The sequence below is a fragment of the Chrysemys picta genome, chromosome 9 (genome assembly GCF_011386835.1).
Source record: "Chrysemys picta bellii isolate R12L10 chromosome 9, ASM1138683v2, whole genome shotgun sequence".
Classification (NCBI taxonomy): domain Eukaryota; kingdom Metazoa; phylum Chordata; order Testudines; family Emydidae; genus Chrysemys; species Chrysemys picta.
The window spans coordinates 39,334,006-39,406,094 of NC_088799.1; the positions used below are offsets into that span (position 1 = coordinate 39,334,006).

General features: G+C 40.6%; 2 long non-coding RNA genes across 2 annotated transcripts; both read right to left on the bottom strand.

Annotated features, from left to right (window-relative positions):
• Positions 1 to 17,575: 17,575 nt before the first annotated feature.
• On the bottom strand, positions 17,576 to 20,631 carry LOC135973576 (uncharacterized). The gene is made up of 3 exons (XR_010590482.1): positions 20,581 to 20,631; positions 19,285 to 19,417; positions 17,576 to 17,653 (listed from the first exon to the last, which is right to left on the bottom strand). It is a non-coding gene; the product is annotated as an uncharacterized LOC135973576 (long non-coding RNA).
• Positions 20,632 to 23,481: 2,850 nt separating this feature from the next.
• LOC135973704 (uncharacterized) lies at positions 23,482 to 37,034 on the bottom strand. The gene is made up of 3 exons (XR_010590674.1): positions 36,415 to 37,034; positions 29,260 to 29,729; positions 23,482 to 23,971 (listed from the first exon to the last, which is right to left on the bottom strand). It is a non-coding gene; the product is annotated as an uncharacterized LOC135973704 (long non-coding RNA).
• Positions 37,035 to 72,089: the final 35,055 nt, after the last annotated feature.

A 72,089-nucleotide genomic window follows, 5' to 3' on the forward strand; every position in this document is an offset into this window, starting at 1 on the left:
AGGTTTGTTGACCTAAGAAAAGTCACAGACCACTTCATGAGCTATTCAAAGCAAAGTTAACTCAGCAGGTCAGGACTATGTCAGTATAATGTAAACTGCAAATATTCAGTTTTATTGAAGATAATTAAAAGAGACAGTCCACACAATTATTCTCACTAGATTGCTAGGCTGTCTTTTCTGAATTCAGAAACACATTTATAAAAATCTTCATGTATTTATAATTCCATTTTAAGAAAGTATAGGTGTTAAACACACTGAACTGAGAAACCTATAAAAAAAAGTCTTAGATTGTTTTTTAATTTTAAGAAAAAGCCTTTCTGCTGACTTTTGCCATTGTATTTAGTGAAAAAAGAAACACCTTGAAGTTAGATTTAAGGGTGGGAAAAACATTGCTAAAACTTAGCATGGTTTTTGTGTTTTTTATCAATAGATTTTAAAGCAATTTACTAAGACAGCAGGCAGCATCATTACCCCCACTTTACATGTGGGGCTACTGAAGCAAGTTGATACGAGAACACAAGCCTCCCAAATCTGTTCCAGTGCCCTGTTCACTGAACCACGCTGCCCCACACAACTTCAGGTGTTTCTGTCACTAAGTGTTTGCTCTTGCAAAGTGTCGAGCAAGGGTTCTGATCCAGCAAAGCATCTAAGCACTTGCACAACTTTAAATACTCAAGTGGTCCTAGTGATTTTAAATGTGCCTCCTAAGATCCATCTCTATATTAATTGCCAATCCATTTTTTCTTGATTCTGTTCTTTCTTACATTGATTTGATAGGAGTGGGACCCCATTCTCCAGTGTGACTCCTAGGCACCAGAAATCAACCAGAACCTCCAGCTTTCTTTCCTTTGCCTCTTGGGCAGTTATGACTGACATGACAGAGGAGCATACAGCGTCTCAATGTTGCATCTGGTTATACTTGCACTGGCATGATCACCACTCAAGCTTTGTAGGGCAGATTTTCAAAAGCAGGAGCTCAAAGTTAGGTCCCTAGGTCCATATTTAGGCACAAATTGAAGTGGCCTGATATTCAAAATTCTGCACACCCACAGGTACCTATAGACTAATTTTAGACTCCCATTTAAAATATATATATATATATATATATATATATCAACTTGATGCTATATATGTTAAAGGGGGGGGGGGAGGGATGGAATCTACCATATTAACAGTTGAAGACAAAAGCTTATCTTAATATTCTAGAAAACTATCAACATTATGAGTCAAATTTTGAATGTTCAACACCAAGAATTGGGGCCAGTTTTTTCAAAAAGCCTAGCACCATATAATGAGCTCTCTTCAAATTACGGACACTTATTTTGGTGCCTAAATGAAAACGTGATCTCACTGTGAGTGCTAAGCTCTTTAAAAAAGCCTGGCCCTACATACTACCAACTGCACTGTGTTCTCCCTTACAGATCTCTGAATCTCCAGTGGGCCCATCATTCTCCATGGTACAACTAATGAAATAAGTTCATATTCATGACCCAGGATTTTTTTTTTTAAACACTAGCCATCACTTTGGCCGTTATATTTTTTTTCTCCCTGTCTCAGTTAAGGAACTAAATTATTTTTCACTGCTTTCCTTTTATCGTGATTGTGCAATTGCTGGAGCTGACATAGCAGCGATGCTTACTATTAGTTTAGTACTTCATTCCAGGCTATTCTAGTTTCAGTTAATTTCTTTCATCAACCCTCAAATTCTTGGCTATAAGGTAGGACTTTATCCATGGATATTTTTGTAGTATCACAATGGAATGGAATAAATGTCTAAGACTGAACTAAATGTTTCAAAATAGAAGCAAATTACTGTTAAGAATGATTACAGTACAATGAACTTTAGTTGCCAAAACTTTTTGAAGGTGAGGGTTATGGTTGATCTGGTTTGTTTCAGCTTCTCAATCTTGCAACCTACTTTAAGCTTATTTATTGCCTTAATTTTAACATTTTTTAAACAGTAATAACCAAAAAGTAAAATACAAATCTTGTGACTTCCTTAAGATGCTTTAACAGTCAGTTGCCAGACTTCAAAAGAAGCGCCCGAGTTTCAACACCAATAAAGCAGCTATCAGTAAATTCTCTGTAGTTTTATTGGGCAGTTAGAGAGCTATAACCCACTAAAGACAAGACATAAATGGTTTAAAGTTACTTGCTATATTTTAATCATTCTCCATTACTAGTATATCTGTCTGATTAACCATATCAATATTTTCATAACTCATTGCTCCTAAAAACGTATTGAAAGTTACATATAAATGTCAATGAAACTTATGTTAATGAATTTGTAAAAGTCTCAGTATGCTCCAAAAACTGAATGGGCAAAGATTTGCAATCCACACTCTTTGTTTCAATTTGCCAGCATGGAATTTGCATCAGATTGGAGAAGAATCCTGGACAACACATACAGTCTCAAAATGCTTCATCAAATAGCTCAAGGAGCATTTAGAGTATTCATGTTTCACTGCAAGAAGCTGGAGCAAAATAAGAAAATGCAGTTCATATTCCAAAATGTAATCAATCCAGACATCATGGCATGACTGATGCTAACATTAGGTTAATTGAAGAGGTCAATGTACATATTAATTTAGGGCAAACATTCTATGAATAAGTTCACTTGTGCTCAGCCCCCACCCCCAGCCCTATGTGGAACTTAATTCCCAATTAAATGTTCAAAATAAGGGTCAAGTGGGACTCAAGTGATGCATAGAATTTGTGCTAGCCCTACGCACAGGAGTGAATTTAAACTAATATGAATAGCACCTATCTGTTCATCAACTTTCTGGCCAAAAATTGCCCTTGAAGTATAAAAGTTACAACTGCAGCTTAAACTGTGTCATCCCCAGCCCCAAAATTTGTCAGCATGCTGTTTCCACTCCCTACTTGGTGGCATCCAAAAGCTTATATTAAAGTATTAGCTTGGTCTTTGTTACTTTCTAGATGGGAGTAAACAGCAACTTCCACCAGCTAGCAGGACAAGCTCTTTCTCGTCTGAACTAAAACTAAAGGGCCAGACCCTCAGCTGATGTAAATCAATGTAACTCAATTGAAGACAGTGGAGCTACATGGATTTACACCAACTGACAATCCATCCCATAGTAGATAACAGGATTGACACTTTGTTCAGAAAGGTGAGATATTTATCTAGAATATCTAAATTATGTAGTGAAAACACTAAACCCGCTTGTTAAATCATACTTTACTTCCTCATATGGGTAGTGCCACCACTCCATGTATGGTAGATTGTGTCATTTCATTTGCTAATTACTTGCTTCTAGCAAAAAATTTACCACCCACAGACATTTTCTACATTTGTTTGACACAGCAGCATTTCTGTTTATACATAAATATTGCCAGAGGACATATCTTATCCTTAACACTTTGAATTTATTGTGTTTAATGAACTCTCAAAAAGTAGAATTCAACTTAAGAAAAATCAAACAAAGCAATGAGAAGTAAAAAATAAATACAGTGAAAAAATATTCTTTACCGACAGCTTTATTATAAGTATTTGCTACCACAAGAAACTCATAACAAAAGTAACAAATGTTTCAATATGCACTTTTTTACATAAACTAGTCTTATAACATTATATTCACTGCTGGAATATAGGTTAAAGATTCATTTGGAAATGATACATGATAGTAAAAATTTCTTAAGCAAATTAAAAAATATCCATCATGATACAATAGGGCAAACAGAATACACAAGGAGATGGGCAGATGTTTTAGATCACTGGTTTTAATTACATGAGACTTTATGTTCCATGTCAGCTGGCACAAAATCACTCATTGGGTGGAAGCTAATGTACTGCTTCCTCTTAAAGAAAAGCTACAAAGCTCAAATGAAAACAGAGTTAATTCTAGATTTATATGCGATTCCCCTCCCGCCTAGCATAGAAATGCTGGTTAGCTATATTTTTACATGTACACACATACACCCCATCACCTACTCTCCATGCTTACTGGTGAACAAAAGGTATTCCAGAATACATCCCTGTTTATTTATCTAGCACAGATTTTCCTATTCTTCACATTATATTGTCCACACTGAGTTTCATGGCAGGGGTCGGCACTATCATGTTGCATGATGGACACTTGACAAAATTACCATACTTAGTGACGGACAGAGGGGGAGGGCAGGATTATGTCATTCAATTTTTTGAAAAATTACCGTGGGTTTCAAAATTTTTACCACGGACACGATGCTGATCCATTTCATGGTGGGTTCTATGCTTCACCTCTTTAGCTTTAGGAAGCTCATCATTAGGTCCCTGATCCTGCAATAAGCTCTATGCTGTAGGACCCCTCTGCACATGCAGAACCTCACTGGCATCAGTCCATATATACAGGTCATGGCAGGAGTGGGGCCTAAATGGCACAACTGATGCCATGGGTGGCAATAGGCATTTAGTGTCTACTGTCACATTCTGGGGTATTTTTAGCAAGCTGGGAATTGCCACAGAGGATTTCACAGAATAGACTACTTGTATTTTTAAAGGTTACTTAACTCATTTGGATGCTGAAAGTTCCCCTAAGACGTGGTGAATTGTGTGCCTGTAGGTGGAGAATCTTCATTCCATTTTCCTTCCACCGTTTATATTGAAAAATATCTATTTAGAAAAAATAGAAACACCTAGCTACAACTGATTTTAAAATAAAGTTATGGTTAGGGTGACCAGATAGCAAGTGTGAAAAATCGGGACTGGGGTGGGGGGTAATAGGAGCCTATATAAGAAAAAGACCCAAAAATCGGGACTGTCCCTATAAAATCGGGACATCTGGTCACCCTAGTTATGGTAGTACCATCTATCCCTTCAATATCTTCTCAAGGGCCTTCCAGGTCTGTAACCATAACAGCAGACTCTAAATACAGACCGCAATGAAAGCCGCATAGTATATAGCCATGTATGCATCTGTAGAAGCAAAAGACACCCACTGTGCACATTTTTGGGCATTTCAAAAATTCTATTTGCTTTAACAATTAATTTATCAAGCTGTGCCTAATAGATGCCTAGAACACCAGTTTTCAATTCCATTGATATTCACAAACATATTTCACATCACAGATTAAGGCACATAGCTATTTATAACATGACCTAAAGTTACTGATAAAGAGAACATGCAACTTTATGCACATAAAGTAACTGAATTAATCCATATTGGAACCAGACTCTATCCCACTCTAAAGAACAACATATATTTTCCCCACTTTCTTCCATGTGTGCTCATGTACAAAGTCTAATGAGTTACATCTGGGAAGCCAGGCAGTCTTGCAGTGTTTAAAAACATAAAGACTTTTAATTCATTAATTCTTAGCATGCTACACATTCTGTCTTTGGAACTGATGCACAGTCAAAACCAAATTCTCCTCTTAGAACTACATGACCATCCCAGTTCAGATATTCTGCTCTTCTCACATGCATTTGACTCCCTTTTAGAGCTTCACACATGCAAAGAGTACAGGCTATTGGAGTCAAAATCCACCATGTGGGCCTGAAGAAAAAGTCTAGTCCTCGGGCTGTATAAACGCAATGAGGAGGGGATCTCAATATGGACAGACAGTTAAAATATTCCTGTGCTACTGGCTGTGGCTGGAACACTTTTCAAAGTCAGTGTTTTTTTCCATCTATAAACTATGGAAGGAAGCTATTGCAGGAAATACATCATATTTGTGCCCCTCTCTCAATTTTTCTAACTCATTAAGGGAAATCCATTGTCTAAATTCTAGGTTAGATTCATCGAGTATGCAGTGGCAGGGGCTGGCAAGGTGGGGCAGGAATGCAAGGACTGCTCTCTACTTTCATAGGGAGGGAAGAACAGACTAGGGGAAGCCATAGACTCCATCTACTCTTCTAGTTCATAATCATAGGTGCTGGCCAGATCCTTTTAGAAGTATGGAAGTTTATATGCTCCTCCTACACAGTGCTATGGGATGGTATCACTGCACCACCTGCAAGGTAGGGCTGTGTCAAACTGACACAATCTGGCCTTATAGCAATTGCACTTGTATCAGCAAACAACTTTTGACTTTAGGACAAGGACCCCTTTTTATGGTTATTTTTCACTTCCGCAACCTACTGAATAACAACATTGAAGTAACATTCTGTAGTATAAATGTGAGTATTCATCTGCTTGTAGTGTGAGATCATTTTCTGAAGTTTATCATAAGACTTACTCTGTGGAAACAGTGAAGAGATAGAAAGCATTAGGCAAGGTGAAGTAGCATTTCATAAATAACGAATAGCTCCAGAACTGGGTGCATTGTCTCAGCTGGCCCTAAGCAATTACCTGAGATGAAATACATGCTGTAACACTGCTCTGCAAAACTGCTAGCAGGCTTTGTTTCTTACAAAGCCATGGCATTTTGTGTGAGAAAGTGCCCAGCAAAACATTTTAGGAATGTAGCTCACCCCTTTCCTTCCTCCCACACGAAATTAACTGGATTTTTTTTTAAATACTATGAGTCACGTGAGGGCCTGACAGGATTTAGACTGCAGACTTCACCTTCTCCCCATTCAGCTCTACAGTATTGGTGTATGGAATGGTATGCTAACTGGCCCCCTCTCCTATCACTCTCCAATGTTGTGGAGAGATCATGCTCCCTGCTTCCTTGGGGATGCAAAGACTCCTTATATCCCTCTGCTTCATCTACTCATTTAGCAAGAGCATGGTTCTATATAGGATTTAGCCATAACTAATTTACCTTATGAGGAAGGTAAATGCCATCTTAAATTTACAGATAGGAAGAACTAAAGCAGAAGTTGTAAATGATCTGCCCAAGGCCAGAGATGGAGTCGCTTACAAAAACTAGGTTAGAATTAGAGCTAGTTTAAACACACACACACACACACACACACACCCCACAACAACAAACAAAAGCAGAACCCTTAAAACCATTGTCCATCAGAAAATGTAGTTCAATCAAAATCTTGTTGATTTTGCCAAAATGTTTCATAGAAAAAAAATGTAAAAAACATTCCAATAATGTTGAAACAACAGATGACACTAAACTGGGAGGAGTGGTAGATACGCTGGAGGGTGAGGATAGGATACAGAGGGACCTAGACAAATTAGAGGATTGGGCCAAAAGAAATCTGATGAGGTTCAACAAGGATAAGTGCAGAGTCCTGCACTTAGGATGGAAGAATCCCATGCACTGCTACAGACTAGGGACTGAATAGCAGTTCTGCAGAAAAGGACCTATGAGTTACAGTGGTCAAGAAGCTGAATATGAATCAATAGTGTGCCCTTGTTGCCAAGAAGGCTAACGGCATTTTGAGATGTATAAGTAGGGGCATTGCCAGCAGATTGAGGGACGTGATCGTTCCCCTCTATTCAACATTGGTGAGGCCTCATCTGGAGTACTGTGTCCAGTTTTGGGCCCCACACTACAAGGAGGATGTGGAAAAATTGGAAAGAGTCCAGCAGAGGGCAACAAAAATGATTAGGGGGCTGGAGCACATGACTTATGAGGAGAGGCCGGGGGAACTGGGATTGTTTAGTCTGCAGAAGAGAAGAATGAGGTGGGATTTGATAGCTGCCTTCAACTACCTGAAAGGGGGTTCCAAAGAGAATTGGATCTAGACTGTTCTCAGTGGTACCAGATGACAGAACAAGGAGTAATGATCTCAAGTTGCAGTGGGGGAGGTTTAGGTTGGCTATTAGGAAAAACTTTTTCCACTAGGAGGGTGGTGAAGCACTGGAATGGGTTACTTAGGGAGGTGGTGGAATCTCCTTCCTTAGAGGTTTTTAAGGTCACGCTTGACAAAGCCTTGGCTAGGATAATTTAGTTAGGGATTGGTCCTACTTTGAGCAGGGGGTTGGACTAGACGACCTCTTGAGGTCCCTTCCAACCCTGATATTCTATGATTCTATGAAATACCCTATATCAACACTAAACATTTAGATTTTTCCTTTTGAAATGACTTCTCATTACACATTTTTTTAAATTTTGTATTCTATTGCATATAATAAAAGTGAAAATCAGAATAAGAGATTTCAGTGTTGCCCAAACAATTTAGTGGGGGAGAGGGAGATTTTCTTTCACAGAGAATTTCAAATTGTTCAGGTTTCTTTTTGAATCAGAATGAAAACAAGTTTTGGAATCTCAAAATCCTTAATGTCATCCACACAGCTCTAATTAGAAGTCAGCAGTTTGTGGTTTCTAGTCCTTGCTAAAGACCATATTTCAATCAGCCTTTTGATCAGGGCCGGCCCACAACATTTTGGCACCTGAGGCAGGGAGCTCAAACGATGCCCCCATGCCCCCTTGCTTGGGCCAAAACTTTGAAAGGTCTCAATTCTCCCTTCTTCCTGTTCTACTCCTCTCACGATACTGCTCTGCTACCTACCCCAATAAAGGAGAACTAACAACTTAAAATGCCTTGTTCAAAAATTTTAAGTAACACTTAACTTTCAAACACCTGAAAAGCAAATGTAACTTTTCTTGTCTGCATAGTAAACACTGGCATTTTTATGTTTGAATAATCAAAGTGGTGCTTTCCGTGCCTTCTTGGTTGCAAAGATTTGAACTGGGACAGCTCATGCTCTATTGAGAGGGTTGCAAGGCTGACCAGCCTCTCCTGTGTCATTGTGGAGCATAGATGTGTTTTTATTAACTTCAGCTTGGAGAAGCTGCATTCTCCACTGGCAACTATTAAAGGAAGCAGAGCAATAAAAGCATTTGGAAACAGGGTGGTCATCCTAGTTGTGCACATACATTCCAGAACAGCCTCTGGAGTTGATCCTGCTAAAATGTATCTTGAAAAGGCTTTCAGTTCATCACCTAAATAACTCACATCAATATCGCGCATGTAATCATGTCAACGCTGTCTCTGGTGCCCTGCATTGCTGGTGTAGATCTTCTTCAGGTATAGTGAGGAGTTTTGGAATATCATACAACATCCCAAATATACTGCTGCGTTCCTTGAGCTGCATGAAACATTCTTCAACTGACTATATTGCACAATCTAGCACCTGGTTAAAGAATTAAACTTTGAATTGTTGTTTGGGGTCTCTTATGGGATTATCCTGTGCCTCGTAATCAAAATGTCTTCTTCGGTGACTCTCGTATTCTTGAATGGGTGGGAAAATAGCTTCAGTGTGAAATTCCTCTGCCAACTTCTGTGCACTCTTCAGAATGTTTTGAAATCCCTCATCTGACTAGTAAGACTGTAAGTATGACTTTGCTTTGTCCAGTTGTTCCATTGCTCCAGATATATCAAGGTAGTGGTGTGTCTACATTTCTTGGGTGGTGACTCTTCTTAGATGCTCCTGGAGTACAGCATCAAACTCAGCCATCAGCTCCACAATTTTAAGGAAGTTTTCATTGTTTGGCACATACAGCTGATCTGAAGTGCCACGTAGTGCTAGGTTTTGGGTAGCAAGCATTCTCACAATGGCAATGAGCCTTTTCAGAACATTTTGCCAGTAAAGAGAGACTGATGCAATCTTCTCTTGATGCTGATCATCTATGGTGGCCTTTAACCTTACTCTCATCTCAAGCTCTTTCCACCTATGCTCTCTGGTGATTTGCTGCCTTCTCATGGCATGCCAGATTTCTAGCCAGATTTTTCCAGCCTTTTGTTCCTGTAGAACCCAATGTGGCTGGAACATTAGAATGGAAGAGTTTGCAACAAAAACAGTATGCAGCATTCTGGGTCTTTGAGTGGACTTTCCCAGTGATGAGCTGCTAAAATCTTAACAACCAGTTCCCTATAAAAAGTTCTGTGCCACAGTATGTATTTTTTGTACCAATAGGGTTACCATACGTCCGTATTTTCCCAGGAGGAATTTTTAAAATTTAAGACGGACGGACGGCGATTTAAGAACCAAAAAGTCTGACATCTCCAGGTAAATACGGATGTATGTTAACCCTACCTAAATTTCTTTTTTAAAAAGATGGGCTTGAACTAGAAATGAGCTCCGTTTCACATGTGTGGGTCCCCGCCACTCCCTGGGGGTGTGCTAGGGTGACCAGATGTCCTGATTTTATAGGGACAGTCTCGATTTTTGGGTCTTTTTCTTATATAGGCTCCTATTACCCCCCACCCCGATTTTTCACACTTGCTGTCTGGTCACCCTAGGGTGTGCACATGTGTGGGTCCCAGCTGCTCCCTGCCCCCCTCATTGAAGCAGGTGTGCAGGGTTACTGCCCTGGGAACTGCAGGGCAACAGTGGACATGGGGCTGGCTGCAGACAGGGGCATGGGGCAGGGCTAGCTGGAGGCAGGGGATGCAACACAGGCTGGCTGCGGGCAGGGGCTGGCTGCGGGCAGGGGGTGCAGCAGAGGCTGGCTGTGGGCAGCGTGGTGGGTACTCACACAGGGACAGCAGCTCAGAGCAGCAGGACGCAGGCCAAGCCCAGCAGAGCAGCCGGGGACCCACCAGGCAGCAGCAGGAGCCCCGGGGCCAGAGGTCCGAGAAGCAGCAGCAGCAACAGGGCCAGGAGGCAGCCCACATGGCTCCCTCAGCGCAGCGCCCCCCAGTGGCCGGGAGGAGGAATTACACGCTTCCCGGCGGAAGCCCATCAAAGCTTCCCTCGCAGGGAAGCCAGTTAACAAGCGATTCTAAAACCGCTTCAAAATTTAACAACCGGTTTGTGCGAACTGGTGCGAACCGGCTCCAGCTCACCACTGGCCTTTCCACTTTGTCACCATTGGGTTTTCACACCAGTAATGTGTTGGATGGAAACTTCTATTTTCATTGTCTTTGGGGAACATGAAGTTTTTCACTTGCTCTGGCCCATGCAGTACAAGGAAGTCCCTCAGGCTACTGCTCAAGTGGGTCCACAGTCCTGGATCATCTAGACTTAAGGAACTAAACTCAGCAGCAGCTGTTTCTTACACCTCCACCACACTCTTCTCTGATCTACACTTATCTTCAGGAATGTGCCTGGTCACATCCATTTGAGATGGAGATATGGATGCTGCAGTAGCTGCCAGGTCACCTGCACTCTGACTAACTGGAAGATCAGGCATCTCCTCACCACTCACATCCTCTCTGGGGCCGGAAGGCTCACTGTGAACATTTGTGTCTATGTATCTCAGGAGAGCTCCTTCCTGCTTAGATAGAAAAGCTTCCTTTGCTTTCTTTCTTTTTCTGAATGCTGCCCCAGAGGGGTGTTTTCTTCTTTGACTCATGACTGCTGTTCTGTGCCAGCTATAGTGGCTCTCAACACTCAGTTGAAGGGGACAAATAAGCAGGCTGGTAGCAAGGCCTGAGTGAGGGAAGAGATCAGCGTCTTAATGGCCTAACTGGCTCCTACTACTTCAGTTGACTGCCTGTTCTCCTCAAATGGGTTCAGGGAAGCAGCAGGAAACAGGAAGCTCCCTGAGAAGCTGGTATTAATCAGTCCTGGCTCCTGGGGGTGCTAGAGAGGTACAGAAGAGGCTCCTCCTCCTCTCTCTCGCTGCAGCTCCTGCTGCTTTCTGTTATTCCCTCTCACCTTTTCTCCTGCCTGCCTGCCATGTCTCTTGTGCCCTCCATCCTCCAGCACAGCACTCCACCATCTCTGTGCATCTAGCGCAGAGAGAATACATATGCACTAGCAGCGGACACAATTTTCTACACTCTGTGTCCTAGTGGTACCCCCCCACAAACACAGTCTGGCACCTGAGGCAGTCCCCTCAGTTTACCTCATGATAAGGTCAGCCCTGGTTTTGGTGTCAGATGGGAAGAAAAAGGAGGTGACAAGAGGATCAGATCTGTCATGCTTAAAAATTCAGGTGTTCGCTCTGCCCCCTTCTTCCATGGAACCTTTGAGAGCTATTTACTTGCAATTGAAGATTATTGTGATCATTGAAATGGCACCTCAAGTAGGTCTTATTGACGGTGAACAAAGAGTACATACATCTATTCTCTCTTCCTCACTGAGAGCATGTTCAATTAGTATGACTAAGTCAAATTCATCTACCTCCATTGAACTCAATAGATGAACTTAGCCTTATCTGTTTTGATCTGTAGAGAGAATCCTGCCAGTGAAGCTAAACAGAGAAGCAGATCAATGTGCCACTCTTTAAAGAATGAAGCACTTTAGCTAGGTATTTATCAGATTAATTCCACTAAGAGTGCAAATTCCAGATTATTTTTATGGTCTGTTTTACTGATGGTATCTGGTTAGCTCCGCTACTCTAGCAGTATGCACTGAGGAATGGTCCCATAAGTTGCTTTTTAAAAAGCACACTGTAAACAATCCAGCTCATATAAAGACCTTTCCACCTGGAATTTGGTGGCTAAGTGTGATGGAGCCTCAAATGTTATTACTCCCACCAAAAGACAAAAGCTTTCCACAATGAATTTTCCTCAAAGCCTTAAAGAAAGGCTGTTGCATGTGAATCTGTCAAAACGCTTCACACTTAGCATCTGAATGTAATTATGCCATTCAAAGAAAAATTATGCAACATTGATTACATTTGCATTTACAACTCTAGGCTGCTTTATGAAAGAAAAAACAAACAAACTTTGAATTTCTTGGAGTTTCACTAGTCATAGAAGCAACATCTTGCAAGGTAAAAAAGACACAGTGTTGATATTTACATAGTAAAAGAAAGTTCAGGTCAAAGTTCATGACACAAAGGTACCGGTATTTATGAAGACAGGGCAGTATGTTATATATCACTGACAGAAAGCCCATCATTTACCACTAGTACATAAAGTTTTTCCTTCCAGTTTCTAACAGATTGATTTTTATGGAAAATGACAAAATGGGAGAATATACCTGTAGCTAATAACCAATGAAAGCATTGTATGAAACCTATAATTATTCTGTGAGACCTTAGTGCCTTGGATCAGTGCCAATGCTAGATGTTTACTGAAAATTAAAGTGCTCTTATTTTTCTGGAACCATACTTGCACTGTCTTAAATAATCCGAGTGACTTTTTTCTTGGGGGTACCAACCCTGTGGTTAATTTTGTCTCAGGGGAACATGAGCAAGACTATGTTAGCAAATCTGTTCATTTATACAAGCAGAACTTTCAATTACAAAATGCACATGGAAAAAGTAGCAACAAATTGTACTGGATTAAGCCACATAAAGCTAAATTTTGATAAATAAACAAGCATTGAGTATTTGAGATGATGTTAGTTCCCCCACATAGATAAAGTGTCTATCTCGCAGCCAGAAAAAATATTCCAATATAATCAATGTTGGTAAGTAAGTCACTTCTCAACCTTTCCATTCAAACACTTCAGTTGTGCTAAGAATAAGCAAAGAAAGGTCAAATTCTGATTTTATGCAATGCTATATGCCAGCAAGACAAAGCAATTTAAAAAACAACCGTATTGTACTCGGTTTTCTCATTACAAATAAAATATCCTAGATTGAACCTTGTTGTTCGAGTAGCACACAGCAGTGAAAACTGTTTGGTCACCCCTTACTGTGAGAAATTCAGAATAAAACAAAAAAGACCAGATCCACAAAGATAGCAACTAAATGTAAAAAACAAATGCCTTCGGTTGCTGCCCTGTTTTCCCTGTGAGGGAAGCATGTGAACATGGTGGCACCACAGATTTATTTTTTCAAACCAAGTAAGGGATGACCACACAGATATTGGCTGCTGAAAATAATTACATGGGTAATGTTACTCCAAGATTTTTAATTCAGCTGAATATTTAGGATTATCTTATAAATAACTGCACTGGAGATTAAGGAATTAATTGTCCTCCTGAAAAAATTAATGGTTCAATAAAATGTCAACTTTGTAACTCGGGTGATAAAGAGAAGGTGGAATGGCCAGTGTAAGGTGGATCTATTCTTTTTGGGCCTGATTCAAAGCCCATTGAGATTCCTAATGACTTTCACAGGCTTTGGATCTGGCTTTTGGAGCCATCCCAGATTGTTATTTTTTGTTAAGACATTTTCACTTACATTAGAAGCACATTTTATTTTACCTATTTTACCTCTGTCAAATCCTTTCTTGCCTCTTCAGCCATTAGACATTTAGAAATGATTTTAAAGTCATTTTACTTTCCTTCACATAATTGTTCTAGCAGATTCCCCATGGCATCATGCTTCAAAAGTTATATACATTAACCCCAGAAATCTGAATGTTCTGGACAAGTCTAGTTCCAACTATCTTCACTTTCTCTCTAACATCAACAGCTTCCTGGAGAGCCAGTCCTCTGACAGCAGCCACTGCTTTTTCAATTTCCAGAGCTTAGTGTTAGTTGTGAGTAGATTTTAATGCTTTCTCTGCTCAGGAAGCCATTCAAACTGATGGAACTGGAGAAGCACTAATTATGGAAGCTAGAGCAATTGCTTGTTTTGGGAGGCAAGTCCGACACTACTTATGCCCAGACACTGCAACAAGCTTTGCATGGGCAGACTCTTGCATCAAACATGGAGCCCCATGACTTCAATAAGACTTCACAGGTATTATCCCTCATGAAGCTTGTTGCAAGGTTGAGGCCTTACTTAACATGCCCCATGTTTCCTTCTGGGAATTGATTTTGCTTGGTAATCTCCTATATACACCTCTACCTCGATATAACACTGTCCTCGGGAGCCAAAAAATTTTACCGTGTTATAAGTGAAACCGCATTATAGCGAACTTGCTTTGATCCGCCCCCGCGGAGCACTGCTTTACCGCGTTATATCTGAATTCGTGTTATATCAGGTCACGTTATATCAGGGTAGAGGTGTAGTTTGGATCTGCAGACAATTCTGCGAAGGTGAAAAGAAGGTTAGCAAACCATAACTGTATTGCTTTTTCCATCTATACTAACTGGCAACTCCTCCTAGGAGTCTTGTAATAGATTAAAGAGAGGTGGACAAGAAACAATGGGGTTTGTGGAGTAGGCTCTATATAGCCTCATCTAGAACATTTGGAGTCACAAGATATTTAAGCTGCACCTAATGGTTAACTAGTTTAAAAGGTTCTTGGGACTTATGATGAGTGGTATACAACTCCTGCAGCAGAGATCTTCTGAAGAAGTATGTTGAGAAAATTCCAGGTAGCAACATGTGACTTTCCTTTGTCTAATTAATCCTACATACATGTTGAAAGCATAATCAAAATTTTCCTGAACCTCATTTGAAACCCCCCTGATATTAATCCTCCTACTTCCTGTTCAAGATTGATGTTCAGTTTATACTCTGAAGTGAAGGAATTCCCCATCTGCATGCATCCCTAATGATACAGCATTGCATAATTCCCAGGTGCATTTTCTAATGGGATTTTCACTTTCTTCTTAGCATCAAATATAGACCAATTCCAAAATTAGGATATTGGTCTAGATCAGTGGTTCCCAAACTTGTTCCGTCGCTTGTGCAGGGAAAGCCCCTATCAGTCAGGGCCGGTTTGTTTACTGGGCAGGACAAGGGACATACTGGCCGCCACTTCCAGCAGCTCCCATTGGCCTGGAGCAGTGAACCGCGGCCACTGGGAGCCGCGATCGGCCGAACCTGCGGACGTGGCAGGTAAACAAACCAGCCCGGACCGCCAGGGGCTTTCCCTGCACAAGCAACGGAACAAGTTTGGGAACCACTGGTCTAGATGGTCTAAGGGATATACCTGAAAACAATGGTTCTAATGTGAATAGACTACTTTCAAAGCTTAATTTAAATTATTAGAATTATAGTACTAATTGCTTGCTACATTCTACTGTAATTTGCATATACATTTGTGCACAACCAGAATCCAACCATAGAAATTTAGCAAAATCCAACTGCTTATATTCTAATCTAGGGTAATTCAAATTATTATTTTTTTAAAAGTTAAACAAAAAGAGCTTTATGACGAGTTTGAGATCTTGCCTGCAAACTTTCATGATTGTGTCTTGCCCCTCTCACCACAAGCACATGCTGCAATGTAGGTTTTAATAAAAATCGGTTTCTCTGCATGTGAGTATAATAGCTGCTTTCACAAAGTGCAAGACAGTGGAGAGGCTACAATAAAGGTAATATTTTCTGACCAAACCAAAACCAGGAAAATCAGAAGGAAAGAAAGATGGAACATAATTATTCTGTAAAACTGTGTGTGTCATAAAAACTTGGGTTGGTTCAGACAGCAAGTGAAGGTTCTTAATTTTATTTAAAAAAAATACAAATATTGAGCTAATAAACCTATATGGACTTTAATTCAAGGCTTAAGACAAAAATCATGCAACTAGAGGTCCATCTGAAGTGAGATGTGAGGATCCAGATCCAAATTTCCACCCAGATTATGCTGGAGCGGATATTCTAGTTTGCAATTTTACATAGATGTGCCTGAACAAATGATAGGGTTAGCTTTTCAGATTCAGTTCTGACCCACCTTAGAATTCAATGGAGCTGTCCTTCAACTGTAAAAGTCAAATATAATGTGATGGTGGAATCTCAATAACAGAGGATGAATCAATGAGTGCCTCATCCTTTTATCCTCAGTGTTGAGAAGGTTGTTGTTGTTTTTTAACATCTACTTGGGGCAGGAAAGCACACAAACACCATCAAGTACATTTTAGGTAAAATGGCTTTATTTTATTTTCAGTTCCTTTAAAAGGTGTTCTTTTAGGTCATATTTCTATGATGATCTTGCCTACAGTCTTGAGATAAGGTTCTGTAACAGAACCACTGTGATTAGATTATTAATCTACTTCAGATTTTTTGGCTGTTTGTGTGAGAAGGATGATTTATTCTGTAATATTTAGCATACTGATGAAAGCAGAAATAGAAGTAGAACCAGGTCTTTAAGTTAGGGTTATGTGAAATATTTGCTAAGAAATTCCTAAACCTCATGAAATTCACATGGTTTAAGGCTTTGTCAAACCTTTGCCCTACTAAAAAAATATTAGGCACAAATGCAGGCTAGATGGATTGCAGATGACAGGGTGCAAGGTATATTAAATGCAAAGTTGAGAATAGAATAGATTGGAAAATTATAAGGATTTTTCTCAAGTTCTCTCACATAAAATTAAAATATTTTATGTCAAATTTCAATGGAATTGTCTTTGACAAAGTCCAACTAATGTTTTTGGATAAAAAAAAAGTTTTCGAAAGTTGAAAGTTTTCTCTCTCTTTTTTGGAGGACAAAACAGAAAAAGATTTGAAAGAAATGAAAATTTAGAAAGTCTATTTTTCATAAAAAAGTTAGAAAAAATTTTGACCAGCTCTCAATGATGAATTAAGAGGACAAATTGTAAAATATTGTATGTTCAGTTATGGTTCCCAAACGTGTTCCGCCGCTTGTGCAGGGAAAGCCCATGGCGGGCCAGGCTGGTTTGTGTACCTGCCACATCTGCAGGTTTGGCCAATTGCAGCTCCCAGTGGCCGTGGTTTGCTGCTCCAGGCCAATGGGAGCTGCTGGAAGCGGCGTTCAGTACATCCCTCGGCCCGCACCGCTTCCAGCAGCTCCCATTAGCCTGGAGCAGTGAACCGCAGCCACTGGGAGCCGCGATCAGCCGAACCTGTGGACGCGGCAGATATACAAACGAGCATGGCCCACCACGGGCTTTCCCTGGGAACCACTGCCCACATTAAATTTGATTCTTTTCTGAACTTCTCCAAAGCCTTGGACAATTCAATAGTTCAGAAAATAATTCAAAAGAAACACAAGATACACACACCCATGCACAGAACAAGTGGCAACCTACCTTACCTTCAGAAAAAGTCTTTGTAAATAAATAGATTTTGTATGATCACCTTGAAGAATCTACATATTCCAGGTTCTGTCCAACTAAAGGGAAAGGAAGGGAATGAGCCATTTGTTTCCTGGCAAGTTGTACTAGAATTGGTCTAGCTTCAGGTAACTTTACAAGGCTATGATTATTTGTACATATTAGAACATTATGCAGCTTGGGAGCTGAACTCTTAAATTGCATAGCTGTTTATTACGTTGGGTTTGAACCCATTTCTAGATTCTCTTAACTGTATTTTAGGACATCTTATTGATTAACTGCCTGATTAATTGTATATCATGTATATTTGCTTATGGATATAATTGGGCCATTTGACCTCAGGACAAGGCTGGACACAAAATATCTTAGTTGTTTTGGCAGTTTACCAATGTTATAGCATCTTAATTCCCCGCCCCCCATTACAAAACAGGCAATGCTCAGAAGTGTAGTGCAGGTTCACTGGGACATGATGTCATTTTGCAAGGATTGCCAGCATTGTTTTAAAGATGCTCCTGAGGGAAGATGAAGAAGGTGGCAATGTGATCTCAGAAATTGGAACAGAAAGCTTTTAATTCCCAGTTGTTGCAATTCTATCGTTAATGCTTGCTGTATATGCTATTTTCCTGCGAACTATTAAAATCTAAACAAAATATATAATACAAATAAATGACAGTACTTCATCCATGCTTTGGGAAAGAGGCCAGACAACTATGGGTTTCACAGAAGTCAGAGACCAGTTTATACTGCATAAACAAAGGTAGTTTAATTATAGTCTTGATGACCCAAGTTGTTGTTTTTTTTGTTTTTAAGAGGACTAATTAACTTGTATCTGGAATAAAATTATAGAATCTAGAATAGTAGTTAGAATCTTTCTGCTAATGCAGAAAACAACATTTGACATTGTAGCAGTTTCTGATATTTGGTGTACTCCAACGAAACAAAACATGTGCTTGGCACAATATTCTGAACTGCATTAGCAATAGAAAAGTTAGCATCAATCCCAATATCTTTGTATCACCAGAAATTAAAAATGGTACACAAAAATACCTTAGCACTTCACCGATGTCTTGTGATTAAAACTCAGGTTTCTTATTGGAATCACAATGCATGGTCCAGAGAAACAAGAGGTTCAATATTTAAACGTGCGGAATAAAGTAAACAAAGCCTGATCACACTTAAACACTTGTAATGGAAAATGTCTCCAAATGCCATATTGCCTAAGAAAGGGAGCAGAGAGACACTACCTGACTACAATTCTTTGTTGCCACACTGGAATGGAATGGCTTTAATTTGAAGTCCCATATGCCCTAAAGCAACGTACCTGCCTGGTACATGGGGCAACATCTGCAGCTCACTCATTCCCTTTGGAGAGAAAATGCACTTAGCAGTTGTAATTTGGTATCCTGTAGTGGATAATAATGATTAAGAGATATGGCCTGACCACACCTTATTTGCGGGAAACCATGCCCAGTTCTTCTAAAGCATATTCAAAGTGTTAGCAAGCCCTATTTGCTGATTTTTACCTTTCCTTGATCCCTTAAGAGTAGAAGGAAGTGCATCTTAGAGTTCTTTACACTTTTTTTTAGAAGATCAGATTAAATTTACACTTTTTTGATGAATTGGATGCTACACGTTAAATAGGATAATTTGGCCCCATGTTACTTATTCAGCAGTTATGCACATACATTACCTGTGGTGTTATCTCCTTGCTGTTATGTTATCCAGCTGCTTAATGTGTCTGAATTGTATTGGGTTTGAGAAAAGATGTGGTTCCTTTTATCCAGACAAAAGATGGAAGCCAGCTTCATTTCCTTGTAGTTTTCCTGTTTTGATAACACATGCATTATGACATTATTCAGCAATTGGATGGTTAATATTCTACTCATTTGTAAAACTTATGCCTTAAAAGAACAGTTGATCAAAGCATTTATATTTCTTCAAATTCTTTGGCCGCTATTGGAAATTTGATAAATACAACTCAGCTGAAAACATGGAGTTACCATAACATCTCTACAGAGAGCAAGTAATTGTCTACGTTTATTTTTAGACTTATAAAATGCACTCGAAGTACTCTAGGGGTAAATATGTCTTACTTTAAAATACATACATTATTGTATACTTTGTTTTGCTGGACATTCATTCACTCAAGAGCAGAAAGCATTTGGGGTGAGTTAGGCATGCTGCTACTTTGAAGGCAGTAGGTTTCCGTTTTTTTTTTTGAAGTATATCTATTGTTGCACATTGCAAAAGGTCACTTTTCCTACACTGGATGAATGAGAAAACAATCAACAATATACATACTAAAAATTTCTACATCAGTTTACACATTCAGAGCATTCTACAGACATTGACTTATTGACAAAAGATCTCTGGGTGGTGGGCAACTGCTGGAGCACATATAGTGGGTTAGTAGCAGAGTCATTGCAAGAACTCAGCAACACTTGGTTATCACTTCCATGCCTTTCCTGCTGGACTACAGTGCCTGTCTGACAAGGTGAGTTAGATACGGATGTGGAAATGCACATCAAAAACTTGGATCATGCATCTTTTGTTTGGTTTTTCTAGTTATTTGACTCCCATTCAGTATCTGCACTTGGGAATAAATGTATTAACAAATTGATCTCCATACCAACCTCCACACAATCAAAAAGGCTTCAGTTTGTAACAAGGAGTATCAATGTAGAACGTAGTATAAATACAATTAGATTCAAACATTTTAGAAGCAGAGGCCACATTTATTTTTTTCAGACACACTTTCCACATGCATCATTAAATGAGAATCTTGTCTGTTAATATGGATATACAGGTGCCTAGCTAACCATGTAGGGGTGCAAAAGAGTGGGCAACATTCAGAGGTAATGCATAAGCTAAATTCTCCTCAATTTCAAGAAAAACAAGGCACAACCACTTTTTCATTAGTGGCTACACATACAGCATCTGAGTTAAGCAAAAATGTAACAAAAACAAGCCTTTCCCCACAGCTTACAATACAATTGGGTTCCTTCTATTTCAACCAACTCCCTTGGCCAAAAGAAACATCCTTTTATGTGGCTCAGAACACCTGGCAGTGAAATGCTATTTTCACATAATTAGTCTTTAATCTTACCGGTTGCATTATCACCTGTTCCACTTGCAAATCCCTGGCCCTGCTAGTGTCTCCAATTAGCATGCTTTTACTCATCTCCCTCCAGCAGGTTGTGGGGAAGCAGCATTTCCACTATGGAATTAACTCTCACCTGGAGTACTTGCAGGTTTTGTCATACCCAGGGTTACACTTCCAGCTTAAAAAAATAATTGCCTTCCTCACATTATATCCATAGTGTGTGGTCAAATGTGCTCTCTTTATGGAGCAGGTGGTTCCTGGGTTGAGAGGAAACAGACACTCTATTCCTTGCATTGTATTACCAATGTGCATATTATAAGCCTCCCTAAGATGACTTAGAAATGTTACATAAATGACAACTAGATCAGCTGAAATATTCTTCAGTTGCTGTTTATTAACTGGTTATTAATAGATATGTGCTATGTTGCACCTCAACAACAGCAGCTACAAAATTAGATTCCCCCAGCAAAGTGTGTAAATGACGTGATTCCATAAAGAAAGACTTGTCTCTGTTTATTATTTGATGATAGGACTCTGCAGAAGTGGTTGTTTTCCTCAAGTATACGCTTTTGTTACCCACATACAGAAAGACCAGATTGCATGATTTGCATATGGATTCAACAAGTGTAACAACAGTGAGTGAAACACACATACTCACATTGAAATAGATTGGAAGATGTAGTGAAATGGGGCAAGCCAATGTCTAGTCATTGCAGTAACTGGGTTTCAAAGTCAGTCCCTTAACTCAGTCCACCTCTTCCCAGACAGGCAGAAGGCTCTGCAGGGAATTGTGTTCACCCCTATGAAAGTTTGCAGCAAATTAGTCTTGAATTCTTTTTTCCTGCAATTCCAGATGCACTGCTGGTGGGTTCTTCTTAGCTCTGTATGTTGCTCATCTTTTTAGTGGAAAGACACTTGGTCTTCTATATAGCCTTCCCCAGTTCTCAATGAAGTTAAAGGGAATCCTTCCAGGGACTTCACTGAGAGTTGGATCAGACCCATATAGACAAAGGATTTGATAAAGGAGAAAATGCTATCTTGGAGGGAGACCACTCTCCATAAAAAGATGTATTGAAATGTAATATGTGGATCCCATTACTCAAACAGAGCTTTCAAAAAAGCCACACCAGCAAAAGTATTTTCTTTTCTCTTTGTGTCGTTTTGAGCATGTGACTTTGTTATCGACATAGCTGGTGCTGTTGTGGTATTAGAATCAAATATATACTCAGTGTCCCTAAGTTTTCAAACTATTATATAATATTTGAGCACTCTGTAATGGAGTAACACCTTATCCAAATGACCCCAAAAGCCTCCAAAGTTTTCAAAGAAACCAAAATTTTTTCTCTTCATTATCCCCTCCTGAGTAGACTCCACCCTCAGAAGCCTGCTAGTTGAAGAAGATTTTTCAAGACAACTGCTTCCTTACACACATATCAGAAGTCTTCCAAAAGTCTTCTTGAATGATATGAAAGTCTTGGGAACTTTCCTAAAATTGTGAGGAAAATACTATCACTGGAAGACAGAAGAGCATTTGGGGTAAAAAGAAGTTTCACATAATCAGAATTTGCAAGATCAGGTATTACATAAGTGTTTGTTTAAAGTTCATAAGAAACTATTCAGTAATCTGTAAAAGCTCCTGAGTGCTGCTTTGATTTTATTTTTTGTCTATGTATCTTAAGCTCAAAAGGGTTCTAAATACCCCACTAGGCACCTATCTATAATCTTTAGCCACTTAAATATCTTTAAAAATCTGGCACTACGTGACATGAAATTTTTGAAGAGAAGGGACTTGGGTTCAAGTCCTAAGTAAGTACCTCAGGATATATCTATACTGCAATTAAACACCTGTGGCTGGCCTGTGTCAGACTAGGGTTCACAGGGCTTGAGCTGCAGGGCTATAAAATTGAAGCACAGAAGTCTGGACTGGAGCCCTGGCTCTGGGACCACCTGCCCCCTTGCAGAGTTGCATTGCTTAGGCTCCAGCCTGAGGCTGGACATTTAGGCTGCAATTTTATACCCCATGAACCCGAGCTAGCTCACACAGGCCAGCCACAAGTGTCTAATTGCAATGTGCGTAGACATACCCACAATAATTGGACCATCCTTCCTCTTTGCCTGCCTCTAGCATTGGATATACTGTAGGGCCCAGGCCAGAGCTATTTCCTTACCTGCTTCATAAAATCAGACAGAGATGGAAGCATCCCAATAAATCACAATTGCTTCCCACAATATATTCTAAGGTGTTCTGTGTAATCTAGTTTTTAAAGGGTTTCTAGAGCGGGGGCTTCCACTATCTCAGTTGGAAGACTATTTCACAGTCCTTCATTTAGTCTATTTGTTTTTTTTTCCCCCTGAAATTCAGGCCAGTTCTTCTCATTATAGCTTCCTGCCCATGCCATTCTAAATAATTCCTCCCTCCCTTCAAAAATTGGTGATTGTCATCTGCTTAGCCTGTCTGAGACATTGGCAGAGTGGGTGTAAGAAAGCTTCAGTCCTGTAATGAGCTCTGCAGGACTTCAGTGGGTCTCTGCGTGGGCACCAGGGTCTATCTGCCAGCCTGCGTGGAGCTCATTTCAGCATCAGGGCATAAGATAGCCAGAGGGGATCTAATTTACATATTAATTCTGAATTTGGTCTTGTTAGTTTAAGGGCATTTGAATAATTAAGTAAATCAAAGGGAAATCCAAGTAAATGTACAGTGAGTCAAAGTTTCTATAACACATTGAAGGACCTGGCCTGAAGTGTCTGTTTGCCAACTTAGACACCCTCTATACTTTCTTAAGCTGAATGCAACACAGCATCTCGGTTGTTCAATCTATAAGTAGATGGCTACAAACATCTTAAATGCATTCATGTTTAACTCAAGCTCAAAATCATTGTCCCATTTAATAGGTAAGGATAATGAGATTCATTAAGTTTCAGTGACCTGCTTGTTTATCCTGTTTCTTTTGAGAGTTGAGGACTATTTATGCATCTTCAGAGGAAGAGAAGATGCATGTGCCCTACTTCGTTAAATGTATCGTTAAATTTAAAAAATGTTAAGAAGCTATTGCCATTACACACACACACAAATATAACAACAGTAAACTTTATTTTGCTTGGTTTGAGTCTATTAACTCCTGGATAAACATGGGAAAATCTGATTTGCACTTCTGTGTAGAAAATTCCTGGATCTTTTTCCATCTTGCTCTGCAAGTGTTGATATTGACCTGCAGGCCAGTTCTGAAATCCAGTAGCACTTGTCCAAACAAACAGTACATGTTCACTAGAGCTCCTGTGCAAACAAAGTATAAAATGCAATACCAGTTACAGGTTTCTCATTTGTTCATCTAGTTAAACAAGCTTAGGGATGTATATTTTAACTAAATCAGTTTTCAGTCACATTAAAGATAGAGATCAATCATAGTTTGAGGCTTATGGGGTAAAATATAATATTTCTTATTGAATGCATAATATTGATATTACTTTTCTTCTGGTCCTGGCTCACCAAGCAATCTTCCAGTATCAGCCACAGCATTTTGGTCCAGATCCACAAAATGATTTGGGCAACTAACCACCACTTTAGATACTTACATCCAATATTTAGGCACCACTGCTCAGCTGCCACCTAATCTGGCTGGAGGTGCCTAAGTTTCTGCATTTGGGCATGCACACTGTTACCTGTCTTAACGGCTGGTACCTCTCTTATGCCTAGGCCCCAGTGGGTTCCTCAAACTAGGCACTCCTCTACTTAGTTTCCCTGCAGGGTCCAATCCAGCAGGCATGCTCAGGCCACTCCTAATGCCACAAAAAATGATGGGAGGGAGAAAGATGCTATGGTCTCCATTATAACTTTTGCTTAATGGTTAGGATGCATGACATCCAGGTTCAGTTCCCACCTCTGGCTGACATGGGGAAGGGATTTGAACGTAGGCCTCTCACCTCTCAGGTGAGTGCTCTAACTACTGCACTATAGAGTCATTTCCCCCCTCACTCTGGCCCACTGCATATTTAGTTAGTTATACACAGTGGAACAGCTTCAATGGTTAGAGCAGTCACCTGAGATGGGAAACCCAAGATCAAATCCCTGCTCCACCTCAGTTCTAGAGGAGGGGGGAAGCTATCTTAGGCAGCTCCCCACTCAGCTTGCTGTCTTTTGTGGATCCATTTCTTTTCCTAGCTCTCAAACTATAGGGATGCTGGTTGCCTAACTCAGGGCTGTGGCTTCCACTGGGTTTCAACATACCTAAAAGTTAGGTGCTGCAATGCTGAGTGTTGCACTGCCTAAGTCTCTCTGTAGAGTTCTCTCTTTCCCAACATAACTTTCTGTTTTTGTTCCCCCCCACCCCCAATTATATATGCCTCAGGTCAAATACCATTTGATCTGCTTGATGCTGGTGGGAAAAAAGGCATATGCATATATTCGCCTACTTCTCTGCATTGCAGCATCCTACACAATGGAGATGGACCTGAACAGCAAAATTCAGGTCTAGATCTGGATATCAAACCACCCTCTTCTGCACAAAGTTCTCAACTGATCAGATCCAATTCAGCCCATTATAAAGTAAGGACTAGCTTAGAAATTAAGAACTGAATCTAGAATTGGATTCTGGACCCCTGAAAAATGTAGATGAGGTTGGATTAGGGAATTTAGTTTTGATCCATCATATATCATATCACATATCCTTAGAGCCACATCTTTCTGTATATTGATCTACAGTTAGTTAATATAGCTATGTATTTGTTTAGTTCTGTGCAAAAATTCATATGACACTTTCAGAAATGCCCTATATAATTGATTAGGAATAATAGTAGCAGGATTCTAGGACTTTATCTATAAGCAAGTAATCTAAAATCTTATAGAACAGATATTATTGCCTATGTTTTCTGAATCCTGGAGAATTTTACAGCAATTTATTTTCTAGTAAATTCTTTAGGATGGTTCAAATCTATGGAAAGATTACAAATCTATATAGGAATTTTTAGAATTCTATACAAATTTTCCACAAGGGTAAAAAAAGAAAAAGCATGAACTTAGAATTGTAATGTTTTCTTACACATGGGAAGTTACAGACTAAGCACCCAGTCATGTATATGAGTACTTTACATGTTGGAATAATTGTACTGACTACTCTGCTGAATGGAGTCAATCTCATGTGCATAAGTGTTCGCAAGATGTTTGCCAAAAGGTCTGATTCTGCAAGATGCTGAGTTCAATGGGAGTTTCCAAGAGGCACCTCAGCTATCTGATTGGAAGCAATAAAGGCAGGCAGGAGATGAACAAACCACCCTCCGTATAATCAAACCAAGGTAGATACTCAACATGCTTTGCCTACTGTGCAAATTACCTTCACTCTGGTGCTTTCAAACATCTCTAATTCTTCCAGCCATGTTTACTGATGTTTATATTTAATCTGAGTCATACTGTGCAGTTCATTAATAATACAAAACTAAACTGCCATTCCTCAGTGCTCCTGAGAGATATTTCAAATAAGGCTATGCAAAGGGGGGGGGGAATGAATCTGACCTTAATCAACAGGTTTCCTCCTAACTTGGAAAAAGCTGCCTCTATGTTTTCTTAGGGTAGAAGTCTGTTAGTTTAGCTCAATGTCACTCAAACTCTAAGGGTTAAAAGGCCATAGCTTGTTTACCTTAGGTTTTTATATTAACCAGTTAAAAAGACGGAGAACCAGGCTATATGACTCTGAAGAATGGTAACTGAGATATAAAAAATGCAATATTTCAAAAATTAAACAAACGCCCTACTATTATTTATTATCCACTTTTTTATATAATCAATAGAACAATAAATCACAAGAGGATTAAGGGCATCCATAAATCATTTTCAGATGTGAAGTCAGCATTCAGATCTCCAAGCCTCAGAAAAGAAAGATCAGTTTTAGTTCCAGTCTGCTCTCATTTTCCAACCTGAGACATCACTGGAATTGGCATTGCTGACCACAAAATACAATAGGAAAATTGTGGGCTGTGAAAGAAAAATGAGAGTCTGAGCTGCTAAGGATCAGTATTTTGTCACTTCTTTTTATTATGCCATCCTATCTAGGAGAATAGCATATTCATAAAACTCTGTTTTTAAAAAACCAGCTAACTCCTGTCCTCTCTCTTTAGATCAAAAGAATACATATGAAAAATGCTTGCGATGAAACTGCCATTTCTTTCAAACCTACTGAGTAATTTTTCCCCTTCTCTTTATGAAATCAAATAGGACTCGAACTCCTTTACCAGACTTTTATGTGAAACCTCATCTTAGTCCTAATCAAGATTATACTGCAACACCAACTCAGTCTAGTTTACTAGCTCTTCGGTCATGTCAATCAACTTCAAAGGACTCAAAGATAAAGTTTCAATTGCACTGTATCAGATTGAAGATATTGTGTACAATTACGATCTCTGATTACACACTATGGGCCAGATCCTTCACTGACGTAAATAAGCATAACTCAATTGAAGTTATCTACCTCTTCCAGAGAAGATGACTAAGAGGTTTTCTCTTAAAAATAAAAATAAATAAATAAAAGCACAGCATTTTAATAGTCACTGTCTTGGATCTCAATCTGAAAGAAAGCTCTAAAAAGTATGCCTTTATCACCACTCTAAAATTGGCCTTACCTTCCTAACAAACCACAGTAACTGGAGAATTAAATGTATATCAAAGGAGATAATTATTTCATGATATAAGACCTCACTTACAGCACTGTAGATATTGGCCTCAGATTTTTAAAAGGACATCAAAGTCTTAGAAAGTGTTTTGACCTCTAGATCTGATTATTGCAACACAGTTCACTCAGGGGTGAAATTACTGACCTTAAAAAAAGCTCCAATTGGTTTAAAATATAGCAGCTGTCTACTTGCTAACACAGGCAGCTGAAACCTCACTCCAGTATGCTGCTCTTTATACTGGATTACTGCTGAATAGCCAATGAGATTCAAGGTTTCTCTCCTGATCTTCAAAGTCCTCCATAAAAACAACCAGAGCTGCATAAGGGGCTGCCTTTCTGTTGCAACTTTGATTGTTCTCAGCAAACTACATTCTACTAGAACAATGGATTTTCAACCACAGTTATTACCTTTGCCCTCCTCCCACTTATTCTTTGCAACTAGAACTGTGCAAATGACTAATATTTCAGTGCAGTGAAGGAACTGAAATATTACCAAAATAATAATTTGGGGTCAAACAGACCATTTTGTTTAACTCAAAATGAAACATTCTTTTGTTTTTAGATTTAACTATATATACATTATATTATAAAAATTGCATATACAAAATCAAATCAAAATTCATTTAGATTTTTTTCTTCAATGAAACAGTTCGGTGAAATTGTTTCAATGGACCCAAATATGCTTTTTTCAGCTAAAAAGATTTTGCATGAAAAATCTCACCTAGTTCTAATTTGCTACATTTACTTGCTGGGTCTTGCTTCGAAGTAGATTGTAACCTCTTCAGGAAAGGGCTTCCTAGGTTTTTTGTACAGCAGCTAGCAAAATGGGCTTTCTGATTCTGATTGTGACCATTGGGAACTACTACCACAATAATACAGAGTGAGATTAGCAGATATGGAGTCAGAGTTTTCACAGCTACTGACTCACATCTGAGAAACTCACTCCTAGAATGAAAATGATCATCCTCCTCTTTAGAATGAAGTGATAGCTTTCTTACAATAGCCACAAACAAATAATTCCTGTGGCTAGGGAATGAAGGGAGAGAGAGAAACTGAAATCCCATGATTTGCTTTTCAAATTTGCAAGGCACTTAGAGGCAACTGTGGTCAGTATATATTTAAATGGGAAGACACCCATTGATTTCAATTGACTTTGGACAAGGCTTTATATGGCTACAAGATTTAACCATATTTGGGATTTAGATGAAGTTTAGGAAACCTCTTAATACTCATCTGGGAAAATCCTGTATAATTTCATGGAGCAATAACTGTCCCATAGTTTTTTGGAACCATCATATAGAATTTAATAAAGAATTATCCGTGTTATAGAATTCTACTGAATGGTTTAAGAAACCCAATAGCATAGATACTATTCTCTATTAAATTGCATAGTTTTTTTGAAGTAATTTCTACAGAATCCTATTGAATTCTTATGGACCCTATTGATTTAACGGCTATTGAAGATACTGATATACCAATCATACACAGTGACAGATTTTTTTAGGGGATGGTTGTAAAACCCAGAAATATTAACTTAAATTAAGAAGGGATTAATAACATTTCTGTGGGTATTTACTAAAATTCTAGAGACTCATGGATTTAGAACTGGAGGTCTCCAAGTCAATCTCTGGTGTTGGCCAAGATGACAGCTGCTATAACAGCACTGGCCCAGGAAGAGGAAAAGCATAGGATCAGCATTTAGGCCAAGACCATGTGTAGGAGTAGGCTCTCTCTTTCCTGCATATCCTAGATACCACATAAAAGTAGGGGATGGCCAAGATGGTTATGGTGCTATAAACAATCATAAAATTTATCATCAATTTTTTGAAGTTACCCAGGCCACAAATTTTGACCTTGGCTCTTCTATTCAGCTACAGAAACAGTTTCAATCAATTTGACTTACCACTTTTTATGCTCTCAACAGCTATTTAGGCTGTTCACCATGAAACAAAAACTACTTGAAGCTTGTCTGATTTCCGGTTTCCTTAGAGTACATTCAACAAATTATTTGCTAAGGTTCACCAACTGTTTCAGCAAATCGTTCTCAGCAAATGCTACCTGCTTTGTGGTCTTGCATCAAACAGGCAAAATTTGCATTTTGGCATGATTTTGATAGGTGGAAACTCAGTGGTTCTGACTGAATTCTAAAATCAAACCAAAACAGAGTTTGAGGTGGGTAAGGAGGAGAAGATCAAAATCTGTTCCCTTCTAAAGGAAAATCACTGAGATTCTCCCAGCTTTAGTTTTGTGCAAGTGGCCATATTATTTTTCAGTTTTCCATATTCACAGCAATGATCCTCTTCATAAGAGTCAGACAAGGCTTTTGAAGAGTAGCAGTGATTCTGTTAGCAGTCAGTCACTGGGAGAAGGGACCTGGGAGTCAACAGAAAAGAGTGACAGTTAATGACAAATGGCAACACTTTTTTATTTGTCCATGTTAAGAGCCCTTTGAGAAATAAGAATCAATAATGAATGGACACGGTTGTTGAATTTTTTATACCAGTGTTCCATCATACATAGAACGAGTTAGAGAGAGAAATAGCTACTCACCTTGGAAATGGATGTGCCCAGTAGGGATGGACATAGGTCCCAACAGTAATATTCTAGAATGTGTCAGACATCATCCAGAATTTCCCCAACTTGTTTTAAACCCCTACTCCATGATCAAGGCTCTTGGCCTGTTAGCTTGTCTACTGAGGAAGTGAATTATAGCCTTGTAAAATAGGGCACCTTTTCTGAGTTGGAGAAAACCACAGGCTACAACTACACTATGAGCCAGGGGTGTGATTGCCTTGCTCATGTCCACTGAGTACATACCTGAAACCATCAGGTATGTACTCGGTGAAGCTCAGCCCTGCCTCCACTGCCGCTACCTAATCTACTGTGCCTAGTCTACTATTTATATTTATGCAAGCTCAATGAGAGCTAGTGTAAGTGTGTATACATGAGCAGGGTAATCACACCCTCAGCTTGTAGCCTTAGAGTACCAAATTCTGTTCTTAGTTACACTGGTGTAAAATCCAGAGTAAGTGCATGTAAGTTAATACATACTTCAGATTTACACCAGCGCAGCAGAGAACAAGAACTTTAATAATCACCTTGAAAGTAAGATACCATTTTCATTCCTAAATCCTACCCCATATCACACAGTAGGATAGTTTACTATTCTGCATAGACGTTACTTGATCCTCTTATGTTGCTGGACAAGACATTAGTTGAAGAAAACCCACATTTTCCCTGTTTGCTTCTTTATCCTTTCTTTACACTGTACTGTTGTGACAGGAAATGGCAAACAGATGCCCCTGTGACCTTTTGTTCCTCTAAGGTGACCAATCAAAGTGCAACATGTGGTCCCCTCATTTGGGCAGGAGCCAAAGTCTGTTCTCTTTAATTGGCTGTGCAGTCCCCTACAGCTGCAACAGATTAGTGACAAATTCTTTTCAAATAAAGCTGTGCTCTCTTTTTGGTTTGGTTTTATCATGCCTGGAGAAAAAAAGTGAAGTTAATAAAAATGTCAGGTAGGCAAACAAAATACCATTCATTATTAAACAGCAATAAAAGACTGCATTGATGTGTGTAAAGAAACAGGCAAAGAGGAAGCTTCAAGAGAAGTAAAGGAAGAGAAGTAGAATCCTATGAATCATTACAAAAGTTTGCTCCATTCTTCATTGCTAGACTTTGCAATCTATTTTCTTTTTTACCTTAATATTTTAAGTCCCTAACATAGGGCCAATCGCTCACCCTTTCTCCCAGATCTACAGATGTATATGGCCGAAAGGTAGTGAAACCAGTATGGTTCTGTTGTGATGCCACTGTGAAAAGAGGTCTGAGGCAAGTCAGAGACCCAGGGGAGTCTCCAAAATACCATTGCTCCATGGGTGGGGGAAGGGGTTAGATTAATGGAAATGAGTAGGGAATTTTGAAGATGAGTGCAGAGGGCGTGGATCCATTGATGATAAACTTCTCATGAAAGTGGCCATACCTCTGGTAAATGGACACTCCATGGCCTGTCTGTGGGAATTATTCTGTCCCCCATATTTCTCACTACAAAAATACCTTTGCTCAGGCTTTGCAGAGGTTATGAGGGATTTGTTCATAATGTAGTGCCTTTTTTCACTGCAGAATATTCATAGTGTGCATTATATTCTGGGAAGTGTTTTTTTGTTTTTGTTTGTTTGTTTTTTAAGTCTATGTTTTGCTCATAAATTGGGCAGAATCAAGTCTCCGGATCTGTATACCACAAAATGTGGGGTGCTGGAAATCCCAATCTAGTTTGAATGCAAGTGCCCATCTCTATACCTAATCATTGGGAAACAGGTGTCATCTTTTTTGATCAGGAAAGTGAATGCAATGCCATACTACAAAACAAACACTCATTTTCATGTCATCTCAAAGAGCAGAACCAATATAATCTCTCTCAGCCACTCAAGACCCCAAATAATGATCTAGTTAGTTATAGGTGAAATAATATTTTGTTATTTTATTTAGAGATTTCATCTGATGTCCCAAGGCCACCAGTACACACTAATCTACCTTTTGTATGGTATGTTCTTTACAGAAGTGCTTTTACATACTGTACATTCAGAACAGAGAAGTCTAGCTAGTTTTCCAGCTGAAATTCTAAACAGATTTTTACTCTATCTGCCTTTGATAGAGCTACCAACGAAAAATAGAGCACTTCATTCTTAGCAAAAATTTCAGTGGGAATTGCTACCTGTACCTTACAGACTCTTAGACACCCAGTTTCTGGAAACCTGAGAGCAGACTCCTCTTCCCACTAGAGATGGCTCTATGTTAAAAAAAATCAGATCTAGAATATTAATTCTCTAAAGTTTAATGACAGGAGAGAAGAGCCATAACAAAATCTGGACTTGGGTCAACATTTGGATTCCTTCCACCCTCTCCCTGCAATGTTTCAAACTGTTCAGACCTGGGGGGTTTCCTTTGAGCCCATCCCCAACCTCGAGCAGATTAGAGAGAGACTCACTTTGCCTTGGGAGAGCCTATTCCTCCCTGCTCTTCCTAATTATCTGGTTTTGGTTTTTCCCAGTAGGGAATCTTAAATAAAAAAATCAAAGAACAATGGAGAAGTGGAGTAATCTTTGTGGTGATTCAAAGATTTTATAAGATTGTAATGCTTCCAAGAGGAGTCTTTAGTTATATCTGTTCACATGAAGGGGTATTTTCTTCTCATTGTACACATTAGCATTCATTCATTGGTGTTGCATGCATGCCTTGCAAGGGAAATACACTCATAAAATGTTCACATAATCTTCTGCATTTCCTTCAGAGTTATTCTTTAAAGTTTCATCAACTAGAGTTGATAGACACTTATTGTGTATTTCATCACATCAAAACCAAATGTAATGTCTCATAGTGCTAAATATAGCCTTTTCTTGGGCAGTAAAGTGATTTTACATCACTTTTTGAACAGGCTGCCAAAAGGGTGGGAATAAGCCTAGCACAAGTTCTCGTTATAGCCTCAGATTGTTTGTGGAACATCAGCAAACACAAGAACAAAACAAAAAGGTATTTTCTTCTGGGAATTTTTGCCTCACTGATTCAGAAGCAACAATGAGGTTCTTTGGGCAATAAACCAAGGTTCCCACATGCTGATTTTTTCCCTCTATTCAGCTAAACCAGGAAGTATTTGAGGAAAACAAGATTGATAAATTCTTTGATAGCCACCTTTTTATTGAAGCCACAATCTTCCCCTCACTGCCAGCAATCAAAACTTGTCCATGAGCTGTAATTTCTTTAATGAAGTGGAATAATGAAAAGTGTTTTTCCATTACATAGGACAATTGCTAGCTCATTAACTATCGGAACACATCACCAAAGGGAAACATCTTCAGAGGCATGAGCAAAACCACACAAATTTTTGCATAGGGTGCCCAACATATGATGGCTACATACAGACAAGTGGAGTTTTTCCCCCCACAAATGTATAGTGAACCCTAATTTGCATGACTTGTTGTGCTACTTGCATAACCTGAATTAAATGCATAGTTGCTTGAAAATTTGGTCCTGAAACTGCTACCTCAAGTATGCTTTACACAGTTGCATAAGTACATGTTTTACAAAAGATTATTTTATATGTTCTCGGTGAAGGCTCTATTTATACATCATTAATCCACAAATTCAAGACTTTAATTTAGCTGGATATCTTCAGGGATCATGTAGCTTTCCAGTGTCCCTTGCTTTGTCCTGTTTTATCCTACAACCATGCACATGGAACCCTTCCATAAGAGACACTAGCTCTGCTCCCCCACTGTGCTTTGGCTAAACACAAGTCTACTGGACTTGTGGGAGTAGAAAACAATATACTTCCACCTCCTGCACCTCAGCTTCTCAGAGCAAGTCTGCATGAAGGGAGGGATGTGTTTTTGAGGGAGGAGAATGGTGAACAGGCAGAGCATGAACCTCAGCAACATCTTAGGGCTAAGTTCAGCTCAGGACTGAAACAGGGAAAGTAGCTTGAGACCCCTCTCATTCTTGACCACGTTCAGCAGTTGTGATACACAGGCAGGGAACTAGGAAGCAGTCCAACCTGCTGCGCTGATGCCTCAACTCCAGCTGTACCTGTTCAGTTCCTCAGTTTTGTGCTTGGAAGTCATGTGGGCCTGCGAAGAGAGAAAGGCACAATGAGCCTTCACCCTTGAGGCCCTTCACATGTGGGCCAGGCACCATTGCAATCGCTGTGCTCCCCCAAGCACAAGAAGAACTACATCCTTCAAGAGCACCTGCCGGCAGCCCAGAAAGGACAGAGTGGAACTGGGTTGCACAGTGCAGTGCACCCGGCTGTCAGTAATAAGGGAGGGTGTAGACAGTGCGCTCTCCCTGTGGGTAGACTTTCTGCAGATACTAGTAGAATCCAAGCAGTGACTCGGGCCAATGAAGAATAAAATAGATAATTTCTCTTTTTCCATTTATAGAGTTCTAAAAATAATGGTAGCAATAATAATGAAATGCCATATTGTATTAAATTTGAGATCTCTCTAACTTTGCCTGGATCAAAAACTGCATGTATATACACAGATGTGAGTCTGGAGTAACTCGTCTGTCTTTCATTCCCAACCTGTTAACTAGCTGTACCATACCTGATTGAGATATGCTGCCTTTATAAAGGTAGAGTGCACACAGGTTAGTGGGTCTTGCCAGCCTTTGTTTCAGTGGAAATAAGCAGTGAAAGTCATTAGGACTGAATAACGGTTGTTTATGTGTAACATTAAAATCCCCTACCCTTTTAACATTATGTTTAAGATCACCCTTTCTGTAAGGAGAAAAAACACCTTTATTTATTTTTCATTGTATTCATCTTCTCTCATTTTGTTTAGGTTTTGTATGAGAGAAGATGGGTTTCATTATTTCTGTCACAACATACAGGTCTCAAACCCAGGCCTGATGGGTTCATAGGAGCACTCATGCACCAACCTTTCACCTAGTAGCCTGCTGACAACTACTTACCTGGGACCCATGAAACCCAGTCCTAGGGTAAGGCTCCAGTTCTGAACTCTGATTGGTAGAGTCCCAGAGTGGCTGATGGGCTCACTGACCCTACTAAAGACAGCAGCAGAGACAGAAAGCTGTCTGAACAACTGGGCTTCACCCTGCTGGATTTCTTGGCATCTGACTTGTTGTTCCTGACCTCCAGGTTGGCTCCTGCCTCTGACCTGGCCTGACATCTGCTTCTGATCTCCATTTTGTCTCCAGCTTCCCACCTCTTGATATCCTGACCCAGCTGACTCTTACTTCTGTCTTCTGACCATGGACTGCTCTGATTACTAGGTCTGGCTGCCCAGGCCCATTTTTTGTTGAGCTATGAAGCTAATTTCCTTAAGATTTGTAAAAATCTTGAAGGAAAAGAAGTTACCCCTTGGGATACAAGCTCATCCTCACATACAGTTTTTGGATCCCTAGGAGATGAGTAGTCCCTTAAAGTTTCAGGCAAGCCACTTAGGGGAGGAGGAGAAGAGAAGGTTTGTGGCCCCTGAAATACAGTGGAGGTAGAGATGCTTGGGAAGACGGCATGCTGAAGATAGGGAAGAACCAGCACAGAGTGGGGAAGTCTAGTGAGAGGGTTAGTAGACAGTAAATCAGTTGGCACTGTCAGCTAGGGTCTATCAAAGGGTATGTTCCAGTGCTCAGCCAGGAACAAGGGAAAGTTGGAGAGGTGTGATGGCTTTGTTTACCTGAGAGGAAAAACTGAGTCCAGGCTTTTGCTGGGGAAATGGGGATTGGGAGGTTGTAAAGGTCAAGTTTACTCAGCTTCAGTCCCATGGTAGGAAGCAGGAAAGGAGAAGGACCAGATTTCCAAAAACTCTCAGCACCTGGCAACTCCACAGAGAATACTGAGCTCCCCTTTGAAAACATAGTCAGCTAGTTAGATGCTTAAATAAATTCTGAGATCTTTTGAAAGTCTGTCCTGGATAAGTGTTTTCAGGACAAGACAAAGTGCGAGACAGGAAACAGACTTCCCTAAGGCCACCCAGCCAGTCAGTGGCAGAGCAACAATAGTCTCCAGCATCCCAGTCCAGTGCCCTACCCACTGGACCACTATGAAATCCCTTCCAAATACCAACCCTACACTATCCTTTGCATCCTATTACTTTGTTATATTTCCCCCTACTACTCTACCTGGTGTATATTAGACAGTTAACAACCCCATTAGCTGTCAACTAGCCAAGCTAAATTAAGCTAGGTGTTTCTCTGTTTTTACATTTTTCCCCTTGTCAGCAATGTTTATCCTTGAAAAAAATCTATACATAGTGGCAATGCCAACCCATCATTATTTATATTTGAAAATGGTATCAGAGTAGTCTTTCTATTCTCTCTGAATGTCTCCCCTTTGTCTTTTAGGACAGTACATAGATGTTCCATTTTGGACTCAAATGGGACAATTTCTAGAGTTCCTGTTTCCAAAAAAAAAAAAAAAGTCCCATTTTCCTGAAAGGGAGTACAGTTTATATCTAGGCTGGTGGATGTTTAAATATGACTGCATTGAAAATTCTGCAAGCTTGTTTTTCCCCCCACACTTCTTGGATGTGAAAATACTCACTTTGGTAAAATTCAGGAAAGGAAGTGCTGAATCACTGTAATGGAGTATAGTCTCTGCTGGGTCTGGGGATTAGTTCTCACCTGATGTGGCATCCTTTTCCTTTAAGTGCTTGCACCATGATGTGTCTCTCTTTCTCTTTAGGAGTCACATTGCTCCCTCTTTTTGACCTGGTCACTGTTTAGTCCCCCCATTTCAGGATGTCCAAGTCTCACTGGACAAGCTGTCCATGTGCCATGCCAGGCAGACTTCTGGTCCAAGTCCATGTCTGATGTACTTTCCCAGTGACTAGTAGGAGAGCCCAAGCCCTCCCACAACTCTGAGTTCTAGTCAAGGGACCCTATACCTAATAAACAGTCTACTCAATCTCTGACTTTATGGCTGTTTTTCATTGGGTCCCTCCTACTTTACATCTCCTGGCCCACCTCTGTGTTTTACCAGCTCAAGCATCCTCTGCTTCTCTATGACTACTTCCCTTTCATGACAGATGCTGTAGTCTAGGACAGAACCCCCGGGTTTAGTCTCCTCCTTGTCCCTAACCACTCCCTTTCTTCTCCCAGCAGCCCCTTTTGCTCTCGATCTCCTGGCTTTATACAAGCCCTTGTCTGCATCTACCCAGCTGGGCTTCATCTTCAGTAAGGTTTTATCAGTCTTGATTCTCCTTTAGGTGCAGTCTATAAGGTTAATTGGCCTCACCTGATCTGGCCTCATGGGGGGTGAACACCCCATCACAATCATCCAAAACTGATAGGTGAAAATTTACTGAGAGATTGTAGAAAACAATATGTGAATTAGACCCTGACTCTAACTACTAGAACCCACAGCTTGCCTCAACAGACTACATCTTATTTTAAAGTACTTAATGTTGATGAAATGAACAGGCACCTGGGGTCAAAATTCTCAGCTGGTGTAGCTCAGACGATTTGTGCCAGTTGAGAATTTGGTCCTGCATTAAATATGCATGAACATTTGGACCAGCACATGGGTATCTTTTTTAAAAAAATATTCTCTTACCACAATCTACTCAATAAATAAAGCTTGCCAAAAATTAGATTTTTTTTTAAATGTTCAGTTTCATGATCACTAGTTTCCAGAGTAAAACTAAGGAGTTTGTTGATTTCTCTCAGTGCAGAGTTAAAATTTTCTTTACTTACTATCAATAATACTGAATGATCAAAGTGGTTGGAGATCTCTCTCATTTTCCTATTTTGAGTAACACTGGCCCTAATAATTTTTTTCCCCTGCAATAAGGTACAGATTCTTCTCCAAATGAACTCAATGCAAGGTTTAGAATGGTCTTTGGTGGGAGCAGTACTGGACCCTCTGAGCACATCATCTGTTTGGGCTTGATTTTGCATCATTGATGTCAAATGGAGGTTTGCCATTCATTCAGTGTGGGCAGTATCAGGCCATTCTTCAGGGCCTGATACTGCAAATGCAAATCATTACTCACAGGAGTAGTCCTTCCTCGTATGAGTAACAATGGGAGTTGAGGTAATGATCAGCTTCCTGAAGAGTGCTACTCAGAAGAGAAGATTAGGCCAAAAAAATATTGTTGCAGCAGGTGAATGGATACCACATGTATTTAGTTACAGGATGGGTTTCAGAGAGAAAGATGCTCATCATAGAGGTAATCATCCTCACAAAAACCACAGCAGATGACTAATGCTTTAAAAAAAAAATAAAAAAGAGAGCGATGTGGGGATAAGCTAACGTGGAAATTGCACCACACTGCATAAAGTAGCAGGTGACTCTGATAGGGCATGGGAGTTCACCTATTTAGTACTGTAACTGCCTTTCAACCCTTAACTTTCATACATGCATACTTCTATAATCCCTTCCCCAGAAATAAAGATTTTAAAGAAAGTCTTGTGCTGGGAAGAGAAGAAAAATATTTCTTAATTTTCTTATCTGATGAACACCAGTAATGAGACTGCAAAACATTTTTTTAACTAAAAAGAAAAATGGAAAAAAATTAATTTCCCAAGAGTTAAGCCCCTTTGACCCTCCATTCCCCGCTCCCACACTTTCCCCCCCAACTGATACTTTTCTTGTACTTGCCATAAATGAGGGCTTTCTAGTCTTAAATTTCAAAAAGAATGCTGCAAAGTGACTCAAAAGCATATGAAAATCCAAAATGATGGACATTTTCAAAATGGGGTAAAATTTCATCCTTTACATTTTCTACTGGCAATAAATTTTAAAAATATTTAATTTTTGGCATCTTCAGTTTTACAATCACTAGTTCACAAAGTAAATCCCGGCAGTCTGTTGATTTTTCTCAGTGCAGAGTGAAAATTTTCCATCCAATCTTGCACCAGGTTCATACATAAATCATGTTTCTGCAGGGAAATGTGGCATGAGTATCTGTAGGGAAAGTCAGATCTTATTCAGTATTCAGCATTTTTGTAACATTATATTGTCATGAACTCCCATTGTGAACTCCAGATCAGTTGCAGTTCCTGACATTTATGTAACTGCACTGCTATGCAGTAAACATTTTTTCGTTGGTTGGTATTTCTTACCAGCTAAATGGATCAATAAGCCTTTTTTCCCTTCCCTTTTTCTATGAGAGCATGTCTACTCTTGACATCTTTTAAAGTTGGGCAGAGAGTTTCATTCAAACTGAAATACATAACAAAGTCTGGTATTATGAAGTATCCAGCTGCTCTTCTATTGTTAAGGAACTGTCAGCATCTCCATTTTAAACCGTCTTTTTAAGGAGTTTAAAATTCAACTGTAAATAATTTCTTTAGACTGAAGCTTGGCATGCTAGGCTATGTAGCTTTCTCTCCTCCCAGATTTCAATTAGTCTTGTTCTGCTGAGGGCTGAGAAGAGCTGGTAGGTTCAGGCCAAAAAGAAAATAAAGACATGTTCTGATTTCAGAAACATTAGTAAACTTCTAAAGTTTTATATTTTATTTAAAATATATTTTATTTACATACATATATATATATATATATATATATTACACACACACACCCGTCCCATAACCCAAAGTCTGTGTATATATGTTATTAAAAAAATTTAACGGGGGAGGTGTTCGGATTTGACCATCAGCTAAGGTCTGATTTTCCAACACTAACTCATATGAGTCAATGCGACCACTCATCAATGGAGATTACTCTTGTTAATAAGAGCTGCAAGATTGTACACCTGCCATACAGCACTACGCATTCTGCAGTATATCCTTTTTATCCTCATAATAGATCAATACACTAGACTGCTATGTTATGTTTTAATCGCACTGAAGTAGCCATTAGGTTATTGTGATTCAATTCTGTGACTTGCTGATTGATGAGTTCATGTTACACATTAGTGCAAAATAAATCTATTATATATATTGTGTCAATAATCTGCAGCACCCAGTAAAAACCCTACATTGTTGACATAATATATTATCAATGGCTAAGACTTAATGTACTACTGTGATGAATAGCCTAGATACATTGAAAAACTGGCATACAGCAATTGCTGGAGTGATCATCAATAGATTAGTTTAGAACCCTCCTGCATGAAGTCCATGTCTCCCTTATGGATGCTAAAACATCTTTGCACTGAGACAAATTTCAGGATGTATCAAACCTGTGTACTACCTGCATTGTTATAAGGCTCAGAAACCGGACCCTATTACACGAGTCTTAGAGTGGCTAGAGGCATTCCATGTGCACTGCCAGCAACAAATCCTGAGCATAAAGTGGTTTGACTTTGCGAAGATCCAGTCTTCCTTCAGTTGCTCAATTCATTCTAAAGTGGTGCTGCATGCTCTTTGCCCATGTGATAGTGATGAACAAAAGCACCCCAGCTCACCATGCTTTCAAACTGTCCAGCGATACACAATGGGGTGCATGCCTTGACCCTACCTAGCTTTGCCTGTGGGGCCACCCCAGTGATTTGTAGGACTGAGCCAGATTTGGGAACTTCATTACATGAGGCCTGGTGCAACCATGGTCGCTCTGGCTGGTGTAACAGTCTTTAGTAGACTGTACTTGTTTGATGATGATCTATCCTTATCAAACCCTTCTGTGTGTAGGCACTAGTCTATTGCATAAATTGTTTTGATATACTTTATGTACACCTGGCACAGCAGGGTACGTTAAGGAAGGAGCTTCAGCTTTCACTCAAAATTCCCTCATTTTTGTTGATTTTACTTAGAACCTGGAGCAAAAATTTTAAAAGGTAGATTTCTACTTAGCTTACATGTGTGCACAAAATTGTGTACACACTTACTCGCAGCCACATGTAAAAATACAAGTACTGTACCTGCAATGAATTTTAATATCTGCTCATAAATACTAGAGCACATTATATATGTAAAAGTATTCGCATCTCAAAAACCCATTGGAACAACTCAAAAAGTTGTAAAGACAGATGTTTGATGATTTTAAGGATGTGTTCTGGTATCAATTTGTCAGCGGATGTGCATATACAACTTTGGGACTGCCAAAACAGAAGACACCCTTTGGAAATTTAGAAACATAGGAAGTGCCATAGTAGATCAGGTATTTGGTCTGTCTAGTCTGATATCCTGTGTTTGATAACTGCCAATACCACAAGTTTCAGAAGGTGTGCAAGAAACTCATAATGGAAAAATATGTTGTAGCCCCTTTAAAACCTCATCCTGAGGCAGAGAAGTGCTGGGGTAGGGGGGTTGTTTGTTTTTTACTCTGGGGGATTTGGAACAAGTAGACCTAGGGTGAAAGGGAGTTTCCATCCTGTGTTTCCCTGCAGAGGCTTTTTCTTGGACAGAATGCTCCCGCAGAGCAGGCTCCATCTTGGTTGCAAGGGTGCACCAGTTACACTGGAATAACCCACCATAGAGTAAATTCAATTAAGGGTTGACTGAATGGCAAATTCATTTAATGCCCTGTAGCAGATTGGCTAGAAAAGAGGTTTAAATGCATTTAATATAACTGTGGATTTTCAATAGTCATGTAGCTATTTAATCTTTTGTAAATCCCACATAGCTCTTAGCCTCTGTGATATCTTGTAGCAATTAGATTCACTTGTTAATTAGGCATTGTTTTTAAAAGTACTTTTTACCTTTCAGTTTCATTTAATGTCCTCTTATTTTGTACATCTGAAAGAATAAGTGGGAATATTCAATGTATAGTCTCCTTAGCATTCATTGTTTTATATATCTCTATTGTAGTCTCTTCTTCAGTCTCCTTCCTAACAAGCAGTCCGAATCTTTTCATTCTCTTGTCATATTAGTCTTTTCACACATCTAAGCATTATTTACTCCTAATGCCAAACTTCAAAAAGTTGTATTTTAAAAATTGTATTTACGTCCTTAGAGAAGTTTCTTTTGACTCCTACTTATGTGGTAGAAGTGTACACAGTTTACCAAAGAAAATTCAATACTGAGTTCTTCATACAGTTATGGCTGATTGGATGACAAATAACTTCATTGCAAAAGACTGTTTTCATTGGTTTTAACAGATCCCTCTCTCTTCCCAAAATTATTGAAGTTTACACATGGAACTATTCTACACTTTCTACATTAAGTAGCTCCAAGAGAGAGTGGAAACCCAAATAGGATCTTGCACGGTGGTTTTTCTCCTGAAAATGTACCTTTGAGTTTCTGCAGCTATAAGGAATGGAAATAGGGAAATAATTAGAAATATATCACTGGCTATTTCCATTAGTAGTATGTAATCCAAGACATCTTTTAGTAAGTTTCACATATGTGTAAGTCCATCAAACAAACAAAATAATGTTTTCACAAAAAAGAAATGGCAAATCATCCTTGTTGGTAAAAGACAAACATGTGTCTCAAGTGATTTAACATATTAAAGTTAGAAAAATGACCCACATTTTTAATTGATCTATATAAAAATGTAGGTGACTTTGGAGTCAAAGCCCTAGCCATTATGGCATGTGTGTCCTTCATAATGTATCATGACACAGAAAAAAGACAGACATTAAAATTTAAGTTCAATTTCAACTTTCTGCTGGAAACCTTGGGTCAGGCTTCTATAGTCTAAAATTTGCCACTGTTTGGGCTAAATTAACTGTTCCTTACAGCTCTAATCATGATGTACAACACAATTTTAGCCATTCCTGACTATTTCCTCTCTGTCAGACATCCATCCAGAGTTACCGTTGGATCCAATGTGCACGAGTGGATTGATTTCTTGACATTCTGTCAGTGCCACTTTTCCCTGTCCGACCGCTGATCTGATTAGAGAAAGAAATTTGCCTTGGTGAAAGGCATGTGTTCCATTTCCTGCCCTTGGCAGCAATAAGCTCTGCAGGGTTCCCCCTTCAGCTAGTGTTCAGTAAATCTCTTCTCTTCCCCCTCGCCCCCTCACCATGGAGTGGCTGAAGAGGAAGAAAAGTTGCAAAAAACACAAGTAAACAGCTTGAAAAAATCAATACAGGCAGAAAATTACTCAGTGTCCCTAATCCTTTTTCTCCTCTTTTCAGAATACAGTGGCTCAGACTGGCTTGATTTTAACACTTTGCAGCCAAGGATGGTACATAATAACAAAATGGTATATGTAGGAGAGGCAGGGAGACAATGAACTACCACATTGTGATCTTAAGCAACTCAGTGAATGGAAAGTAACACTTACTCCCATTCTATGATTGTGCACAATAAATACTAGTATTAATTTCCCAAACTGAATGGTCAAAGGACAGCCTGGAGAAAACTGGAATGAGCCGTTAACTAAGCATCCCAATGAAGTGTACTCGTGGAGCCAGGACTACCAAATACCCCGATTAGTGGCCCCACAGCCATCTTTGCAATTCAAGAGATTGTTGCAACCATAGGTGTATTTCACTAAGTTCTTGAAAGCAGAAAACAATCCCTGAAGAAGAAAGATTGAGAATTATTAGAAGAGGAGGATGAGCAAAGAAGGGGGCGGGAGAGATAGATGGGCTTTAGAAGTATATATGATAAGGATCCATGGCTGAGCACTTTACAAGCAGTCACCACCATCGCCACTAACAAGAGGAAAAAGGTAATGCAATTCAAACTTGAACCTTGATTATTATTATACTTCAAAAGCATTTTGACCTATTAAAGCAGCAGCTTTGTTAAAGTGTTTCCACATCTCCAACAGTGCTCTTTCCCACAGCAACACCTGTTATTTGCTATGGCTGTTCTAGTCATAACATATTGCACAAAATATTTAAACAAACAACAACAAAACTTGCATTTTCTTGATGGAAGGCAATGAGGGAGTTTGGCTCGCTCACCTAAAAATGTGTCTATACATGCAGCAGTGATGGGCTCTTCACTCCCCCACACTGTATGAAGCAGGGTCAGTTGCTTTTGGCTGGCTGAGCTGAATATCTAGATAACCACTCCCATTGAAGAGTGCACCTCCTTCCCCCCAAAAAGTTGCTTCCAAAATTAATAACTGTAATAACTGAATAGAAAAGCTTTCAAAATGTATTAACAATAAGAGATAAAATTGTCCAACACTAAGTAGCACTAACTGTCCGAGCTAAGGGAAAAAATACATATAAACCAGGATGACCTCGAAGGCCACTGATTAATGTAAGGACAGTTTTCTTCAGTTCTTCCTCAAAACAAAAAAAGCAAAACCACCCACAAACCAGCAAGGCTACTGAGAATTAGCTTCCTCTAAGGAGGAGATAAAAAATACAGGGTGGCATGAGTTTATGGACCCATCCCAGCCAGCTACTATCAATTGTTGGATGGGCTTAGGGATTAGGGTGAGCTATGGCTTGCAGAACCCTCCTGTCAAAAGCCACTTAGCTCAACTGAAGTCTATTTTATAGAACTTTGTAAAAGTGTAGGGACAACTAAGTTGCTGCCCTGAAAATTTGGTCATATCGTGCATTGGACCTGTCTGCCTGAGTAAAAGCCATTGACCTTGTGGAACAGGATTCGATCTTGAATGGAGAAGTTTTCCCTTTGATTTTATATGCCTCAGAAATTTACTACCTAATATATCTTCTTGTGGAGGACCTGGAATTTTTCTGTGCCCTGGCACTGTCACATATTAGAACAAAGTGAAGATTTTTCTGAAGGGCTTTGTTCTCTTAATATAGATCTTATTTGCTTTCTTTATGTGTAAGGTTCCATGACCTTTCTTTCAGATGGGCTGGATTTAGGCAAAAGGAAGGGACTGAAATCTCCTGGGACCAGTGGAAGAAAGAATTTATCTTAGGGATGAATGAAGGATCTGTTTGTAATACCACGCTGTCATTATGGAAAACACAATTTTGAGGGAGAACAGAGAGGGCTCCCAATTCTGAGACTCTTCACAGGATGTCATGGACACTAGGAAAGTGACTTTAAATATCAGGAAATATAGGGATGCTTTGGACAAGTATTTGATGGATCCAGGAATGCATTCAGTGCTAGGGAAAGATTGCATGGGGCAACCCTGTGAATAGGGGATGATCTGGTTAGGCTGGAAGCTTTAAGGAATTTTTTGATGTGATGGTAATGGGATAAGGGAGAGCATCCCTTGGGAATATAACCACCACTTAAGTCTTAAGGTGTGTTGTACTGCAGCCCTATTGACAGATCTGCTTCTAAGAATTTTAGGAGCAGCTTGACCGAAGCTGATACTGCCATGTGTCTTCTTGATGTGCACCAGAAATCAAAACTTCTCCATGTTGTTGTGTACTGAGAACTGGTGGAAGAGTTTCTGGACTTCCTAGTTTATTTCAGTCTGGCCTTCTAATAACCAGGCAATCAGGTTCAGTGTTTCTGGGCTGCAGCGGAACAGATGTCCCTGAGTTAGTAGATCTGGAATGGGTCATAGTGGTAGTGGAGTTGGCTGCATACATCTCCATGAAGTCTAAACATCATGCCAGTGTGCTGTAATCATAACCATGGTAGCTTGTTATCTCTATATGCTTGGATGGCATGTGTTATCATGGGGAAAGGAGAGAATGCATATAGCAGAGCCCTTGCCCAAACCTGGGAGAAGGTGTGGTTTCCCCGGGTCCAAAGATCTCTCCTGCTGGCATAGAAATTGTTTGTTTTGCCATTGGAGTTGGATGCCAAGAGATTTTGTAGCTCAGCCAATCAGTTTGTCTTTGATATGCATGGCTCGGACTGACAGAATTTTTCTCTTGGCCTACCTGAAGAGGGCTGTGGCTCCTGCTTGAAATAACCTCAACCAGATGCCTCCTGGTCTGTTATATATGCCATAATAATAGCGTTGCCTATGAATGCAAGTATGTGTCTGCAGTTTAAAGTAGGAAGCAGTGCCTGAGGAGCTAGATGAATCATCCACAGTTCCAAATGGTTTATGGTGTAGTGAGAGTCCATCTGCAACTGCTGACCTATCCCTCCAAGCTGGCATTTGTCATTATAGCATGTCTGTGAAGTTCTGCCTACTGGATACCGTGTGTTAACCTTGTCGGATGCAGCTGCTGTCTGATGGACCCTTTTACCACGCATGGAAGTCTTACAGTAAGAGATCTGGAATTACGAGTGAGAGTAGGGAAGCTCAGCAGGTACTACTGCAGACACCTGAGATGAAACTTTACCTAGGGAAGTAGGTATATGCATGAAACACACATACCCAATAGATAGAGTAAGTCCTTCATGGGGGGAGCGTGGACTATGAAGGAACTTGTATGTTTGCTCCAGAATCCATGCCTGCCTATTTCTGGAGAGGAAGGCCTTGTTCACTATGGTCTCCATCAAAACACCCTTGTGTTCTACTGGCTGTTTAGAGATAATCTGGCTTTCCTCCAGGTTCATTATATAGTAAGAGTTATGTTATCCAGCACTTCACCAACCGGAAAGTTCTAGAAACTGGCATTTCGGGATGGAGTGCAGGGCACAGGCTTTGGGAGGGAGTTTGGGTGCAGGAGGTGGCTCAGGGCAGAAGGTTGGGGCATGGGAGGGATTTCAGGGTGTGAGATCTGGCTCACCTCAGGCAGCTCCCCACAAGCAGTGACAGGTCCCTGCTGCTCCTAGGCAGAGGAATGTCCATGGGGGCTCTGTGCACTGCCCCTGTTCTGCCCCAAGGGCTTGCTCCGCAGCTCCCATTGGCCAGGGACCATGTCCAATGGGAGCTACAGGGGCAGCGCCTGCGGGCGGAGGTAGCACTGCACGGATCCAACACCCCAAAACCCCTCCCATGCTGCAAGCCCCTGCCCCGAGCCCCCTCCTGCACCTAAACTCCCTCCCAAAGCCATGCCCCGCATTTCCTCCTGTGCCCCAACCCCCATCCCTGAGCCCCCTCCCTAGGGTGATCAGACAGCAAATGTGAAAAATTGGGACGGGGGTGGGCGGTAATAGGCACCTATATAAGACAAAGCCCCAAATATCAGGACTGTTTCTATAAAATCAGGACCTCTGGTCGTCCTACCCCTACCGCACCCAAACTCCCTCCCTTTTAGCTAACCAGAATTTTTGACTTATTGGCATCCCCCATTTCCCCAACATGCCGGATAACAAAGCTTTTACTGTAATCCCACATTTTTAAAGGGTGTGTATCACCCTTGGGTGTCTCTGACTTCTAGAAGAAGAATGCTGTGAAGAAAATGGCACAGGTGCACCCTTTTCTGATGTAGGAATGCCATTACCACCACCATGTGAATGAATGCCATGGAGGCAGTGGAAATGCCAAAAGGAAGGACTGTACTACATGTGCCAGTACTGTATACAAACCTCAAGTATCATCTGTGGGACAGAAGGATCGGAATGTGGAGATACGCCTCTTTCAGATCCACTGAGGTTAGGAAATGCTCTTGGCTGAAAGCTGCCATGGTGGACTGAGTGGTTTCTATTTTGAACATGTGGGAGTGAATTGACTGGTAAAGTGTATTTAAATCCAGGACCACCCTGTTCTCCCCTGATTTCTCAGAACCAAGAAATAGTATGAAATATAAGCTCTGACACTGTCCCTGGTCTGGGATGGGCTCTATTATCCCAATTTGGAAGAGGTGACTGACTGTCCTGAATATAGTTTTCCTCTTGAATGGGCTGAGGAAGAAGGGAGAAATCTGGAGGGGGAGATGCTTTTGAATTCTATGGCGTATTACTTGGAAATGGATATCTCTCTGCCATATATCCATAGTGGAGAACCAGCTGGGAACAAATAGAGACAGCTGGTGCCCAAGGGGAATGCTGGAGGGAGGATGGTAGTCACTGATTGCTCTGAGGAGCATTCATGGAGAAGGAGTCACCTCTGTTTATATTGAACCTACCTTTCCCCAATCTACTCTTAGAGAATCTGTTGTGTCTCCTACCATATCTATATGAGACTCAATAACTCTGGAAAGAGCTGCATAAGGCAGAAAGACAACTCAAGTGAGTTTTGTGATCATAAACAGAAAAGAAGGACTTTTTTGTTTTTGTTCTATGCTTTGGAAGGAGCTTTTGCTAGTGGTTCCCCCCAAAATTTCTCTCCCAAGTACAGGTTTGCTACCAAAACCTGTTTTGCAGAGACATCCACCTTCCATGTCTATAGCCAAAGATGTCTTCTAACTACAGCACTGGACACCATCAATTTGGTGGAGAATCTGAAAGCATCAAGCAAGGGTCTGAAACTAGAGAAGATGTTGGGGACCTCCTTAAAGAACATTTCCCTGACTCCTTGGTTCTTTTAACATTTTTTGGGATGCCAGAGAGGAGAGACTCAGTATGATAGAACTCTGTTCTGGAAAAAAAAAAAAGAGCGGCTGCCAAAGCTCTGCTAGACCTTTGGAGGCAGAGAAAATTCTGGAGGGGCTCCTCACTGTGAGGAGTTATTTGGAGAGTTAACCCAGCCAATCACAGACATCTGACTGCCTCCTACCATGTGGGGAACTGAAGAACTCATCATTTCTGAATTTATAGACCCTTCCCCACCACGAGAACTAACTAGGACACCTTCACATTTGGGGATTGTTTTTAGCTAGTTCAGCAAATTGTTCCAGTTGTACTAATAATTCATATTGCAGTACCACCTCGATAACCCAACAGAGTCTAGGGCCCCGTTGTTCTAGGGTACTGTATAAACACATTGTAAGAGAAAGCACCTGTCCCAAAGATCTTACAAACTAATTGAAAAGGCAGACAGAGGGTAGTAGGGGAAACAGAGGTGAAGTAATTTGCCTAAAGTTACAAAAGAGGTTAGTGATAGAGCTGGGAACAGAACTCAAGTCCCCTGATTTCAATCCAGTACCTTATATACTTAGAGCCCATAGCCTCTTCTGCTTGTAGGCAAGCTTAATTTTAAATATTGAGAAGCGGGTCTGTGTACAGGAAGACACACAGTACTAGCAATCATTTTCAACAAATATACCTATCTAAAACAAAAACACAACCCTTCCAACCCCCTTAAAATATAACAATGCAGAGTGTTTGGTTTATAAAGTTCTTTAATACAAACCTTTTCACATCAAGAAATACAGATTTGTTTATAAACATACTGATGACAGCATTTTCTCTCTTCTCTAGATGTATCAAATATATCTGAGACAAAGGCTCATGTGCTTTGTTTATCCACAAAAAAAACCTCAGATAAAACAGCAATGTTGCTTTCCCTCCTCTACCCTGCTAGGGAACCGCTAGGAGTCCATGTTCATTGAACTCCCTTTGGAATTCATGGAAGTTCTGTGCACCAACAGATTGCAGGACTGCTCTCCTACTGAGCATCATTGCAGACCTGGAGGGAAGAGTAGTTCAGTCTCAAGAGACTGTTTGGTCATCATGCATGTATGGGTCTCTCTCCTCAGATTGCTATCTCAGATACTAGTGATGGCTTTGGTCAAGGAAGAGCTGGGCTGAGAACATGAACTCAGTTTATATAAGCCTCCAAATGGAAACAAATTAGCTTACTGTTTGCTTTCAATCTAGCCTAGGCTAAGGTGAAAGTCTTCCTATCCCACTACTGTCCTATAAACCATTTAAATTCATTTTTAGAATGGGAGGGGAGGAGAGAGAGGAAACTAGGATAAAATAATTAGTTGAGCAAGGCAAGGTCAGAACATCACAGCATTAAAGCAAAAAATATAGAGCATATGCTAATCAAAAGAAGGTTAACAAGGTTGTTACAATATGACTGCCCCCTCAATGGCTTATGACGAGTTGTTGTGAGTTGTTGGTTTCAGTCCAGTTCCTAGAATATAGTTGTTTTGTTTGGTGGAAGCCCGTCAGAGTGGCAATCTCAGCAGGGCAGAAAGACTTAACCATCCTGGTGCCTTACAGTATGTTCCTCTCCACAGTAGCAGAAGCACATTGATGAGGTAATTTAAAAGAAGCTACTCTGTTCAATCTATTCTGAGGATACATAGAGGGATTTTAGCCTGATACTTCTTCAAGAGCATTATATTCACTTTAAGGAATGTATATTTAAATGTTAAAAGTCAGTGATAAGACAACGAAACAAGATTACAAGCTTATACTTTGTGAGCAGTTTTTGTGTTTAATTAAAATAATCCTAATTGTATTTAAAGACATTCAGAGTGGATGGCAAACTGATAAGCAATTCTGTTTTGATAGCCTTACAGTGCCAAGGATTTCTTTTAATTAATTTCTGTTTTCCCAGTGAAAGAGATTTGATGATAGTAATTGAAGAAGACACATCTTCACTGTCAGATTAGATCTATTTTTGGTCTCTGGAACAGGTGCAGCTGACCTTATTCAAAAGCAAAATCCCATTGAACTTCATGAGGGCTACTCATGTAAGGGGAGTGAACAGGATTTGGTTCTGTAAATAAAGACATTGTGTGTGTGTGTTTTGAAAATTGTGCCACAAAACAATTATATAAATATTAACCATTACAAAGATGGCAAACAAAGTATGAGGAAACAGACAGGCAGAAGCCTCCGGCCAGTCCTTTCCTCCTAGTAATGAGTGGAGAGGGGAAGGAAGACGATCTTTTTCATTCACTGGCAACGATGCTCATAAGATTCACCAAGTATGAGAGAAGACGTCACAATTTTTATTTCCAAATATTCTAGCCTTCTTTAATTCAATCAATATAATGGGCTAAGTAAAGTATCTGGATTGTCACACATTTATCTCACAAGATTAAATGTACTTTAAAGGTGAAGAACCCCAAGTTTTAATTAACACTCTACATTAATGAGTTTTGTGATTCCATATAGATATAGTAAAGGACTCCTCTAGCGGTGGAAAAAATGTGATATTTTCATTACATGTTACAAGCAGTTTGGCCCAGTAGATAGAGCACTAGACTGGGATCCAGGAGATTGGGGGGGGTCTATTCTCTGCTCTGCCACTGAACTGCTGTTTGACCTTGGGTACATCATTTAATTATTCTTTGCCTTTTTCCCTGTGCATGTGTATTTATATTGAAAGCTCTTTGTGCAGCAATTGTTTCACTCTACATATTTGTACATCTAGACACAGTTGGACCCTGGTATTAGTTGGGTCCTCTATGCACTGATATAATACAGATATTGCAGTAATCATCTGTGAGTGAAGCAGGAAACATGCCCCATTTATGCATCATTAGGCATTCTTCTCATTAGCTTTCAGAAAACAGATGCTTGCTTTTCAAACCAAAGAGAAATATAAATCAAAGGGTTTTTATTCTGATCTCAGACCAGTGGAGTAAAACAGGAGCAACTCAATTTAAGTCAGTGAAGTTACACTAGTGTAAAAGCATGGTAAGAGAGATCAGAATGCCAGTGCACAAAAGGTACCATTATGAGAATATTCACATCTTCATCAAGGTAACACCCATCCCATTAATGATGCTGGTTTATTATGGAGGTTTTGCCAATTCATCAGTTATACATTACCAAAGATGCACGAACTGTTGAGATTGAAAAAAAATATCTCATTCTTTCCTTATGCAGAAAGTAGTTTGGTAAGTTGTTCCTTTGACTTTTCAGAAGGTTGGGGGACGAGTGTCTGGGTTTCCATTTTTTGATTCCCTTAGTTCAGTTACCCTCGGTTCCAAGCTAAGATTCCACATTTTTTTAATAGATATGAATATTTTTACTGAAGCCTGACCTGACCCATGATTTGGAAACAACTCCTCCCCAGTATGGATCTGCTATAGTGCTGAATGACAATAAGAGGAAGAAGAAGAAATCCGAGGATGAAAAGCATCAGGAGGATAAATGCAGAAAACTTATATTTTTTTAAAAAGTAGTGCAGCAAATTTAAAAACTAATAATGCAAAGAGGTCTGTCATCCTGTTGATGCACAAGAGAGTAATGTGCAGTATTCTTATTAGACCTAATAAGAGCTACACACATATTCCCCTACAGAGAGAGGAGAGAACAGACCACATAGTGTTTAGTAATTATTGCTGTTTCTTTTCAAGGTGTGTAAACTAGTTGAGCTTGCCAAGTTAAGGATAAATTACATTGATTCAGCCACATTAGTAGTAGCACCCATGCTGGCAATCGGATTTCACCCATGGAAAAAAAAATCCTACATTTAAATTATTTGTCATAACTAGTTGCTGTCTGTGGACATTCAAATTTGTCTACTAAAAGCAAGATGTATTGTGCCAAGAACCCTCGACATTTATAACCAATTTAAAAAAAAACAAAAAACAAAACAAACAAAAAAACCACCAATAGCCCTGCAGGTTTTCAAGTTTATTTTCCAACAGGCTGTCAAATTAATAGTCAAGAAACATAATTCAGAGCTGTGAGGTAGGAAGAAATTGCATGATAAACAGCTGAAACCCACCAGCAACTATAATCACAGAGTATGAAGAAATACAGCCTTTTTCATTTGCTTGTTTTAAACTGTGGAAATGTGAAGTGTGTATCATTTAAATTAAGGAGAGAGAATTTGAAGGGATTTTTCTTAGCTTCATTGGAGTATTTATTTCAATTATCTACCTGCTTTATCATAAGGCTGTCACTATTCTGGTTAGAATTGTAATACATGGACCAAATTTTTTCACTGATATAAATGCAAAGCAACTCTATAGATTTCATTGGAATTACTCTGAGTTTACACCAGTAGAATTTAAAGCAAAATCTGGTCCCAAGAGCCAAATGTAGCACATACTGAAGTCAATGGGGCCCAGACTTTCAAATTTATCTAAGGGCATGTCTTCACTAGCAACATTAAAGGGCTGCTGCGACAGTGCTGCCACGGCAGTGCTTTAACATGGCTGTGTAGTCACAGCACCAGCACTGGGAAAGAGCTCTTCCAGCACTATAAAAAATCCATCTCCACAAGGGGAATAGCTCCTAGCGCTGGCAGCAGTAGTGGGAGTGGGAGCTGGTGCACTGTCTACACTGGCACTTTACAGCACTGAAACTTTCAGCTCTCAGGGGTGTGTTTTTCACACCTCTAAGTGAGAAAGTTGCAGTGTAGACAAGCCCTAAGCTCTTAACTTCTGTTTAAAGCAGTGGAAGATAGGAGTGTAAATACCTTTGAGAATCTGGTCCTGGGAGCAGGATTCAGCCCTGTATAGAAATAAACATTTTAGATGATTCAATATTACTTTTGAACTTAGTAAACTATGGATATGAGAGTCATTTTCTCACATGGAGTACGTGGTTAACACAAAAGTCTGATGTATGAAGATGCTTGAGATAAGCAATGACTAACTACATTAGTTAGAGGCAGTGGTGTTGTAGGCACGTTGGTCCCAGGATATGAGAGAAACAAGGTGGGTGAGGTAATATCTTTTATTGGACCAACTTCTGTCAGCGAGAGAGACAAGCTGAAAAAGAGCTCTATGTAGCTTGACAGCTTGTCTCTCTCACCGACAGAAGTTGGTCCAATAAAAGGTATTACCTCACCCACTTTGTTTCTCCAATACCATAGGAGATCTCATTTCAGCAATCCTCGCTGTTGAGAGGTGGAGGCTCTTTTATTCAGGAATCAGAGCTGTCACAGTGGTTTAGTCTCTTATAGTTTGTACCATCAGAAAGGCTTATATGGTGTGAGGCATATATTTGGTAAACACTCTTTCCATTTTGAATTAACTCATCTGAACGCCGTTTGCTAGCATGTTTCAGTCTCAATGCTTTATAAACTTCTGTTACCAGCATCTCAAAAGTGCGCCCTTCCAGTATCAAGATGGCACCTAGAACAGAGTATACATAGGACTGAAAGGGATCTCCTGTGTTATCAAGACCAGTCCCCTGCTATTGCAGGCAATCCCCATTATATAATCCCATTCGTAAACCTATCATGCTCTTAAAACTAGTGAGAGTATTTGCCCCAACTAGTCTTCTTGGAAGCCTGTTCTAGAACGTCACTCCTGAATTTATTTAAAGCTGAATTTATTCATAGTTCATATTCATGTAGCTCTTGGCCGGTTAGCAGAGGTTCATAGAGTGGCAATATGAGTTTTTCTATATCTACTATGGGCTCTTACAGTATGTCATAATATTATAAGATTTTATATGATCTGGTGGAAGCAGTAGTTTATAAATTTCATTTGAGATTCCAGGAGGAAGTCTGGTGGAGCAAGTAGGGTAGGGATGGGTGTAGGGAGGGGGTGTGGTTGCAAATAGAGTTTGCATGGAGCAGTATCCAGGGAATTGTTCAAGTGGCATCTGAAAAGCCTAGGATTAGTTATAAGTGATGTGGTAGTGTGATAGGTACAAAACTAGGGCAATGATTGAGGGATAGTGTAATGGGGTACACACAGCGCCCTTCCAGATTCAGTCCCTTGACCCCTCTCATCTGTGAATCAGGGACACTTCAGTCTGGTGCAACACCCGTGTTCTTTATTTGTGATCCATTTCCCACCACCAGTTTCCAACTATACAGAGGCTTTACAACTGCTTGACCTACCACAGGCCTGGCCAGCAACAATCTATGGGGCTCCCACTCCCTCTGAGCCTGACCTCCTGCTCTTAGTCTCTGCCCCCCCTTTTTCTCACTTCCTTCCAGCCTTATAGCTCCTGCTAATGAAGCTGGTAGGTGTGATCAATTACTAGGCAAACATAGGGTGGTTCACCCAGCCCCCATCCATTTTCCCTGATTGGGGCTGGAGTGGCAAGAGCTGATTAAGCCCTGCCACAGATTTGTAGAGGAAGAAAGGTGCAGAAGCAGCAAGAGCAGAGAAAGAGTGTTAAGAGGAAGCATTGAGGCAGATGAGCTGGAAGCCCTGGAATACAGTCTAGGGCTTGAACGAAGTTCAGGGAGGTGGGCTGGAGAGGAGCTTGGTTCTATTGGTTCTTCTTCAAGTAGAAGCAGCCATGTATTCCATGTAGGCCTACGTGCACCCAGCACACCAAAGCCAGAGAACTCTGCCTAGCAGTATCCTTATGGTTGGTGCTCATGTCTCGTGGCCTTACCCCTCCCCGGCTGTATAAGGTTGGCACCCCTCCCCCATAAGTTCCATCTCACCATCTGTGGGCTGAAGGCAGATCTGTGTAGCATTCTTTCACCTCTCACTTTCTGTATCAGTTACCTGAGACTTTTTTCTTGTATGTGGTTGTAGTAGTAACTTAGGCTTAGTTTAGTATTAGATTTAGTTAGAGTAATAGGCTGCCCTGTGTGATGCCCTCACCAGAGTTCAAGCATTGTCATATAGGAGGGCTATCCCCAACAGTGATCCCCACGCAAGGGTCTTGTTGAGTCTTCGGAAGGGACACATCAAGGATGATGCACCATCTGTAAGATGTTTACAAAGAGGACTCAGGTAGTGAGGACTTATGGTTAGGCAGCACCTTCTGGAGCAGGCCATGATGACTGCTGCAGTACTGAGGCCCATATCTGATCGGCGATTGACTGCAGATCTTGCTAGTGAGGCCACTGCACATTTGGGTTCCCCATGGCAGAGAAGTAATTTACCCTCCTTGGGTATGCTGAGAAAGAGGTCCCGCAAGTCCAGCTGGGACCATTCCAGGGCACAAGGAGACTCCTCCTCCAAGAGGAGTGCTGATTGGTACCTTACTTCTTCTGGCAAGTGGGATGGAGAAGGGCTGTCTAACTGCTCCATGGTACCATGCCGAGCTCATCGAGAGCCCTGACCATCAACTGTGGTTCTGGCCATGAGGAGTCTGTTGAGTCTGCTACTAACAGCATTGGCACTAGTGCCAACAGTCCCCAGGCCAGTGACACATTAAGCAGCATCAAACCTGCTTTGTCTTTTGGTCCTGGATGCTTCTTTGGTTCAGGAATCCTTTAGGGCCATCGCTTCTATTGCCTCATCCTCCATTGTGCCCTTGGCTACTTTGAGCCACACAGCAGAACCACCAGGTTCACTGGCTCTGCAGCCTGTCATGGTGAACTGCGATTATCAGTATTGTGTCCCCTCACATTATTGATCCAACCTCCCATATACCTTCCTCTTCATCCCAACCTCCTGACTCAGCAGTCATATTTTGCATCCACAGTATGGATCCTGCATGATTAGATGAAGAGGAGGAATGATGTTCTGGGGCAATCTGACAAGTGCTGCTGACAAGCAGGAAATCTTCCTTCAGGAAACCAGTTGGAAGTAGTTCTCAGTATGGTCATTGGCTCAGGGAATTCAACCTAGGCTGGGTTGTATCTCAGTCTTCTGGTTTTGCACAAAGTGCATTTAGAGTGCACCTTGTGGTGATTTCAGTGTTTCATCCACCCATCCAAGGGAAGTCAATGTTCTCAAATCCCATCATAGTGAGATTCTTGAAAGGAGTCATCCCCATCTTTACCTGCTAGTAAAAGAACCAGTTTCTTTGTGGGACCTTAGCCTTGACCTAGAGGATCTTATGGGGCTCCTGTTTGAGCCTCTGGCAACTTCTTCTCTCCCCTTTTTGTGTCAGAAAATGGCCTTCCTGATAGCGAGAACATCTCTAAGGAGAGTTTGTGAACTGCAGGCCTTGATGGCTGAACCTCCTTTCAGGCAGTTTTCCAAAGACAAAGTGACCCTGCAGTCACACCCAAGATTTTTTCTCAATTTCACTTGAACCAAGGTCATATCTACTAGTGTTTTTTTTCGTAACCCACATTCAACCGTCTTCACCTATTGGATGTCAGGAGATGTCTAGCTTTCTATCTGGATAGGAATAAACTCTTTCGTTCCCCACCTCGTCTATTTGTGTCATATGCACACCAAAAGAAGAGTCAAGAGTCTCTTTTCAGACAATCTCCAGGTGGATTATTTCCTGCATCACGACAGCATGCAAAGTAGCTCAGATTATGCTCTCCCCTCCCACCCCCCAGGGTGTGAGGTCATTCTACAAGAGCCCAGGTGACGTCAACTGCATTTCTAAGTGATGTTCCAATATTGGACATTTGCAAAGCTACCACTTCGTCCTCTGTACCTATGTTTACAACTATGCCATTACTACTGCATCCCATTCAGATGCAAACTTTGGGAAGATAATCCTGCAGCCCTTGTTTAAATAGATTCTGAGCCCCATCTCCTGTCAGTACAGCTTGTGAGTCACCTACATGGAATACAAGGCTGTATCTACTCAAAGACATAAACTTACTGTAACTGTTGTTCTTTGAGATGTGATGCAAACGTGCATTCCACAACCCACCCTCCGTCCCCTCTCCATCAGAGTCTCTGCTTCTGATGTTCAGTGGAAAGGAAGTACCATCCTTACATGGCCGGAGGGGCTAAAGTCACAAGATGAGAGTGCCACCCTATGGGTATTGTTAGGCAAATTTCCCCAGCCCCAGTGTTCTGGGAGCACGGACACCTACATGGAATAGCTGTCCGCATGACATCTCAAAGAACATTTACAATAAGTAACTGTATTGTCCAGAGAAGACAAAATACTCTTGTAATGTTGTATCCAGGGAAAGAGATGTAGAAAAGAGCCTGCAAGATGAAAGGGTTGTTTTATGATCAGAATGTTTCAACACTGTATAAATTATATAGAAAGAAGTCCAGTGGGATTAAAATATCAATTTGTCCTACCTCAGCAACATCTAGGGAAAACATCTCCCTCAACTGTAGGTATTCTATCATGCACATAGCTTTGAATGGTATTACAAAGAAGCAATGCTAAATATGGGTTAGATCATCAGCTACTGTAAATAGATGTGGCTCCAATGAAGTTAATGGAACTGAATTCATATTCCAAGCAAGCCTTTCCAAATCCATTTTTACCCAAAAATTCTGCAATAGTCAATCTACAAAAGCTCAGGCCTTAAAAAGGACTTTCAGTTTGTCCTACTAGCTCTTGTTATATAAACAGATTGAAGAACTGATTGCATTCCTACAGAAATGCCCCTAATAACTCTTTAGAGAGTAATAGCATTTTTTCACTAACAGTAGAAATATCTAACGGATACCTGGAACTTGTATATCTGTATGCCAATTAAAAAAAGATTTTGATTCGGAAAACTACAAAGGGCTTTTGACTCAGATTACAGGCTCCATATCAGTTAAAAATAAAAAGAGTCATTGCTAATTCAAAGACAAAGATGGAGAATATGAAAGCATAGCAAAGAATTGTGGTGTAGTTCAAGATACAGGAGTGTTACCTGGTCCCCAGTGAACAAGGGATTAACTGCGGTTCAAATTTCACATCCTCTTGCACGGGTTCTTAGACAAAGGGCTCTAAGAGTGGCTGGTGGGAGAGAATTAGAGATTATTCACAGGGTCATAGGGCTGGGATGAACTTAAATTGGGGAGTTTTCCATTCACTTTTTAATTATGTTCATTCATTTTAAATTGTTGTAAAGACTACCCCGAGGAAGAGACATTGCTGACTAGAACTGTGCTTCTCTTTTCAGCTGAGTCATTCTACCATCATGCATGTTCATCCTGTATCTCATTTCTTAGCTTTGATATGATTCAAAATCTATGTTGTAACCACATCACACATGCAAGTGTATATGTCCTGAGATTGAGGTTTCCAAAAGATTCCCCTGTATTTCCACACCTTTATTCTTCATTATTCCCATAAAAGCTTGGCTACAGATACCCCCTTGCACTGTTTATGTTCTGCTGGAGGCTGAACCAATTTCAGAATCCGGGGGAGGACAGCTGCATCTTGTGGGGAGGGAAGCTTTGCAGCCACCTTTACACTCCTCCCTCAGATCCAGTATTGAGAGCTACTCAGCTGGACCCAAGAATTGGGCTTCCTATTCCTAGATCAAGGAATGCAGCTCTTTGAGCTCATCAAAACACAGATGATTCAGCATGGAAATCCAAAAGGGAAGTAGGCTTCTTGCAGACTTAACCCCATCTGGCTTGATCTCCAACTGTAGTCTGGCTGGATATCCAGTTTCTATCCATCACTGATCATCCTATAGCATCACCGAAAATTTTGACAGACACATGGTCATCGGCCATGTAGCGGCATTCCTCTGCCAAATATGCATCATAATTCGTTGGCCTTGCATCCTAATATGTCTGTACCACAAAGACGGCTGAAACTGAAGTTGTGCTGATGGAGGCAGTTTCTAGATCTGGCTATGAATATCCTCATTGCTGATTTTGTCCTGCCCCTTAATATGGAGCAGTTGACAAAAGACAAAAATCAGAAAAGTCAATCAGCCACTCTTCAGGCTTCCTCATTGCCCTGTTTCGCTGCTGTGCAATAGAGTTTGTATAACCATAGTTCTATATATCTGCAGCTTCATAGCAAGCCTGATGTCACAACATCCTCACCGAGGCTACTAAAGGGTCCAAAACATAGCAGTAACAGCTGCTATAGGAGTGTCCACTTCTTTCAAGCATCCTCCAGCACTTTCGATTATTCATCCCAAGTAATCCCAGGCTATAGCACTGTTTGATAAATGAACCATTTATCATATTTCCTTACCTGCTTACTTGACTGCAGTCTCATAATGAGTGTTAACAGGCCAACCTTAAACACTAAGGGGTATATTTTCAGTACAATATAGAGAGATTTGGCTGCACAATTTCCCATTAACACTAATGGGCATTGCATGACTAAATCCCTGAACACCAAGCTGAAAATTTAGCTTCAAATGTGCCCATTATGTTATTTTTACACTCGTAACTCTATTAAACCCTCAAAGCAAACATTCATTGCTCTCACACTAACAACTGAGAGAAACTGTCTCATGTGGTTTTTAGCCTCAATTTAAAGAGCTGAACATGGGATCCGGTTCACACATTAAACAACACTTTTAAAGTGCAGTTAGAACAGGCACTGATTAAGAACTTCATAGCTTTAGAGGAAGAGAATCTATTAATAGAACTTAAAAGCTTTAGATAAATTCATGACATTTGAATTTGTCATCCACAGTGAGAATAATACAATTTCCCTCTTATGCAATTTCAAGACAATGCTAAACATTTTTAATGGTAATGAGTGCTAGTTTCCTACACTGATTTGCCATGAGCTTGGATATTTAATAAAACCCTCAGGAGTCTGTACACTCAATCATGTTTGCAATAAATGGGATATTTGCAGAATTAGAAACAACTCTTAGTATCTTGGGTCTCATGTCTGAGTTGTGAATGAGTTGATTGTACTTAAAAGGTTGGCAGAGTTCATAAGAGTAGGAACTGCAGAATCAAGCGGAATTCATAAGAGTAGGAACTGCAGAATCAGACAAGATTTTAATTATGGGATAGATTTCAGTATAGCCAAACAAGCATTCAAAAATCAAAAGCAGGCCTCCCAAAACCCATTACCTGGCCTAAAAGTCATCTAGATTCTATTTGCCTTCTATACACCCATACCGGGGCACAAAGAAGGGAGAACACAAGGAGTATACTACACAATTGGTCATAATTGCCCTCCCTGTGCATTCCTGTACACAGAGATTGCTCTCTGTGCTACTGCTCTATTCCCATCCCCACCCCACATGTGAATTAGTGCTTTAATGGCACACATGTACCACTTTCATTTCTAAATCTTCAAGAGTGGCCCAATCCAAACAACCCTTACTTCATCAAGACTTCAGTTGACTCCTGCTGAAATGGGACTTTTCTCAGAAAAAAGGGCACACAGCATTGAGTCCAGTATTTCCTTTGCTCAAATTTGTCAGTGTGGGAATTGAAGCTGCTAGGGGCTCAGTTCCCCTCTCTGGCACATGGACGTAAATCCAGAGAACTCCCCTGAAGCCTTAGACATTTCAAATTTACACTGGGGTGAACAAAAGCAGGATCTAGACCCATGAACAGACTTAGATAACAGATTGATGCAAATACTATGCAGCAACGTCACTCTGTAGTTCTTCCTGGGGCCTCTTTTTAGTGGCTTTGTGAAGTGGGCTATTATCCATTACAGGCAGGCATTTAAGTTTTCAAAATGCTCATTTCTTCTTATGAGACAATAAAATACTTCCTCTTGCACCAGCAGGTGAGCACTGAAGGCATCTTAAAAATCTGACCCCAAGTGGTAAAAACGCTGAATAATCTTAAAGTTCCGTACAATGCCACTTCCTCCCTTTTACCAGGATGTTGTAAAATGCCCTAATTAGTCTTTATAATAATGTTGACACCTCTGCAGCACATAAAAGAGGACTTTTAATTTGTAAGAGACAATTCTGGATGTCTTGATTTTTTACCTTTAATTAGACTATAACAGCCAGCTCCTTGAGACTGCAGACTAGCAATCCATTAATTTCGCAGCTAACCCACATGAGGTGTTCGTTTAGAGTAAAAGTTACATTTGTGAGGGGTTTTTTAAAGCCGTTTTCTAATATTTTGAATGGATTTTTAATACATGCTGTTTCATGGATTATTTAACCCTCTAATGAAGTAGAAAGAAATATTAAAGCCAACTTTTTAAATGCCAGACAAGTGACCAAGTAAAGCAAAGGAAAACTTTTCTGTTTCTTTTCCTTGATCTGGTACCAATAACTGCCTGGCTTTTGGAAGGGACTCTGATGTTTGGATTTTATATTGGCGAAATAATCATGCACAGTAGGGTACTGTACCTATTTGCAAAATCCGTTTAAAAAAAAAAAGAAGCATGATGAAAGATATAGTGAAGTCAGAAGACCCAAAGGAAATAGAAATCATTTGAATGTGAAATCTTTTCTGCATCAACATTAAGTCTAATAAGTCAAAATTGCCATACTCGTATGCTGTATCACAATGGCAGGTAAATGCACAGGTTTGTGTAAAGAAGTGATGGCAAATAGAGTCCACTTCTTAGACTTGTCTCTCTCATGGAATCAGAGATAATGGGCAATATATATCTTAGCATTTAATAAAATATTATAGATTAGATGGTGGGTTTAATACAAGCCCTCAGTAAGGGGCAACACAGTCTGCTTTTGGGGTGGCACAGCTAAGGACCAGCCTGTCCCTCAGTATGGTCCTGGTGCCCCATTTGCTCGGAGGTGTGGGGGGGGAACGAATGCACAGCTCTATATCAGACTGTTGACTTCCCCTTCCCTGCCAGCTCATCTGAAGGGGAGCAAGGTTGCATCCTGCCCACTCCTCACCTGCATAAGAGGGGAGTAGTATCTCTGAGATGGCTGCTAGCACCCCTAATTGCGACCAATGATACAAGGAACCCATTCCCAAGGCTCTGTCTGTGGCCACATAATATAGGTTATAATTGTTCCTTATACTAACCTTTGAAAAGCAACCTAAAAATTCACCAGTTCAGAAAAAAACAATCTAATTGACCATCCTGTACCATGATGGGTACAGAGTTCTGGAAAACATTTTCTATCCCACAGGAAATTCCAATCTTTCAGCATTGGGTTTACATCCTGAAGTGGGACAAAGTCAAAATATCAAAAGTTTTCATGGAATCAAAAAGTTACAAAATATTTTGATTCAGAAATGTCCATTTTTAATTCAGTGTTTTGAGTTCTCCCACCCAGCAGGTGGGAGCAGGGCGAGAATCAGAAAATGTTGTCCAAATCAACATTTTATGATATATTATTAATCCTTTGGTCACAGAATCTCAATTAGTTGAAGCTCAAGATTGTCTCAGGTTCTATTGTGCTCTGAAGACCATCCCTGATGTGCTTCCATTATAATAAGGGTCTCCCACTAAAAAGTCCCGCCCCACACAATTTGTGAAAAAATCCTTTGTCCGTGGAGTTTATGCCTATTTTATGCAACACATGTCTGAGCCTATGAGGTGCTGAAGGTGCTCAGCACAATGATTTGGCTCTATAGCGGGGTGGTCACCCGCTCCTGTCATAAAGGGCTTAAAACAGCCCAGGAGAGGGCTGTGGCTAGAGGCAAGCAGCCCAGGCTGATTGGGAAAGCAGCCTCAGCTGTGGCCATGCCCCAATCAGGGCCCAGCTGGCCCTTCTAAGAGGGAAGTGGGCTAGGAGCAGACAGATACTCTTTGAGAGGGAGGGGCCTGGCTGCTGGGGAGTGTACCTGAGTATAGCAGGGCTGGGGGAAGGTCAGAGGAGCTGGGGAGCTCTGGCCTGGAAACCCCCCAGGCTGCAGGCCTAGGATAAGGCTGAATAGGTACTGGAGTTGCAGGGGGCAGCCCAAGGGTAGTCAGAGGCAGCAGGTCCAACCCCCTCCTTGTCTGTGATGAGTGGCTTATATACTGCAGTCTGCTCCAGTGAATGGGGGCTAGTTGGGGACTGGGCAGTAGCCATATACTGAGGCGAGGTGGGGATAGGGAGTGGGGGCTCCTCTGGAAGGGGGAGACCAAGAGACTGTGGGGTTACTGCCAGGGGGCAGTACCCCAGTGGACAAGGGCACCGGGGTCTGGGAGAGACAGGGGGCCCAATGGTAGCAAGACACCAGCTGACAGAGGGCGCTCCAGAGGCTGGAAGCTAATTCCCTGAGAGACCAGCAGGAGGCGCTGCAGCGGTGAGTCCTGCACCGTGACAGGCTCCCATATAATTAATCCCTGGAACTCATTGCCACTTGATAAATACTGAGAAAATAGCTTAGTGAAAACTCAAGAAAAGGATTAGAACATAAATAAAAAAGCATCTCAATGACATTAGCTAGGAGAAAATTGCAAGGGCTACCAGTCCCCATGATTCAGGGCATAAAGTGACCACAGCTAGTGATTCTCCTCCCAAGACTCCTTTTGCCACCCCACTCCCGATTGTGGGAGTTTACAGAAACCTGTATGATATTTGGCATTGGTCACATGCAGAGACAGGATACTAGATTTGATGAACCATTTGTTTACCCCAGCATGACATTTCCAATGGGCCAAGTACTAATGCCAATACTCAGGGACAAGATCGTGCCTATTTACGCAAACACCAGTGCAGGGACAAGGAAATTATGTGAGGTCACCCTTATGGAATAGCTTCAATGGTCACAATTTGTGGCAGGACAAGTTTGCCCCTTCACAGAAGAAACTGGAAGCCATGTCACAAGACCCAGGGTTCCCCAAGATCCACAGCAATCTTGGCAACCCACCGGGGGCACAGGCCATCAGTGTGGAAGGCTTCACATCCACATGAGCTCTGGGGCCCTGCAGTTCTGCCACAGCTCCCTGCCAGCCCATATCCCTGACCTGGAAATGATCCCTAAAGGAGCTAACCCAGTGCAAAGGGCACTTTACTGAAATGTTAATACAGTCTTTGCACTTGTGCTGTGTACAGCAGGAAACGAGTGACCCTACTCCAGCACTGCCTCTCCCCTTGGGTTCATACCTCAATGGGCAGATGACCCTCAGCATACACTGAGGGAAGTGGAGAAGGGGTCATGGAAGCAGCCAATCCCCCTTCCTATGGGGACAGGGAGAACCATGCACTAGGAGTTCTTTCTACATGTGGATCCTAAAGGCACAATCTGGTCCTAATGACCATCTTAGGAAATCCTAAGGGACCAGAATTGTTACTAACAACCGAACAAGGACTGCAGAAGCTGACTTTATATATATGTTTGCATGCTACTGTGTTATGGTTTTTGGTTTTGTTTTAAATTATTGCTCCAAAAGTCAGGAGAGAAAGTTTAAGTTTTTAATAATTAAAGCAAACAATATCTATTCTATAAGACTTAATTAAAAATTTAGAAAGTTCATTATGATTGCCTGTTTGCTTCCATTGAAAATGCTGGAAAGGAGACATGAGGGAATTAAATATAAATAAATTAAAATAACAAAAAAAAAACCTATTCAAAAATGTGTGAGCAAAAGAAGCAGTTGTCACAGATAAAAAGTCACTTGGGATATTTGTGTGTGCATCATCCCTTGCAAGCCTGAATATAAGGCTACAGAGTGGGATGGGGAATAAAACCAAACCCACTGTAATGCCTTTATATAAAAATCAGTGATGCAGGCTCACCTGGAGCACTGGTCACTACATCTTCAAAAGGATATTGCAGAACTAGACAGGAGTCAGAGATTACCAACAAAAATGGTCCAAAGGTTTCAAATGCCTCTCCTATGAAGAGAGACTGAAAACATTGGGATTGTGTATCTTCGAAAGGAGATGAGGGGAGATGATAAAAGCATATAAAATAAATAATGAATGGTCTAGAGGAGGTAGGAGAGGAACAGATGTTCCCCCTGGCTCATGACAAAGAACAAGAGGACATTTGACTAACTTAAAGGTAGAAAATTCAACACGAATAAAATTAAATATTATGTGAAAATATTTCCTTAAATTGTGGAACTTATTGCCACCTGATGCCCTTGAGGACACAAATTCAGCAAGATTTCTAAAGGGATTAGATACTTATATGGCTATCATGAATATCGAGAGTTTGAATTAATTACAACAACAATTTTGGAAGAGTTAAGTTTCATGCTTCAGGGCATTAGTTAATCTCTAACTATTGGAGACCATGATGAGACCTATGTTGAAAGCAGATGGTTTTACATATGCCCTGCAGGATTCTTATGCCATCCTCCAAGGCATCTTTTTCTGCCTACCATCAGAAACAGCATACTCAATGATATGGCCCACTGGTCAGATCCAATCTGCCAATTCCTACACTCCTATTCCTGGAATACAACTTCAGTTTTACTTTTTTGAAGTCAGGGCAAATTCTCTTTACTGCATTGAAGCCACTGAGCCACAGAAGCAGAGTTTGTCCTTTTATCTGAGGCAGGCAAAATGGACTTAGACTCCCCATAAAGTTTAGCACAGATAACCTGAGATGCCCCATAATTACTTACATGAAATTGCTAGGACAATCCAGTAGGTTCTCTAGCTAGTGCAGTAAACTTTACTGCTTAACTTTTTTACTCTTTTTGAAACTTTTTGTACTAAGTATCAGGGGGTAGTTGTGTTAGTCTGTATCCACAAAAACAACAAGGAGTCCGGTGGCACCTTAAACACTAACAGATTTATTTGGGCATAAGCTTTCGTGAGTAAAAAACCTCACTTCTTCAGATGCATAGAGAGAAAATTACAGATGCAGGCATTTTCATTTTCCCTGCCTCAGATAAAGGGACAAACTCTGACCAGTGGGCCATATACTTGAGTACGCTGTCTCTGATGGTAGCCAGAATCAGATGCGTTGGAGAATGGAGGATTTGCAGTCTTTTTTAAAATTTATTTTTATGTACAGAGTTCTTCACTGAAGTTTCATAATAATTTCTATGGGAGCAGTAGTAGAAGCAGATGCCACCCTAAGCTGGAGTGGGAGTGGATCCAGTAGTGGAGAACAAGCAACAGTGAGTGATATAGTAAAGCCAAGCTAGTTCAGCAGTGAGCAGAGGAGAAGGTCCAATAGGGGGGCTAGAGAAGGAATCTTTCCTTGTGCCACTATCCCTCCACCCCCTGCATTGTGTTGGATGATTCAGTTGGAGGTGGTGAGTAATTTCTATAGGACACAAACTTCTAGAGAATCCTATCATTTTCATCTCTCTAAAGTTCTAGTGAACTTTTCCTCAAGGGATGAGGGAGTGTGATGAGAGTAAAGGGAAGGGAAGTAAAGGAGCTGAGGACAACAACAACAAAAGTTGGGAAGATTTCTCCTAGAAGAGAGCTACCCTGGTGGAAATGGTACCCTTGTTTATGGAAATTACAGCTCTCTTCTGTACTCCTATACGAATGATTTACTCATCATCACAGGACTCAACAAATAAGATATACAGGAAAGCCTGAGCAGATAGAACAAAGTAAATCTATATCTACTGACTACCACAACCCAATTTCTGCAAAAACCTTCTTGTTGCAAATTCCCTAGTTTTCTTTGTCTCTAAAACACTCACACACCTCCCTGCTGAGGGAGTTACAAGTCCCAATCTGACAAGACTGACATTCTGGCAGCAGCCTTGAGTGTGGTAAATCCCTAGTCTGCAGTGCCAGGAGAACAGCAGATAAATGCTTGACTTAGCCACCATAGACAGATACCTTCCTCCCAAAGTGATCTGATAACAATGGAAATAGGAACTGAAATGAATAAGCTTGCTGTTGAAGATTTCTTTGCTTAACTGTTCCTTTCCTTTATTCTAAACGTAAATGCCTCAAATTATAGTTGTACACTTAGGGCTAGATTGTGTTCCCACTGAAGTCAAACGGGGGTTTGTAATTGACTTCAGTGGGAGCAAAATTTGGCCTGTAACGATTTTGCCATTTCAAGACTGCTTTGTTTTGCTATTGCAAATCATAACCCACAACCAATCAACCAAGTGGGCAGGAACGCAGGAGGCCTTGGAAATCATTGCTTTTATTCCTCAGACAGAGTCTACCGGAAATGAAATGCCCTTCTCTAGTTTCAATTTCTTCTGTTAAAAGAGTTGCAGTGGGCTGTATTTTGGCATATGCTGTTAAATCAATCACTGTAAAATGCATTAACCCCACACAGGCTACAAAAACACCTGTGTCATCATAACCTTAGTATTACATGAAAAACAAAAAGCAACCAAAGCAAGGCTATTGACATTTTAAAAGGACACTCCATCTTCACCTCATCTTCTTGTGCTTCAGGGTTATAGCCCATATGGCACATATCTGTTGTATTAGGCTCTTACACTGCACCGTTCACCATGGTACTGAGCACTTCTCAATAGAGCATTAAACAATACAAATAGCATCTCTCCTGTGTGGTTCATTTCTTCTCTCTTCCTCTCCCCAGGGACAAACTGCCTGTGGATTTTTTATATTTCATTTCTCTCTTAAGATGCACATTGGCTGCTATATGCATTTTTGTTAGCGAAGAGAAGGTTGAAGAAATGTGCTCTATACTTGGAATGGAAGGAGATGAGGTCTGTCGTGGTTCTCAGATCTTGCGGGAGTTTGTACCCAAGTCTTTGACTGGCCCCTGAGAAAGCTGTGCCCCCTTCACAAATAAGCTTTACCCTTCTGCTAGGTAGAACTATTATACCACAGGAGCCAAACAGTTGACTGCAAATGTGGTCAACAGCCTTAACTGAATTCTTTAACTGATAGGAAATAAACCAATGTAAGCCAGTTCTAAATTTATATAAAAGAGGATCCACATAGGGGCTTGCACCAGTTTAACTAATATCAATTAAAAACAAAAACAAAAACCACGCGCACTTAGTTAAACCAGTACAGGAGGCCTATTTAGATTGTGAAGAGGAGGCCTATTTTACTCATGTGTCAGACCTAAACAATACTTCAAAAAAGTATCATACTTTAGTATGTTGATTTCATTTCTGTTTTACTGTTTAAGCAGTTACACTTCCAGGAAGGGTGTAGGTTATCACTATGGAAAAGCAGGACTATCATCTTTCTCAAGCAGTGGTTGCACAAGTTATTTGTGCAGTCATCAGGAGTGACACAGTTAATCACATCGTAACTGTTTTTTATGGAGTTGTTATTTCAATGTAAAATATATGTTCATTAGCCATTTCATAAGTGAAGGGGGGGACCCAATTTCTATTTGTGACTTGTCTCCTAAATCCCATAGTATTGTTTTTGCTTCCTAACTGGATGAAGCTTTTAAACAGAATAGCAAAAAGACTCAACCACTTTGGATATGAATAATCAGTTATTCTAAAAATTGAGAAAAACTTTCCAAATTTGTGACTATTTTCTTGAATAATCTAGTGTTTGGCAGAATAGTCATAGAAAATATGACCTCATGGACCACAGCAGAGTGAACTCACTGAATGAAGTTCTAACCCCATTGAAATCAGTCGCAAAACTCCCATTGACTTCATGGGGCCATAATTTCACCCATTGTGTATAATTGTGATAATAATGAATTGCTGTGGTTGCTCAGGCTGTATACTGATGTCAAGAATTGGGCTTTAGAGCTCTTCTGAAAACTATATACAATATCCCCGAATGTAATGAAAGTCTGAAAGGTTATAACACTGCCAAATAATGAACTGTTTAAAAAATAGTAATTTTATGTATAGGGCTCAACTATATTAAGTTGCCCTATCATAATGAGTTGGAGTTAACACATACACACACAAACACAGGAACCTGAAACCTTCAGCTTTTAACTCTGAAGAGAATGAAATGTCTCACCTAATTTAATAAAATGGTACATTCAAACTATTGTAGTTAAGGGGTTGACAATGTTTCCATTATAAACCACCCAATTTCAGAGTCTTAAACCAAGGATGGGCAAACTTTTTGGCCTGAGGGCCACATCTGGGTATAGAAATTCTATGGCGGGCCATGAATGTTCACAAAATTGGGGGTTGGGGTGGGGGAGGGGGGGAGGGCTCCAGCTGGGGGTGTGGGCTGGGGTCAGAAATGAGAAGTTCAGGGTGCAGATGGGGGCTCCAGGCTGGGGCAGGTGGTTGGGGAGTGGGGGGGGTGCAGGCTCTAGGATGGGGCTGGGGATGAGGGGTTTGGGGTGCAGGAGGGTGCTCCGGGCTGGGACCGAGGGGTTCGGAGGGCGGGATGGGGATCAGGGCTAGGGCAGAGGGTTGGGGCGTGGGAGGGGGTCAGCGGTGCAGGCTCTGGGTGGCCCTTACCTCTAGCAGCTCCTGGAAGCAGCGGCATGTCCCCTCTCCAGCTCCTACGCGGAGGCCCCATCTGCAGGTGCTGCCCCTGCAGCTCCCATTGGCTGTGGTTGCCAGCCAAGGGGAGCTGCGGGGGAAGCGCTTGGGCCAGGGGCAGTGTGTGGAAGGGAGACATACCGCTACTTCCAGGAGCCGCGCGGAGCCACGGCACACGCAGAGCGGGGCAAACCCCTGAGCCGCTCCCTGGCTGGAGTGCCGGAACAGGGAAAGCCCCGGACCCCGCTCCCTGGCAGGAGCTCGAGGGCCGGATTAAAACATTTGAAGGGCCATATGCAGCCCCCGGGCCATAGTTTGCCCACCCCTGCTATAAACTCAATTAAAATCTCTTTTCTGGGCTACAGTGGAGCTTGAAAACATTTTTTCATGACTAATTTAAAATTGTGCAAATGGAAAATTAAGATCTTTATCAGCACGATAAATTATTGTGTTTGTACAATACAAAAGTGGTTAATTAGATGGGAGGAGATCAGTCCAAACTACTCATGTAAATGGTTCAGGATAGTTGAATACTGAAATGTTCACAAGTCCACTTTCGCTAAGTACCAGAAGTTTTAGTGCTTGCGCTGGCAAGGTGCTTAAGGACATTCTTATCTTTAAACATGTAAATAGCCCAATTGAAGTTAGAGAGTACTCACATGTTTAATGTTAGGCATATGTGTACCATGCTGAACCAGGGCCTGATTCTGCATCAGAAATGTATCAAATCGTCTTGAGTTTTAAAGTCAGGCTCATAAGAGTTTGGGACTTCCTGCTTCCAAGTGAACAGGAAATGCTACAAGGACACTGGTATTTCTTATGCCCACTGGTGCTTCTGCCTCTTGTCTGATAGTGCAGACACACACATGAAAATTCATACCAAAAATAGCCAAATTATTCTGGAACAAACAGAAGGTTTTGTGCAGATTTGGCTAAAGCTGTAGGCTTGGTATCTGTTGAATTTGAAATGGGTCTCACCTCTAAATAACTGCAAGATAGAAAACCTAGAGTTTGATTCTGCACTGTAGAAGTCAATAGGAATTTTGCACAACTGGACCCAGAGTCAAAATTCAGATCCAGATCTGGATTTCCAGTTTCTGTTGTTTGGTATGTTTGGATTCTGGGCATGGGTTTAGTCAGAAAGATTAAGGCTGGCTGCAAAATTCAGACCTGTATTATGAACAAGGGTTAGTGTTCGACCCAAAGAAGGGTTTGTGGTTCTTTAAGGGTTCTCGGTGAAGGACTGAGTTGAATGACCCAGGACGAGGGGGAATGGATACAACTCAATTTTATTATATGATGATAATTATAATAAAATGTTAATTTTATGCATTCTTATTAACTTGCTACTACACTATGTAACAGATTTTAAACAACAATAATTACTATGTAACTAACTTTGTAACACTTGCAATTATTATGTAACTAACTTTAAAAAGCACTTACAAGATAAGGGAAAGGAAACACATTAACAACTGAGGCCTTTTTCAGTCTAACCACAGTATGGGGTAACAAGCAAAGTAACCACAAACAAAACAATGATAGTTAACTAATTACTTACAACCATGCAGATAACAGCCAGATGGGAGAGCATATACATAATGAGTTTGAGCCGGCTATACGACACATGCTCAGGCTGGATTCGGGAGTGGGAGGGTCAAGCCCAAGTTGATCAGACCTGGACTGGCCGTAACGTAGATTCGTTTTCGGGACACCTCCAATTGCTATACAGGGACGACTAAATATATAGGGTTTGGAAGTGAATGTGGCACACGTTGATTGGTTTTTTAGTGCCCCACTGTCTTCCCCTTATTAGGAAGAACTGTACAATATGGAAACTGCAGAAATGGCTTTTTGTGTGGTAACACTAGGGACACGTCCCTCATAAGTTTCCTGTGATAAGCACTATGCCCTAATAAGGTCGTGCAGTCTATTGGGCCTCTTTCCTGGCTTCGGGTCCGCTGCGAGGTTGTGAAGCGCCCTGGCCAAAACGAATGGGGAGGGTATAGGCTGTATTAACAGTTAGGTTGGATTAAATAAGTGACAGCCTTCTTCTAAGCTCCACCTACAACCTAAGTGATGCTCACTTATGACACCAAAAGTAAGATATGGATAGAATAATGGTATCAAGATAGAGAAATATAAGTGGGTAGGTAATAAGCTGTAGTTGACAGAGGAAGAGAAAAAACTGAACGTTAAGGTCTAAATTCAAACTGCCCTATGAAAGAGAGTTCAGTTAAGAGGTGGGGGGTTGTTTTGTTTTTTATGTTTTGGTGTGGTTTTGTGTTTTTTTTTTTTTTAAAGTGTTCAGTGGGGTCAGGGAAAGAAAGAGAAGAAAACAATTTAAAGATAAATTGAGATGATTTGAGCCTTTATAGGTAAGTGTGCAGCATTAATCGAAGTGTGGCTTCAACTTTTCAAGCAGTCTTTGTCTACTAGGAAAAGCTTTCTAATTAGAAGGATAGTTACATACTGGAACCATGTTACTTAGGGAGGCTGTGGAATCCATATCCTTGGAAGTTTTTAAGAACACCTTAGACAAATCTGTCAGGGGTGGTCTAGATATATTTAATCCTGCCTCAGTGCAGAAGGATGGATTAGATGACCTCTCAAGGTCCCTTCTAGCCCAGTAAGTCTATGATTCTATGTTGACTTGTTTTGAGACATTGGCTATTAGATACCAAATAAGAGAAAGCCCTTAAATATAAAAAGGGATGAGTGGTCAAATTATATTGATACTCTTACTTCATTGAACTAAATGCTCCTAATGACAGACACTACAAAGCATTTTTCTTCTCCTTACTCACTTCTACCTTTTAGTTCTTCCAGCCTTCCTCACTCTCTTCCCACCCCACTCACACCAGCCAACCCACCACAGTTGGGCAGGCTGGCTAGCTGAGCTAGGTGTTAGTGAACCCTTGCTCAAACATCCTCTTCCTGCCCACCCAAGCTTTAAAGGGACAACCCAGATTGGAATTAAAGAGATTTATTTCCACTGAGATGTTCTTAAACGGCTTGTGAATTCTACTAAAAACACATTCCTGTCATTCCTTGGGTTCCTTTGAAGCCTTCTAGCCTGAACATATTGTGGGTACAGAAAGA